A 72,089-nucleotide genomic window follows, 5' to 3' on the forward strand; every position below is an offset into this window, starting at 1 on the left:
ACCTAAAGCTCCACATAAACTATAGATAACATGCTAAATTTAACTTTTTTTCAAGGTTGTGTGTTGTACCCAGGGGTTAAGGGGGTGGGGGGTGCTCTATGGTTTCAAGGTTGCCATTGGTGCACATACTGTATGTGTATAAACTATATTCAAAATCCGACTGATATCATTTGACAAACTAGAAATAAAATATAACAAGGTGAGAAGAGTTATAGATAGATAGATAGATAGATAGATAGATAGATAGATAGATAGATAGATAGATAGATAGATAGATAGATAGATAGATAGATAGATAGATAGATAGATAGATAGATAGATAGATAGATAGATGATAACTTTATTTATCCCCGAGGGGAAATTCGGTCATCGTAGCAGCGGTACAGAGCAATCAGAAGTAGCTACCAAAAATTGGAGGCAACCTGCCACAAACTATTCATCTTGTGTTATAGTATCATTTGTAAGTAAAGTAAAAAGTAAAAAAAAGTAAAGTAAAACATTGTTTAAGCATTCTTTTTACATTTTATATTTTTTTTGTCATGTAGCCAAATGTGAAAAAAAGGAGATCTTTATTTTAAAAAAAAAGAAATGAATAGCAACAATGACACAAATGATAAATTAGATTTTTTCATTCTGAGTATCTGATTATTTATATTTCAGACTTGTTAAATCGTCCTGGGCACGTGTTACAAAGTTTATAATTCATTTTACAACCTGTACATGTTTCATAAAAGCACTTAAATATATTTTTTCAGTAGTTAACATGATGGCGTTTATAATCTACAGGTTTTTTTTTGTTTACTTTATTTCTTTGTACCCTAATAAACCTTTGCGTGCCATATTGCTGAATCTTAACGTGGTCATTTTAAAACATCCCCTTGGCTGTGTGTTTTTCAAATCTCTTGGTGCAAAGTCCACTTGATTGAAAAGGATGGATCGGTGAAACCTCTGCTCTGGTTGGGTCGGTTTATATACAACCTTTACATCTGGGCTATTTACCGACATTTCCCCTCCAGTGGATAGGGTGCAGGCCTTTCTAAAGTTTGTCCTAAAGTGCGACTCCGTGTTACGTCTTCACTTTGAAATCCGAACAGACACATTACGCCCATGAGAAACTCCAAATTGTGAGAAAGACTTAATAAGCCTATATATGAATTTCTCAAGCTGAAATCTCGTTGCTTTTCTACACCTGATTTTTCTTTTTTATTAGAAATCATTCCGTTTCGATCTGGCATTTTGTTTCGCAGATTTCTTGCATCCTCAACCAAAAAACATTTTCCATTCCGGGGCTGGGTATTTCAAAGAAACGAACTGCTTAATGTCATCAAAAAATGGGCGACACGCAGCTGCAGCCAAACATATTCCACCCTTTGTAAACTATGCTCTGTAGGTTCAATATTACTCATGAATAAGTCTGTACGGGAATTTCAAATGTTTCTTCTGCCCAAATTGTGCAGAATAAGAAACTAATTAGAAAACCATTTTAAATGTTCCCCATGTAAAAAGTAGCAGCTAGAGTGGGCCTAATGCAACTTGTTTTAACCTGGTCGTCGTGGGTTTTCTGTCAGTTCTATTGAATGGGATTTGGATTCCTCTAAACACTGCTGAGATTTCAACACTTGCGAGATTCAAGGCAGCATTTCTCAGCCCAGAGAACTTGAACGAGGGAAGGAGCAAGTTTATTACCAAGGACAATAGACGGCGGATAGCTTCCTTCAAAGGGCCTGGAAAACATCCAGACTGAAGCTCCTCAATTTGGCCCCTGACACTAAACATGAAGGACGAAGAGCAGTAAATGACACTAAAAGTGGACACTAAAACTTTTCCTAATTTTGTAATTGTGGGAGCCCATCTTCCTTTGTGACGCAGACCGTTGTTGGGTTGCCAGGCTCAATCTTTTGCTACATGAAGTTCCAATAGTTTCTCTTTAAAAAGTTAGAAATAGGAATTTACAAGATACAAACTCCATTTCGATATTTTTTAAGTGAAATTTTGACCTTTAGTCGGTGGAACTCTGCACAACGCGGCTTAAAATGAAAACGCACCAGTCAGGACGCATCTGTATCGTTAGGTTAAGATGACATGAGTGTGCTTAATTCCTCTCTTTCAGTTGGGATAAGTTCGTTCACAAGAGTCCTGATGCGAGAAAGACAAATAGTTTTTTAATTTCGTTCATGCCGCTCACTGTTTTTTTACTTTATGGGGGCTACATGCGATTTAGACATGTTTTTAAATCGCCTGTTGGTGTGTTTAGGTCTGAATATTGTGCGTATTACATTACACAAACTTCTGAATGGCTTAAATATGTTTTAAAAAAGTTCTGAACGAAACTTAACGTGGAGTAACAAAGATCAAAACATTTTCATTCGCCTTTCACTCTAGAGACAATGTCGTTAGCTGTGTAATATTGTTGTATTTTAGGGATTTCATAGTGACCTTTTTGTTATTCTGTAAGTTTCTACATTATGATTTAAGTATTTTTTCCCTTCTAAAATAAGTATCGCTATTACACATGTTGTGCCAGCTGTTTTGTGTTAGTTTTTCTTCATTTGAACATTCCAGTAACAGTCATTTCCAACAAATATACCAGGGGCAGGAATTTGCAACCAATCCACGCTTATGTCATTTTCGCACTTGTCTTACCGTGACTGCTGATGTTGTCATAGGCACAGTGCATACATTATGTTATGATCCCTCAGTTAAACACGTCAATCTACTGTATACAACTCCAGCGATGTCTGAAACTGCGGATGTTTAATTGCAGAATCAAGCAACTGACAATGGAAAGAGCAAGGGCAGCATGGCAGGATAAAGGCCATGTATGAACTTCTGCTGCCACCTATTGGATTACATCCGCAACTACTCATATGGTTGCTTAATAGTGATTTTGAGGATCTTGTCTGGTTTAACCCTTAAACATGTATATTTTGAATCTTGGTGTGATGCCTTTAGGATGATTGGTTCAATGCAAATCAATAAAATAAGCATGCTTTGGACAACATGTAGTCATAAAACAACCCCATCTGCAGATTTGGGATATATAGTAGTTACAGTATTTTGTCTCTGAAGGGATTAACTGGCGATTAAGACAATCCTCCATCAATTTTCCCCACTATTGGATCATTTGTGTTCAAAAACCAACTGCTGCAACTCTTCAGTGTCAGTGTATTTTTATACTCCCCGCCCCCACCACACATGCACACACACAGGGAAACATTGTACTGCAGAAAAGCGCACTCCAATGTTACCCAGAAACTGATTTGATAGCAGCCTACACTAAATACTGCTGGCAAAATGCACTTGGACTTGGATTAGTAAAGTCACGCAGTATTCAGTGTTCATAATTAAATGTGTACTTTCCCCTTGTGAAATAATTTCACAAGGGTGAAGTATGCTTTTATGGTTTATTTTCAGGTGTTAACATTTGACGAGATGTCGTGATTGTACAGTAGGGGTGCCGTGCTGAAGGGTTTATACAGAGATGACGGTTGTGGTGGTCCTTTTCTTTACTCCTTTTTTAAAAAACAATATCAACCTAAACTGCACAAGTAGTTTACGTTTATTGGAAATGTGGCCTTACAAATATAAGAACAACGAGGTCTATAGAAACCTGCAGGTAAAAGCACAATTTCGAAGAGTTTCGAACTAATTTGTGTTTCTGTAAAAGTTAATGTGAATTTTGGAAATACGGACACATTTACAGTTTCCCATACAGTTTTCCCAGTCTTCAGTCCGTTTGAGGCCGACACGAACCAAGGTTATATTGTTTACAAGTTAGTACATACACACATCCACGGCTACAATGTAGGCCTACAGCATATAATAATGTAACCTTAAACAATGGCTCTCTAATAAACGCGAGGTTACTGTTGTACATTGTACATTGTTGAGACTGCATGTGGGGAAAAGGGGGAATTTTGTGTGTGATTTGTTATGAACATTTAATCAGTAAAGAAATCATCGTTTTTACATCATCATACATTGTCATAATTACTCTTTCGTAGGATATTTTCATGCAAATATATAAGCACTAACAGACAAAAAAAAACAGCGAGAGAAATGGTAGGATGCAGAGCAAAGCATGTATGTAAATGAAACAAACAAACAAACAAAAAGCGAACGTTTTAAATGTTACATCCCAAACGTATTTTGTATAACTTCAATAATTTAGTAGGTGATATAATGAAGCCTGTGTATGCTCTCCTGTGGTGCATTCAAGGCCCTTCATTTACCCTTGTACCGGGTCACTCCTCTGAGTCACCTATCTTCTTCGTGTCACAGCACAAAGATTGCCAAAGGAGATTCCACACATGTGCTTTTGAAATAGTAGCTGACACTGAAATTGACATAAGCCAAATATTCTTCTGATATTCCAGACTAAACAGATGGTTGGAATTGAACTTCATCCCCCACCCACTCAATACCAAAATATTTCCTCATGGAGTATTTTTGCTTTGCAGTACTAGGAGCAAGGGTGGGGCGGAACAACATATTTTGCATATCACGTGACGACGTATTAACAAATCAACAATTACCTACCCTTTATTCTTCAGGAGTTGCTAAAAGGCTTGCAAGAAGCGTTTGAGGAAAGCTCCATGGAAATGTGTGAGCGGAATCCCTTAAATCCCGGCTATGTTGGTTCTCTGTTGAATTTTACTCCCCCTGAGTCGCTGTATTTCTCCAACTTGCGGGGTAATGGAGCCCATATACCCGGGCTGCACCAGATCCCTTACAATAGGAGAGAGGTGTGCACGCTCCCGTGGACTTCGTCAAGTTCGTGCACGTCTGGACCATCAGCACCTCCACAGAGCCGCGCCTTTGGAAGCTACTGTCCGCCGTTTCTGTCCAATTCGGTGTCTATAAATACGAACTCCTCCAGCGGCCACGTAAAGGCGCATCTGGAGGAGTCGGCTCGATGCTTTCAGGTCACGACCCACAAGACAGAGGAGTCTGCGAGGCGAGATGAGGTTTACGCCGGGGAGCACGGGGCTGCCAGTGACCGCGGCTACTCAGACCTGGACAGCCGGTCTCACGGTTCTGCGGCCCAGCTTGATCCGGATCCAGCAGGTCCACTCAAACAGGAGCAGAATCCCGTTCACCCATCATCGAGTCACCCGTGCTCCAGGACGACTTTCGCAGAAGGTTAAGTAACCTGTTTTATAGAACTATTTCGTAGCTTCAACTATTTACTATTTCATTATAACACTATGGAGAATATAATAAGAGCTGTGCTTGTTGTGTCTTTTCTCTTATGATCTCATGTCACATCGTTATAAAAAGCGAATCCGTTTCTATTGACGATTATATTGTTATAGGAGTTAGTTTGTAATGCCATTATGAGTTCATATGACTATGACTATTTTATGGTCAGTATATATCTCCTTTGGCATTATTATTATTTTAATAACCCCATAATATCCTTACAGACGCTACTGTGTCTTGGTTCCATTGTAATATCAGCCATATTTCCCTATATGTACAATATAAACGAACCCTCTAATATTTATTATAATGTTATTAAAGCGTGTTGTAAGATATGAGCAACACTATAAGCAGTGCCATTGGGAGCGATTGGTTCCCTTCAGTTCATATCCCTGTTCCTGAAGTTAGTGTTAATTTGAAGTATAAACCGTGTTTCTACCTCTGCCCCCTCCAGGTGCCCCATGGTGCTCATCACAAGTGAGAACCAGAAAGAAGAGAAAGCCTTACACGAAGCCACAGCTGTCTGAACTTGAGAATGAATTTATGATGAATGAATTCATCAACAGACAGAAACGAAAAGAGTTATCAGAAAGACTGGACCTGAGCGACCAGCAAGTGAAAATATGGTTTCAGAACCGCCGGATGAAGAAGAAGCGACTGATGATGCGCGAACACGCTTTCTCCGCGTATTGATGACCTTTTGGACTTGATCGTGACCAGAACCGCTCAGAATTTCGTTGTAATGTTGCAGCACATCACATGTGTACACACCTTTCGGTTCGTGGCATGGAGTTGTATTTATAGATGTGTATAAAATGCTTATGTTCCTGCCACATAACAGGCTTTCTAGTCTCAAGGTCAATGATATTAATAGTGATTCAAATTGATTGCAGATTAAGATATAGTCGATTCTACCCAATTGGTCATTTCTAATTTTGAGATTATACAAAGACGCACTAGGCCCTGGCTCCTGATTGGCATGTAGCCGTGGTTATTGTACACATTTAAACGTAATTGTTTCTCATCCAGCTCAAAAGTCTAAAACTACTACCTGTTTAAGCAGGAATATGGATCTATATGTGTTTGTGTGTTTTGTATGCTGGCCTGCGCATGCGGTGTGGGCCTGATGTGGAAGCAAACAGTCAAGTTCATGTTTACGGACGGACAAAACATTACCAGTCAGTATTGCCAAATATATTATAATCGCATGTCTATTTCCTAATTGTTGTAATTCAATTAAATGGCTGATTTCCTCCAAATGTATTGTAAATCTGATTAAAAGAGCAAAGTAACAGTTTCTGTGGCCGCGTCACACATTTGTGGAGGAAAATAATTGCGCCGCATTTAGTGTTATGGGCTGTTTACTTCAAATGCCTGGAAAAAAAGGTTTTTATGCATAGTAGACATTCTGATGATGTTGGTTTGAACTGCATTACAACTGTAAATGTAAATAAGAGTGGGGTTTTGTTTTCACATGTGGTTTCGTGTTGCTACCCAAATGCGAATATGCTGCACAATTCCAGATAGGGCGCATCGGAATCCCTCTTGCTCTGTAGGTCCAGTCTTTTTAAATACACAATTAATAAAATATTAATATTTCATTTATTTCATTTCGGGTTGAATTATTTTATAAATCCTCACAGAAAGCATGTTATTGGTAAGGTTACGCATTAGACCAGACATCTTTTTTCACGACTCAGGTTCTGTAAAATGGACGTCACCGGCAGATGAATACATCTGTAAGTAAAGATAATTATTCATTTCATGAAGACGAGTTAGTGTGCATTATGTGAATCATTTTATTTTTTAGGCAGACTGTTAAATGGCAAGTTTTACCGATACACTTCGAGTTTATATACTTCATCCACGCTCATTCAGCCCGTCGCTCACTACGCGATCATTATATGAATTTGTCATTAGAACATGCAAAAGGTGTCAATCTGCACAATTTCCACTAAAGTATACGGATTATTTCAAAATAGAATTTGAGGATTTACTTTGGAGACTTTAATGTTATTTATTTTTATTTTTTTGGCTGCCTGAAGTGATAGGAAGACCAGGGTATATGCGAGTGTTACCTTTCACTTAAGATACTGAATGCTCCTCACTATATAAATCGATCGTGTATGCATGGAAGGAAACGGTTTGTTGCCTTTATACACAGACACTTTAATAACATATTCCTGGGAAACAGTCCCTCACTTACTCTAAATGAAACGTCCTATTCTGCATTCAACTATCTCTGCAATAAATGTATTTTTTACTTCTATCAAGCAGCTTCAGATGTTATAATATAGAATAGAATATTTTCACAGCCAGCGGAACAAAATAACCTTGAGAAATATTGTGTCCGAATCATCCACATTTACTTTGAGTTGTAAATCCAGTAACAAATACTTCAAAATAGTACTTTGACTGCATTTCTTTTAACTTGCACCTCTCTATTTCCTTCAGTGTTAGTCACATGTTCTTCTGTGTCTATGTTTAGCTTTCCTACTCAGGACAGACGCGAAATTCAGCAGCACACACACACACACACACACACACACACACACACACACACACACACACACACACACACACACACAAACTCATTGTCAGTGGGAGGTTACTGTGGCTGTGACCAATTGGATCTGGTGTAATTAAGAAGCCATACTGTATTTGCCCCCTTTAATTATTAAAAATATATATTGTATGCACTTTAAACACTTAAACAGGCTTTTCTGTGCGTATTAGATGCGATTGTGTCGGTGTCTTGGTGGTATGGACATATCTAACCGGGTCATTGTTTATATTTACCATATCCTATATTTACAAAACACTCGATTGCTTTCACATTTTGGTTGATAATGGACAAAGTTGAGGCCTGCAGGTCACTAGTGGTCACTCTGGTTTTTAAAGGGCTCAAACTGCAAGAATACCAACCACCAGCACACACATGAAACATTACACGAGAGTGAATCTATTAATGGAGCCTGCCGTTACATCATTATCACATCATCATCACCGCATCACAGCAACAAGAACATACCACTGCAGTCATATTTGAGGTTCACGTCAGTCAGATTAACGTTTCAAACTCAGTCATCTGTAATGAAACGCGAAGAGATGCCTCGAACATTAGTGGGTGTTAGACATCTGTTGGTTTGCTTTCTACACCTTTGGCTGTTTATTTTGTAGAGCCGTTGTGTCTAAATAAGTCCTTGTTATTATTGCTTTTATTTCAATATATGATTTTGCACCTATTACACACACACACACACACACACACACACACACACAGACACACACACACACACACACACACACACACACACACACACACACACCGTGGGGCCTGTTGTGTCCTGTCTCGAGTTATGGCTGTTCTTTCGTACACACACATTTCACCTACTATTTGTTTTTTTGTTTTAATTCAGACTAATGGAAACGCTTACACTGGCTTTTCAATGCGTCCGAAAGGCAACGTTTTACTTCACTATTTGTTCCTTTATTGCTTTACTGCCGAACGCAGCCAGACACCGTCAGAATAGCTCCTTAAGATAGTGGGGGCGCCAAAACAAAGTTAAGGTCAAGTTAGTTAGTTAGTTAGTTAGGCTGTGCATCGCTCCCCACAATAATAACACTAAGCTACTTCTTTGTGAGGATGTAGGTATTAGTTTCCCCAAAAATATAAACATTTGAACGTGTCTTCTCGTGTATGTTTGGTAACATTTGACTATGGAAGTTAATATTACGCACAACAAAACGGGCTCAGTGGCACGACAGCTGAGGTTGAATTCAGTCTTGGTCGCTCAAAACTTTAAATTTGAACTTGTAAAACTATAATATGAAATGTTGACGTGAAATGTGAGTAACCTTTTTGATGAGCACATGCGATCGTCGCAGTTGACGCTCATAACAGTATACATCATAGTGCAAAACGGATCAAGGAATTATTATAATAATGGTAATAATTGAGATCCACGTTTGAAAATCTTTCACAGCAAGCATTAAATGCTTGCGTGGAATTTTGAGGTACCCTTCTTGATTATTTTTATGCTACTCTGTACTTCTACACTACAGTATGGGAGGGAAATATTGTACTTTTTAGTCCACTTTATTTGACAGCTCTAGGTGCTTTCTACTACTTACTTTTATTTATATTATTAATACAAAATAAAAACAAACTATGATGTTATAATATAAATAAAGCTACCCAGCAATATACAGTATAAAGTAATTACTATTAGCCCAGCTACACAATTAAAGTGAAGTACACGTTAATACATCGCTAATTATTAATTCAGTAATATACAGTATTCTGAAATGGATCACTCATACTTTAAGTATATTAACATGCCAATACTTTTGTACTTTTAACTTCGACTAACACTTTTACGCAGTACGTTTTTGAATGCAGGACGTTTACTTGTAACAGAGCATTTTTACGATATATTTTTGCTGCTTTTTTTTAAAGAAAAATATCTCAATGCATCTTCCACAACTGCTGACAATCAACAGGTCGCCTCAACTTTATCTATTTGTCTGTTTGGAAACTTAAATTCATTTAATCATGCCATTAGTCCATTCTGTAACACTTCACTGCATTGGTGTTGATTGTTGGTAATGGCTAAAGACGTGGTTTTGCACTCTGTACGCTGTCCGTTGGATGAATTAGGTTAAGAAATGTCCAATTTTCACCCTGATTTCTGCATGGTGTTAACTGCCGGAGGGGGTTTCGATGTGAAGTGTGGGAAAGGTTGAAAACGGAGAACCCAAACACAGAGCTGATTTTACCCCCAATAACAATAAACCCAGTCGCCTTTAAGCTGCCTTCACATTGCGTGTGACCTTCAGGCTTAAAGCAGTGAAGAATCTACTTGTCCTCTGACTACAATACTGGCCTTCAAATTAGAGCTGCCTTTCCACTGCATGGTGCACAATTTGCATGATCGGTTTTTTTTGTGTTCTACGTCCAGCATCCGGCCTGCAAAAAGTATGAAGTGCTAGATTTTCTTTAAATGTGTTAATTCCCTTTTTTTCTCCAAGTATAACACGTTAATAAAAATAAAAAGCATACTCACAGAGGCGAACAAAAAACATTTCCAAACATGTTGGAGGCTTGACGACATGTGTATCCGTTCGCCAGTGTTTTACCTCCGTTTCGTCCTCCGAGTAGAGGGGGCCTAAACTCTGCAGGCATGGCTTTCTACGTGCAATAAAATGATTTGGGTGCAGAGGCTTGTTGGTGAATGCTTGGTGGACATCACCTAAACCACAGACGGTCAAAGCCAGTTGTTATGGACTTGGCCATGCTGCATGTGCTTAGTGATTCATGTTGCAATTGACTTAGCTTATGTGTTTGTGGTGTCCAAAATCAACTTCCCTGCTTTTTTGCAATAACATACCGTGGGCTGTTTTATTTGGCTTTTTTTCACGCGCGTTCATCTGATTTTTTTTTTATTAAAGTGTTACAAATTAAAAAGCAAGCATGGGATATTATGTGTCAACCTCAACATTATTGTATAGAGTTTAAGGCTGCATCACACTCGGACTTGTTTGCATGCTCTGCAGTATGATTTATAGAATGATGTGTAATAACAAGCCCAGGTATTTTGTGGTCTTATTTCTAAACCTTTTGCACAATGCTGCAGGCCTGGAGAATTGTATCTGACGTTGACTTCAAATATTTTTCTGATGTGTATTTAAATTCCTATCAACCGTCATAGTGCGCAGTGATAATACGCAATGAACCCTAAAATGTATTTGCATAAAACCCATCATAAAGGCTCCTGGTTTGACTGTGCAGCGATAGTGCAGGCACGGTGGCCTTGGTGCCATTTTCCTCAAGCTTTCCTTTGTATGAGCGGAGGTCAACTTGAATGTGTCCGACCTAACTGTTGCTACACACACACACACACACACACACACACACACACACACACACACACACACACACACACACACACACACACACACGGTGCCTATACACTCCCAAAAGTGCACAAATCTATTCGCGATGGAGCGCGCGCGGTTGTCATTACATGCCATTATACAATGAAGATGGTGCTGTAAAGCTTTCAATTAAATATTCCAGCGGTGGTTCACAAATTTCTTATTCCGTGAGCCATAGGGCAGGGACGGCTGGAGAGGAGTTTCCTCTGGAGCCAGGGAGCCAATGAAGGCTCTTGCATGAGCTCACATGAGTTTCTCCGGACAGTTTTTAATGACTGATATTGATGTATGGTAATTTCTTGGCTGGATCACATGACACAATTACCTCCAAGAATCGATCAAGATGTATTGCAGGTCTGCCTACGTTTCCGATTTTTTCTCCCTGGCGGGGTCTTTCCACGCGCCTGTGGTGCTATAGATGGACAAAGTTTAACACAGCCAAGCTGCCAATTCCTCTCCTGTTGCAGAGAGGAAAAAGGGAAGAAGAGATATGACGGAATACGATGATCGCAACTGTGCGTCAAATATGTATTTACCGAGCTGCACTTATTACGTTTCGACGCCCGATTTTACATCAGTCTCCTCCTTTTTACCGCAGACTACTTCGTGTCAGATTAATTTCCCCTATTCTCCCAACATAGCCCAAGTCCAACCTGTTCGAGAAGTCGCTTTCAGGGATTATGGACTGGACCATCCCAGCAAATGGCACTACAGGGGCAATTACGCGTCCTACTACTCAGCGGACGAGATAATGCATCGGGACTTGATCCAGTCCTCCAGCAGCAGGGCGGATGTGATATTCAAAAACGAGTCCTTGTACGGGCACCACGGGGGGACGAGCTCGCCGTGCAATATCTTCACCAATGTGGGCAGAAATGGGGTTCTCCCCCAGGGCTTCGACCAGTTTTTGGACCATCCTAACTCGGACAAGAACAACGCGCAGCTCCCCAAACAAAAGACAGACTCTGCCGCTCCCGGAGATGCTGAGAATAACAATCAGGCTTTAACCAAACTAGAGCAGCACAAAGCTGACCCGAGCGGGAGCGCCGACGAGGACTCATCCTCCAACTGCGGCGACAAAAACAACCAACAGAGTAAGTAGTTCTCTTTGTCTCGGATATAAGATGTGCAAGTTAGACAATAGAGTGCCCGGACTGCACTGTGTCCACCACCGTGTCCTTCCAGGGTTATGTGGCTCTTTATAAGCATGCAAAAGCTTTTATATCCCTATAAGATTTAGTTTACGGTTGTAAAGGTATTTACAATGGGAAACAGTTAAGTTAAAGGTTGCCTTGTGTCTGATAACAAGACTGTTACTGGAAGTGGCTTGTATTGATAGGGCATTCAAGAAAAATCGTTTTTTATCAGAGTTTATTGAATCTGGTTGTAGTTTGTATTGGTGTGCAGGTATAAAAACACTTATGGAATGCAATAGTCTACCTCCATACGCTACCCTATGCATACAAAATCAGTGTAATGTAAGTTGATTTGAATGCAAAGTCCCTAGTTTTTCTCATTGTGTGTGTGAGAGTGTGTGTGTGAGACAGAAAGGGGGCCTTTGTGCAGAAATACAAATTAAAAACATGTATCTCGTAACTGCATTATAGTCGACATTTCATTACTTGATTTTCATTTTTTGTGCAGGTTCATCAACCAAGTCCAGGAAGAAGAGGTGTCCTTACACCAAATACCAGATCCGAGAACTTGAACGCGAGTTTTTCTTCAACGTGTACATTAACAAAGAGAAGCGGCTCCAGCTGTCCAGGATGTTAAACCTGTCCGATCGGCAGGTGAAGATTTGGTTTCAGAACAGAAGAATGAAAGAGAAAAAGCTGAACCGCGACCGCCTACAGTATTTCCCTGGGAACCCTTTATTCTGATAGCACACACACACACACACACACACACACACACACACACACACACACACACACACACACACACACACACACACACACACACACACACACACACACACACACACACACACACGGAGGAGTACAATTGGAGCTATACACATGTTTTAAAAGACTGCATATTTGAACCCTCGTCATCCTGTTTAAACAGTTTATTTTACATAAATCTGGCATTTGGAAAATCGAGGTGCCATATTTTTTACTAAAAAATTCTGCATTTATTTATTGTGTTCATGTTTTCGCGTTATAGGCGGCGGATATTCAAAGCGCGAGCTGTGCTTTTGAAATTATTTATACAAAACTATATGTAGGCTTCTTTCATTTGTGTAATGTTCATTTATAAGACGCATGTAGTGCACGTCGTGGTGTGAAATAAAGTAGACACGACAAATGTTGTATCATAGTCACGAAACTTGTCACATGAACTTAACCAAGTCCAACCAAAATAACACGAGAAAAGGAGGCGTTTTTCCCAAAAAGATTCACCAGTGAAGAAATCTGGCGCTTGTCGGTCATATAGTCCCGTTATTTCCTCTACTTTCAAACACGTTGTTTACTAAACCTTGAACCGTCTAGACAGTATAATAAACGTAGCTGTAAATGTCTAAATAGGGGGCTATTGGACTTTGGTGTCCCAACCCCCAGACCACAAGATCCCTGGTGCCCTTTCCTGTCTTAAAGTAGTTTCACTTCGGGCTACAAATGTTTGGAGAATTCTGCGCATCCCATCCAATTTTAGTTCCTTTGGACATATTGGGGCACTTGCAATGACTTGTTAGCTCGGATACAATGGAGGATATTCCAATAAGGACCGCCACATGAAATGATAAGTACATTTCCAAGTATATCGGCTTTTCTAGTATTCTCAATGGACGGGATGTGGCGTTGACGCCTCTAAATCTGCTGCAAATGAGAAAGATTTCTATTTGTTGGCGAAAAGAAATCCTGTTTTCATCTTGAATTAATACTACAGGTGAAACGTTTCCATCTTTGTGCAGCTCCACCGAGTACCATGCTTTACCTCAGTTGTGTATATCTATTATTTTTGTAACCAGTACTGGGACTGAGTAAATAAATGCATTAATCCCACACAAACAGTCGCCTTATTGATCATTCATGTGATTATTTTCAATTTAGCTGTATGCAGCAACACTTACAGCCCCCCTTTTTCAGCCTGTTTTATGGAAAAGAAAAGTTTGGAGATTAATGTTTATTTCATTTGTGATGCGTCACATCTACAGTTATTTCCCAAAAAGGCTATTGGAAAACTGAGGTTTCATTAAGCGTTTAATTGGGTTGTCATGATGTCCTACGGTGAAATTACATTACCAACTGTGTGGGGTAATACACTTTGCTTCTCGGTGTATCCACATGAGGGCAGACTTGCAGCTCTGGCTGCGAGTGGAAATGCAGTGTTCAGCCATATTGCCATATTTAACAACTAACCTGCATGAAAACCATTCAGTGGAGGAATATATCCGTTCAACAAAGGGTTTTGATTACAGTTAAATCTTAAATCTAAATGCATACTTTGGCCCAAATTAAGTTTTCGACTGATTATATATAAATAGGCCGAAATATAATTATGAATATATTTTATTTGGATTTTAAATTTTAAAAGTAATTACCCAAAAGCACTTTTTTGTATGAAACCAGTCAGCCGAACAGGTTAGAATTTATCTTAGGAAATAAGAACATAATTAATCGTAATACATTATTTATTTCACTCAATTTTTCCGGATGCAACTCTTGTGTCTTAGAGACGGTAATTACATTTCAACAAGTCACAAGCAAGTGTTTTAAAAGGACAAAAGAAATACATATCATTATATTCCGTGTCTTTGTCATTTGAACCTTTAAAATACAGACTTCGATTTTTTACCTGAAGGCCACACAAGCAAAGGCCACTGAAATCCGTCTACTGCGGATATTATATTGTTGGGGCTTATTGACGTAAATGTGCACTTCCTTTCATTTATTTTTGATTCTGCAGCTGTATAAATGTTATTAAATGATCGTGTGATATCCTTTTGAAAATATAGCTCAAGTGTTAATCCCAAAAAATTACAATTTGGCCTGAAACTACAACAATATCAATGTCCTTTTTCGAGCAACTTTTTTATTTGTATATGCTCTGTTTGAAACATCAGTGGATCTCCTGATATTTTCTTTATTATTATCTTTATATTGTTGTTGTTATCATTATTATTATTATTATTATTAAATCAACTGAGGTCCGATTTGTTTTTCCACGTTTACGGTACTTGTGTAGGCAACATTATGTGCGTGTATGAATTGTTTATTATACCTAAAGAATATTTTTTTCCCCCAATTAAGTGCGTCACATGATATGCAAAAAAAGCCAATGTTATCTTTGAGCAATACCCTTAAAACGTGATTATTTAAGCAAAAATGGTGTTCGCATTGTCAGATGTCCTGGTTAAATGTTATTTTTTCTTTATTTAAAAGAACCGAAAGTGGTATAACGATGGATGTATTTTCTACACATGTGCAGTAATTAAATGTGGGTTCAAGGCGCATTTATTTTGTTGTTTGTGAGTCCTGTGATGTTGAGATGATTTACTACAACCAACTGTAAATATCCAAGAGCCTTGAAGACAGAGCTACACACCCCAAACAAGTTACAGGACTATTTAAAGTTGAATGGATACCAAAGAGAGCTGCATTTACTATCTTTTATTTGTAAAGACCTGTAGGATAGTTGCAATTATTGTGGCCTATGCCTTCAGATTTTTGGTCGATGGATAACTTAAGGTATAAGTGTATTATTTCTCCCTCAGTTTCACAGACACACTGTTTATTTTGGACACATTTGCAGACAAACAATGGAGCCCCGAGCAAAAGTAATCCCTAGACTGTGTACACTGCCAGCCAGGTTTTTTTTTGAACATCGGGAATACCTGTGAGAAAATGCAAATAAAGATACTGTGCTTAATAATCTGTACAAATAATAAATAACCATTTTCTACCCGTCTTACATGCAGTTTATTTGAAAGGCAAAGCTTTACAAGGTTATAATGTTGACCTTCATGCATACAAAGCTTCTGCTTCAATTTGAACGTGTGAAAGGTGAACCCACGTTTTACCTTATACATCCATGCCTGGAATGCTGATATGTTGCAGGAAATCTTAAGAGCCGAGGTCCTTGCATCGAATGGTTTTGGTCCTGTGCTGTATTACAAAAATCAACCGGTAAAAGTAAAATTAAAAAAATAAATGAAACAAACCTCAAAGCCTGAAATAATGAAAAAACGACACATCAAGGAGTATATTAACTACATGTAATCTTTATTTCGTTTTTTTATTTGTATACAAACATATCCAAGACAGTAGAATATATGCAAATACAGTTCATGTTGACTTTTTTTTTTGTGGGGTGAATGATATGAATAACCACTTTTGCATTCTGTCATGGTCTGCAGTTATATCGCCTTTGCGCTATAGGCAGGATTTTACGCACACATGCACACTGCCTGTCCTCAGTCTCTCACACAAAGACACATGATTTTAAATCACTGAACTCATTGAAAACATGCCATATATCTTCAGCTGTTGCACACTTAAGTTCCAAATGAAAGTGGACTATTTTCTGATGTCACTCAAATCGTCTTTTCTATTTTTTAAATTGATTGTTTCAGTTTTGGTTGACCAGCCTCTGTTAAAGTCTGCAAACCAATTTCAAGTCCGTGTTGTAGGTGTCGCTGTTGACCACGTCTGCATCTGCAGTACGCGTGTGTGTCTGTCTGTGTGTCTGTGTGTGTGTGTGTGTGTGTGCGTAGGGAGAGGAGGCTGCGTCTCAAGGCCATTTTCAAATCTCATTGGTGGGCTTGTCATGTGGTCGGGAGGCATCCTGACTTACACGGAGATTGTTTTTCCTAGATATGTCAGCTTACAAAGGACATCTCTCTCCTCTAAAGAACTTAACCCCCCAAAATGTCCTTTCCCAGTAGCTCTCCTGCGGCAAACACATTTCTAGTGGACTCTTTAATTGGTGCTTGCAGGTCGGACAGCTTTTACTCCAGCAGCAACATGTACATGCCGTCTGGCTCAGAAATGGGAACTTACGGAATGCAAACCTGTGGACTCCTGCCGTCTTTCGGCAAAAGAGGGGAGGTCAACCATCAAAATATCGGCATGAATGTCCACTCGTACATACCTCAAATAGATAACTGGACTGATCCGAATAGACCCTGCAGAATAGAGCCGTCCAGTCAGATGTCAAACTGTACATTTTCACAGAGCATAAAGGAAGAGAGTAACTGCTGCATGTACTCCGATAAGAGAGTGCAAAAAGTCAGCTCGTCAGAGGTCCCCGCATATTCTAACGTTATTTCCGAGTCTTGTCCTGTCGATGGTCCAGAGATCCCGGTTCCAGGCTATTTCAGACTGAGCCAAACTTATGCGAATGGGAAACATCAGGAAAGCTACTGCCATGAGCCGCCGAGTCCAACCCCAACACTGATGCAGCTCAGCCGGGTCACCCCGAAACCGCAGTCCTCCGCGGCGCCTTCAAATTTTGAAGAGGCGGAAAAGAAAAGCGAGGACGTCCCGCAAAAGCCCGAGACCTCAAGGACACCGGTCCCCGTAGATAGCCCGGATCTCAGGTCCAGCTCCGGGGAGAAAAACTGCTCCATGGAAGCCTGTGTGTCCAGTCCTGAGCTGCTACAGAAGGAAGGGAAAGGTGGGTTGGCTACAATGAATGCTTTTATCTTGTGGCGCTGCAGTGCTGAGAAGGCTCCAGCATCATAAAACCAAGTATAAAACACAAACAACCCTAAAGTCGTAATGTTTAATGAGAGTCTTTCTCAGGTTGCAGTAATGGGCAACAGAATGGTTTTACCATGCAGCATGCACCATGTCCCTCTTACCTCACAAATTTAAATTCAAACAAACGTCCATTTAAAAATATATTTTTGGTTTCTGTTTTATATTTTGGCACATTGCATGGTTTTCAAAAACTAAACATTTTCGCTTTAAAAATCTATTTGTTGCATATGCACATTTTAATCACTCCATGAGCTTCTAAAATTGGTGCATTTGCAGCTGTGTAATTCTGAATAATTGAGTCTGTATATTAAAGTAAACATGACAAAATCTCTGTTTGAAATTCCATTTAAAGTTCAGAAGTTTACCAATTTAAACGAACACGTGAATGTATTTTAATATGGTTTGATATTAGATAAATGGAAATATATTTTCAGGCTGTGTAAAGACGTGTTCCTGTGCGTTTTGATCAGATGGGGGTGTTGAATTTGTTTTATTAGTGGTGCCATGTACGTGACTAATAACATCCCCTGCATTTTATTTATTCTTGCAACGCATTAAAGTGAGTTATTTCCCAGAGGTAAAATCCAAAGCAGCAGGTGAGTTTGTTCGAGATGAATCACTGAAATACTGAATGCCTCTGATTTTTGAATCTTTACAGATTGCAAGAACGACACGCCAACGAGCAACTGGTTAACCGCAAAAAGTGGGAGAAAGAAAAGATGTCCCTACACAAAGCACCAGACCTTGGAGTTAGAGAAGGAGTTTCTCTTCAATATGTATCTGACCCGAGAGCGCCGCCTAGAGATCAGCAGGGGCGTCAACCTGACCGACAGGCAGGTCAAGATCTGGTTTCAGAACCGCAGGATGAAGCTGAAGAAAATGAACAGAGAAAACCGCATCCGCGAACTGACCTCAAATCTCACCTTTTCGTGAGCGTGCATGTGTCTGTGGTTCGCTGTCTTCTTATTTCCTCTCATATTCAGTTTGATGCCTCAGTGGCATTGAACGTGTATCTTCAATTTCAACGAAACTGTGACTATGTAAGCCAATTTCAGTCCTTTTGTGTGGCGTCGTGTATTTGTTTTATTTTATCACAGGGTAACACTTTCTGGTCTTAAATTATTGGAGAAGTAGAAATGGGTATTCTGTCGGGTCGCGATGGCGGGCTGTGAAAAGACTTACTCTTATTTTCAGTCATGAAAGCACATGAATTGTCGTGTAGTGCAACATTTGTTTAAAGTGCAAGCCATTTGCTCAACAGTGAAATGTTTCTATGGCGGAAAACCAAGTGAATCTGTGAATTTATCGCATGTTTGTGGCATGTATATCTTGCAATAAATTGTCAAATAATCTTGTTTTGTGTTTCTTTATGGTATCAAAGTATCTGGACTATAATTATTTCAGTTATTAGTGACGGCCAATCTGCGGCAGGCGTTTGGCACTGACGCAGGCATTAGTTTGCTTAAAAAAGAAAAACAATATCTAGAGCCTTTTGTACTTTACTGCAAGACAAGTGTTCCCAATGTGTTTCTAATATCACTAAATTAAAGCATAATTGTTTCTTACTCCAGCTGAATGCAAACCTACAAGATTTCAAACAGGAAGATATTTAGTTTGTGGGCTACCAGCAGTTTTAACACACGCTGTTTTATATGCATGTTAGGGTATTTTACTTTATGTTACGCTATACTAAACATGCTATTTCACGCTTTAAGATATCCCATCCACGTAAAGGCAAACTGAAATCGTGGGACTGATATTAGTGAAATGAAGCACAAATAAACCGAAATAGTCTAAATAGGATAACATTTATGTGTAAATGAACGGCGTAGCAGAGAGACGCAAAGAGGCGAAAGTCATGTAATCAAACAAATATGTTTATTTTTTATTTTCGGGCCTGTTTGTGTCCAATGTAACAGTTTATGTGAACCATCAGGCGGTGTAAGTTATGTTCAAGCACAAATTCACAGGCTGGACTCTGCTCTTCCTTCCTTTTCGCGCGACACAGGCCTCAGTCGCCACGTTGGGTGATTTTTCTTTGTAGAATGACTTCATATTTTATGATGATCTGCGATGAAATGACATGCGACCGTCAGTCCGATCCAGTCTGCAGATTTGACCTAAATAAATTATAGTTACCCTTCAAATGTTTTTTTTAATTATTTCTAGACTGAAGGTCAACAAAGTCATTTTCGAAAAAGCAACAAAAAAAGTCAATTTCTATAGAAAAATGCGACATATAGGCTTTGTTACATTTATGTTGCAGCTTTCAGACAGCAACCCATGCATGCTTTGCTTCTCAAAGTCTTTTCTTTTTTTATTGACGGCATGTATAATCACACGCACCTCATAAAACATTTATTGATACATAAAGACATTATTGCCCTCCTTTGAATGAATACAACAATTTCACAACTGCTGTTTCCGACTTAGCTTTTAAAAATTAAACCAACCCAGAAAATATGTTTCCTAGTCGAATATTAACAATGGATACACCGCATTGAGAGCGGAAATGGCGTCTGTTATTTTACAGCATGTTATTACATCTATTTTACGAGGACTCCGTAAGTCTATAAAGCATTTTATTAGCATTGAGGTTATCAGGACGATATAAGGAGAGTTGTTCTCCAACATTAGGGTGGTGTTGGTGGACGCCGTGCATGCGTGTGGGGTTTAAATGTGTCCTGTTCCTTTTTTAGCTGCATATATTGTCGCAGCATCCTGCAGCCACCGTCACACAAACAGTCAAAAAATGTGTGTTCATTTGAGCGATAGTTTTCTCCCTCCAGACACACGTGTTGGGCCTTTTTTTATTATTTGTGAAATGAAAAGCTAAATTAAACCTGACGAAAAAGAGGGAGAGCAGGGCAGGATTGATTTACTCGCTGTATTGGTAAATATGACCACGTGATCCATGTAACCAATCCCTGAAGATGCAGGCCAGCAAAAATACTATGATTGTTCATAGAGGGAAGCTTCCCGTAACAGTGCAACCCTTATTATATGAGTAGGAAGAGATCAAAAATGTCTTCCAGTGGCACTCTCAGTAACTGCTATGTGGACGCTATAATGGGGCAGGAGCCGGAGGATGTGTACGGGGCTCGCTTTATTCAGGCTCCGCACACGGTGACCCCGAGGCCGTCAGGTGCTGGGGACAACGCAGACTTCTCCTCTTGCAATTTTGCACCAAAGTCCGCCGTTTTCTCGTCGTCTTGGTCCTCGGTTCATCCGCAGGGGATTTATCATCCGTACGTGCACCACCACCACCACCACCAGTCCCATCTCCCCGCGTCGGACGGCAGATATGTAGGCGTCCGCTCCTGGATGGACCCCATCTCCAACCACGTTTCGTTCGCCGGATTTCACTCCGGCAGTCGGCCGTACGGGACAAAGGCAGAGGTCTTGCCACCGAAAGCTACAGAGTGCGACACGTTGGAGGCAGAGGCTCGGCCGATCGCCGGTGAATTCGCGTGTGGAGTATCGGAGTGTCCAGAAAAGGCGACCAAAGAGCACAGTGGAAGTGAGCTTTCGAGCCACAGCGAGCCCAAAGAGGAGAAACAACAACAACTTGACCCAAGTAAGTAAACGAAATAGCCAATCCTGATTTACAACCCTAAGAACTGTATGCGCTGGGTGTGTAAAACTGGAGGTTTTACTAACCTATAAAAGTGTCTCGTACTATACCTCGGCTCGGGAAGGGAAAAAAACCGGCCCTGCTCGGGTTATTACAGGGGATCCTGAAGTTGTTCATGTCACAGGACGCCCAAAATAGATACACATTGCTCCTTTTTTTAATGATATTTTACCTGAGGTAGACTTTAGGGGTGCGTATACGGTATTTTCTGTGTTATTTTTGTTTACCACTATAGTGTTGTTTTATCATTAAAACAGGACAACATGTAATGGAAATAGTCATCTTTGTGTCACATTAAACTATTCCTCATTTCGCTTTTGATTTCCTGCAACCACACCATGGTGTCGTGACAGGTCCCCGAACCCCGGTCTGAGAACCATTTTACTGCAGTGAAAAATGAAAAAAAAAACAACAACCTTTATTACATCATGTCTTTTACTTCATCTGCATTTCAGACAACCCTGCAGCAAACTGGATTCACGCACGCTCCACGAGAAAGAAGCGATGCCCGTACACAAAATATCAGACTTTAGAGCTGGAGAAGGAGTTCCTCTACAACATGTATTTGACAAGAGACCGACGCTATGAAGTGGCCCGCATACTCAGTTTAACCGAGAGACAAGTGAAGATCTGGTTCCAGAACAGGAGGATGAAAATGAAGAAGATGAACAGAGAGAGGAGCGGCAAGGAGCTGCTATGAAATCACTGCCAAGTCACACATTTATACCAAGGAAGCCATCTGAACAATTAAATTCATTTTGGTAGGAGCCTCGGTAGCCATTTTCATTTTTAGACCCTAGGTAATAGCGTAATTTTGCGTGTCAGTGTCATAACAGTGTCGGCCAAATATGCTTCAAAATCACATGTGCAGGAATGTGTCTTAAAGATTCAGACAGGATCCGCCAAATGCTGTTTGGTTTGATATTGTATCTGTATTAAATTTAACACAACCACAAGCAGTTTGTCAGATAAGTTGAGCCCCCCCCCCCCCCCCCCCCCCCACCACCTCAGTAGGAAAACGTACCTATGTGTTTTGCTTTTATAGTTGTTGAGAATTTTGAGTTGTATATAAAACATTTTCACAGCTGAACTACTTTGACTGCTGTCTGTTGTCGAGACACACACACACACACGCACACACGCACACACACACACACACACACACGCACACACACACACACACACACACACACACTAAACCGTGGAATGTCCCATTTTCACGAAGACTTTTACCTTTAAATCGTTAATTCAAAATAAAGGCGTGCGTTTTGTTTTCTCACACACCAAAGCAAATAATCCATTCTATCTCAAACATTAATGCGTATACTAACCCTTTTTTCTTTATTTTATTTAGCTACTACCGCAGCACGTTTCTAGTTATTACATTTAAACCGAAGTAATTCTATTTGATATATATTTATATATATATATTTGGGAAAAATATCCCGTGAGGCTTTGTTTCCAGTAAGACTAGAGCAGCACAACTGCAGCCGCACACTTTTAACACATAGGCTACAAAATGTAACCCAATAGTCAGTTTGACAGTTTTTACCCTTTTCTTATTTACAGCCAACAAATGCATCTGCAGAGATTAAAGGGGTTAAAACCGCTCTTTACACCTGTTGCATAGCCTACTGTATGTTGAATTTCACTTTCAAGAGTGAATTTGGAAACGTAGAAGTAATAAAGTGTTTACGATTGGGAGAGGTGTTGCGGCGGATTTCCAATTTATTGTCCAACTTGTACGAATAATTACTTTAAAGCAGGAAGAAACGCGGTCCAATAAAGCTATAGAAATGGCTAGACGTCTGGCCTAAATGAGTTTATGGTCCTGGCCAGTAATTACACTCTCCTTTGAAACCCCCTTTTTCTGGGGCGTTCGCGTCTGTTGCTGACAAACAGAATGTAGACACTTTTCCTCAGGGTGTCTGGTCGATGAATTGTTTTAGAGGAAATCACCCCCCACCTTAATGGTCACGTTTATTCACCAACTGCACTTCCCACCGATGGGGGAAAAACTTAACTTTGACATGGTGTTCGGTGCAGTTTTACCTCCTGGTGCATGTATTTGATAAAGGAATGTAAAACCAGGCCATGCGTCCTGCTTTTACCTACGGGCTCACCAGAGAAGATACAACATACCGTAATAACTTTGTATTGTTCTTAAATTTGTGAAAATTAATGTCTGATAACATGTTTGACGACACTAGTCAAATCAACTGGGGGAAAAGCTGAATTGTGCAGAACTAGTAGATACAATCTGTTTACTTTGTGCTGCAGGCTGCATTGGAAAAGTAAGGAGAGCGCTAGAGGGCGATATTGGTCTTTTAGTCTCACTTACAGCAATTCATTCACAGCTGGAACATGCAGACAACACATGGAGCATACCATAACACATGCACGGAGTCAGTGACTTCATATGAAAGAAAACTTGTTCATTTTTAAGAAGGCAAAGTATAAATTCTTTCTAAATATCTGTGAACATCTTAGAGTCCAGAGTATGGGTGCAGATTTAAAGCAGTGGTAATAATTACCCTCCTCCTGAATCAAAAGATGTCGTTATTGGATTAAATAGCACGTTTCTTTAGGGTGCCAAGTTGGAAGTAGAAATTCATTTTTTTTTAAAATTCGCCTATGGAATTTGTTTGTGTGATAAATTTCAGACTCCACGTCTCACCAATATGTTTTAGCCTACATTTGAACAAAAGGACAGGCATTTTTAATCTAAAGCCCAGGTCCATGATCATTTATAGAAGAAAAACCCCAGGAACAATTAGTCGGCTTTCAGAAATGCATTCCTCTGTATGGCATGATCTCATCCTCTAAACTTCATGTCTCTTGTCCTTGTCCTTTTTTTAATGACATAATGGAAATATTAATGACAAATATTTGATCTAAGCTCAGTAGACTCTGGAATTACCAAGCATAACGAGACACCGTGCCTCGTGATGTCTGTCCACTCCACAAAGCTCAAATGCCCAAAGGTGATGGTATTTGGCCCTTTTGGAAAAGCGAATTCTCTCTCTCTCGCTCTGTCTCTCTCTCTCTCTCTCTCTGTCTCTCTCTCTCTCTCTCTCTCTCTCTCTCTTTCTCTCTCTCTCTAGCTTTCTCCTATAGGCTACTTACATAATTCAATAATGTCCTCCATTGCGTCAATATTTGTATTACTTTTTTCTAAAAGGTAAGGCCTGTTCCATGTAACACAATGGATATACACAATTACCCAAACACGGCACACAATTATTATGAGAATTATCAAATACGATTATTTCAAAAATGGATTAACTTAAGGTTTAGGTTTCGGTGACCCTAAAATTGCACAAACACACGTACAAAACCTATACTGATCTCTTCACGGCTGAGGAATTTGCTACATATGTATTATTATGTGACATTATTATTATCATACAAAAACAGTGATGCCTTTATTTCTCTTGCTGGTGTGTTGTAAGTCAGTCTACAGAGGAAAAGTAAAAAAGAGTTGGCTGGCTCAGTGTCCACTGAGAAGGCAACGTGATCAATACTTCAGTCATCGTCATTGGAAGTGATGGTTGTCATGAGGTTTCCAGTTCAAAGTATCCAAACACTGACAGTCAATAGCAGCGCTCAGGGCAACAAGATGGACACAATATACTGACGCAATTAGAGAACATGTTGAATTGATTTGTTTGCGTCTGCATTGGGCTGCGTGTGGGATAAGTAGCTTAGGCCACAGTGGACTGGTGACTGTCACGGCTGCAAAAAAATGTACCCCAGTCTGACGATGTTCAGCTTCTTTATTTCCAAATATCTGACCACATGCATTACACGCTGCTTACACGCGCACAATAACTGCATCAAGCGTTTTCTTTGATAATGACAAGATAGGGGATTTCTGTCAACACGGCCATTTCCACGCAGTCATCCTCACTGTACCGTTACAGATAGTCATCATGTGTCTCTTTCAGACAGGTCATGAGTGGGGGTCAACTATTTCACCCTCGGCATTAGCTACAGTCACACCCCGTAGATGCTTTTTCTCCATGTTCACACACTATCTGTGCAGTGTTATTTCTGTGGAGGCTGTATGGAAATTAGAGCGTGTGTCTGCGTGTGTGTGTGTGTGTGTGTGTGTGTGTGTGTGTGTGTGTGTGTGTGTGTGTGTGTGTGTGTGTGTGTGTGTGTGTGTGTGTGTGAGAACAAATTTTCGGGCTTTTCCAGAACAGTGTTGAATAGTACCATTTAAATCAGAGAAAACATAAATAGATAATATCTGAAAGCAAGCAAAAGAAACATTTGAGCCAGTTTGAGCATTACAGTGTGTGTGTGTGTGTGTGTGTGTGTGTGTGTGTGTGTGTGTGTGTGTGTGTGTGTGTGTGTGTGTGTGTGTGTGTCTGTGTGTGTGTGTGTGTGTGTGTGTGTGTGTGTGTGTGTGTGTGTGTGTGTGTGAGAGAGAGAGAGAATTAAGCCTATTCGATTATCATTCTTGCCAAGTCTTGAAATAGTGGAAGAAAGTATGCAGATTATTTAGTAAAAACGTCAATACCAGACTGTAAAAATTCTCAATTTCAAGCAAAAGTCTTGTATTGAAAGTACGAATTATGAGCAAAAATGCAGGCTACTAAAAGCATCAAAAATACTCATGATGCTGAAAAAATAAACTGTTAATAGGCCATTATAATCACCTCTGATACATCTATGTGTCATTAGCATTTTACTGTTGTAGTTGGTGAAGGTGCGGCTGATTTGCAGTTTAGTTTAATTTATTTTAGGCAACTTGGAAAACGAGAGAGTGGAAACAATGCATGACGACAGCTGGCCACACGCATCTCTATTACACTAATAAAGTAACATACCACCACTACTTACAGTCTCCTTTAAATCGACAGTATATAATATTGCGGCTAATCCACTGACCCAAACCACAATTACACTGAATTCAGTGAGTAAATTGTGACGAGAGGAGGAGGAATACAGAATGAAACGTCAATGCAACAGTGTAGCATTAGTACGGAATGCGTGTTGAATCACGGTCCTTAAAACTGATACAGTCATCTGCAACCGTCTTATGACGCATGTGTGAAGTTTTGGCGTGCATGTGTCAGTGGTGTTGTCTTTTTTTTTTTTTTACACTATTATTCCGAGTTGGGAATCCAGGTGTTTGGAAAAGGCGGAGTGTGAGTAATAACATAATGCGCTGAAATTGTCAGTGCAACCAACATGATCTGAAAAACAAACAAACAACAACCTTCTTTCATAGGCTTTATAGTATAACAGCCTCTGTGCATGTGGGTACATTGCTGCAGAATCAGGCCTCACAGAAATAACAGCTCGATCTCTGTGATGAAAGCAGCCTAAACCATTCAGAACATCTAAATTCCTGTTAGACACCATCCAAGCTTTAGGATATGGAAATGTAAACGCAACCAATACTGAATTTACTTTAACCTAGATCATTTAACACTCACTATTATGAAAGGAACCAAATTTGACTTTATATTCTTAAACTGGATAAATTAAAATACTGTGGGGAGAAAAAAAACAGGAAGAAAGAAAAGCTCAGCTGCTGACATTGAGACCTGCTACTCTGAGACGCGCTGTCCTGGTGGTTGTCAAATCTTTATTAGTCCTCCTGGTGTCTAACAACGTTGCAGCTGCGCAGTTGGCTTACAACCTCCACCCACCGACCTCAAGTCTTTCTATGTTTTTTATTCATTCTTTTTTTGATCAATAACAAATTAAACCAAAACAGTGGAAGTTAACATTATATACTACAATATATTAAGTGCACAGTTGAACTCTTGGATTTGTGCTCTAACGGACCAGAAACAGACACCTCTTGTTTTCTCCTAATCAAAGGAAACTGCCAATGAGAGGGCGCGAGATTTTTCTTTTGGCTGCCATAAGTCCTTTAGTGTGCGCTGGTCCAAAACCATTGCACGTAGTGACGCTAATACCATCCGTCCAGTGCAACGTAGCGACTACTGCCATCAGTGACCTCGAATAAAAGACAGTAACTCCTTTCTGTCTTTATTCTTTACAAATAGTCCAGTATCCCTGCACCGAGACTAAAGCGATGATAATCCAGATCTTTCTTTTTTTCCCTCGCCAATAGAAAGATCTTGTCCCAACTAGACTATAGACTTACTATACTGGCATAGTTGTGTAATGCAACCAACCCAACCCAACCTCTTGCGACACACACACACAAACACACACACACAAACACACACACACACACACACACACACACACACACACACACACACACACACACACACACACACACACACACACACACACACACACACACACACACACACACACACACACACACACACACACACACACACACACAGGAAACCAGAGACTTAGCCATAGCCCGACTATAAATCGCACTGTGCTGACTCTGGCATGGCACCAGATGAACAAGAATGGAATGAAATAAATTCCCTTTTTTGCTGCAGAATCGTGTACACATGGACGTGACATCAATATTTAGCCTTTAAATCTCGAGGGTTAAAAACGTGAAAATTGTTATATGCAATAATGAATTTCACCCCGGTAATTGTCTCCATATTTATGAATAACAGCAGGCCCGTAAGAGCACGCAGAGAGGGCGATGGTGTGTTCAGGCACACAAGACAAAAGCCCATTTTGTCGTCGAGAGCAATATTTGAACATCAGCAGAAGACCAGTGTCACAGTGTTAGACTATGTTTGATGATGGTACATTTCATTTTCGTTATTTACCGATATTAATTCGAATTTAACCTAATAAACCAGTTGGTTTTATCTTGTAACATGTTGGTTGGTGCATAGACGCTTACTGGGGAAAAACACATGATGTCATCCTTTTATTGGTGCAAAAAAAAGCTTCTGCTTGACACAAAAAACGTCCAGAAAATTTCTAACGCTAATGGGTTTTTTTAATGAAAGTTGCACCGAAATATATATTGCATTTCATTTTGAACAAAGAAAAACATTGCATTGTGATTTTATTATGTTAAGGAAACAAAGCGATAGCCTATTTCACCTACTAATGCTCCGTTTTCTTTATTACACTAACGAATTTGCATTATGATCGAGCTGAAACTAGTCTAACTGCTATTTTGAACTCAAAGATACAACATTTTATGGTTTGGACACAAAAGAACGGGGGGGTGGGGGGGTGGGGGTCTTGTTTTCCTCCAGAGGACGTGGAGGGGCTTCTGCTATTATGCGCAAAGATGGGGAGAACTGCTGCAGTCGAAATTCCTTTTTGTGAGAGGACAATTTACAACTTGGTAATAGACCTTTTTATGTGCCTCCATCGCTTGTCATTGGATGCCACTGGTCATGTGTGAGAGGCAAACGTCTTCATGCCTCTTTTCCTGATTTCCCAGGCGAATTTTTTTCCCATTGCATTCTGCGTCTATGGCGTTCAAACCGATACGCCGCGGTCTGCTTTCTTAAAAATTGCATTCGATTCATAATCGTCTGATCAGCACATATTTGCGGCACTGCGCTGCTCATTCCCCCGGATGACCAGAGGAGCGTTTCAACTTTCGACACAATCTGACATCTTCAAACAAACAGCAGCAGCAGCTCTGGCTCTTCACTTGCTGTATTTAAAAAAAAAAAATGCACTGCATAAGTAAACCTCCGAGAGTAAACATGGATTACATCCCGGCTATAGGTAAGCTGTTCTGTGCCATAATGCACTCCTAGTTACGCTCGTGTGTCTGCATGTGAAGTTTGACAGCTTCCTGTTTCATTAGTCATGTAAATTAGCGGCAAGGCTAATGACTCACAGGTAATTTGGTGGATTCACATGTTGCTGGGTGTGTTGAAATAAATTGTTTTTATACTTTAAACGCATGAAACGTGGGTAACGATGATGGAAATTGTGCATTTACTGATATTATGCTGCACGAATCATAGATGCTTATTTTAGACAATGAGCTGGATTATTCAGTGTTTTTTGAAAATGTATTTATTTAAGCTCATACTTTGTATTTTAAGAGTGTTCTGCAGATATATAGCTCGTGTTTGAAGTCAGGAATGAATGTGTCTTATGTGAGTTGATTGTTTTTGATGCAACTGAGTAGCAGTTGTTTCCCCCAAGAATTAGAAAAAAGCTTAATTTATTGAGCCAAACATTCTCTATTTCGTTTTGTTAATCAAAGGCAGTTTATTGCACGTCGACACGCCTTTTTATATCCCCCACTTTATGAAGCCAAAGTTCTATCGCATTGCATTTCTTTACCAGAGAAGCTACACTGTGATGGGCCATATTATACTTTCATACGCTGGTCACTTGCTAAAATGCAACACATATCAAAACTGCCTTGCCATATCTCACATATGCAAGCCTGGTAGAAGAAGTTGAGTTTTCATAGCCGTCTTCAGCTGCCTGGAGATGGGGCCAACTGAACAAAGACAGTATTTCACTGTTGCCTGACAGGCAGCTGCGAAAGTATTTACAGCCTTACTGCAATGCGGCAAAATGGACTCTTGGAAGACAGGCACAAGCAGAAGCCTGAGAATAGAGGCAGGGTTCACTCTGTGTATTTCTGATTTGACAGTGTACATATCTTACAGCATTTCCCTGTGTGTGTTATATGTAATTATGTAGAACAACGTGTGACCGCAGGCCCTGCACACATTAAACAGCAGTTTTCCATGAAAGTGGTTTCCTTTTTCACCCTTATTTAACCCCCCTAGAGAAGTAGACTAGACCACTATATTTTTAGTATTACTTAAACACAATTATTGGAGTATTGTGACACAGTGGCATTTTAAACCAAATGTTTCTTCATATCAAATTATGAAATAATTGGAATAGTACAATAGATGCTATTCATATTTTAATGTTTTCGTTTTCCACTTAGACAAAAAAAAACGTGTTGGCCTGTACTCATTGTTTATTATCCGTATCTTTAACAATCGACAAGTTTTTTTTTATGTGGTTTATTTCTGCTTAAGAAATAAGGGACATCTACACTGCAAAGCTATGCCCATGTTCACACTCGGTTTCAGATTCAGTCATATCTACATAAACATTCCACATATCAAGGAAGACATTTTGCAAAAGACTGGGGTGATTCTTCTTGTGTCAAATGCGGTTTCATTAGTTTCAAGAACTCAATTAAACCAAAGTCTTTGATCAAATTCCATCACCCCACTTGCTTCATTAAGACACCTCACTTTATTATGAATACAGGGATAAGCTCATTTGCATTTTTTAAAACAAAACAAAAAACCTACTCCTATTTCCACATCCCAATGAACAGATTCACCAATCATATGATTAAGTGAAGTTACTTGTTCGTATAGATGGACATTTTTTGCAGTGGAAAAGGGGGGGAAGCCGTTAAATTGCCAGCAGAAGGCGCTGTTGCCTAACAGTCAGCCTCTCTGCTCCCCATTCAGCAGGCTTTTACTATCGGCTGCACGAGCACAGTGATTGGCCGAGACACGTGGTCACGTGGTCTGGTTCATTTTGAAAGTGGTTTTGGAGAATTGTGCAATTTTTTTTCCTTTTTTTTTTATCCAGGAAAATATCTGAATGAGACCAGCTGCTCTGATGATGCATTTAGTGCTGTGTGGGATTTTTATGTGTTCAAGAGCTACAAACCCATAAAGTCTTTTACAGCAAGTTGTTTATTGGTATTAGTTTAGACAGCACAGTGGATGTTTTGTAACCAGAGACCACTTCAGTTAAATCTATTGAACAGAGTTGGAGTTTTGTTGACAGCAACTGTTTTCACACTTTCACGCAAATTATAGAGTAAGAAACTCATTAACGACATCCTCCTCGTGATGATGCTGGGAATGGGTTTTAAGAAGGTTGAAAATAAAGGACTTTATTCATATGTATAAAACAGCATGCAAACCATTAAACCACCGACAACACACCGACTTGCAGCGTGAAATAGCTAAATAGCTTGCAGCTAGAACACCCAAAAGGCCACACAGAGGTTTTACCCTTAAATTATCTCCAGGGAAATAACTTTTTATGAACACATCCATGTAAAAAGTGACAAGTCTCTGATATGACGCCACTTATCATACCTGCCCCACAGTGGCAGCCATCCAAACCTCAACATCACCAGCCCCTCTGCAGTTTAACACAGGAAAAGGGAGAGGAGGAGCAAAAGTGCTGCACTCTGGGATTGGCCCGGAAGAATGAATGACATCAGTCTTATTGTGACAGGTTCACTGGGGAGAAAAATGTATTTGAGCACAGATCAGTGGTGCATGTTTGGCGTTTTGTTAACACTTTAGAGGTCAAGTGGCGTGGAGTAAAATGATAGAATCCGGAATTAGGACCGAAAGAAATAGAAATGCTTGAATTAAAGAGCTGGAAAACACCGAACGCTCAATTTGGATTTATCAGACTGTGTTTAAGCATTGCATTAGTAACTCGTAGGAAGTCAAATATACAATGCCAATACTAAATCAAGTATTTTCTATTTCGTCCCAATGTACCTCTGTTCATTTCTATCATGGCCGTTACAACCTCCCAGTTCCCCCCTTGACTTGTCCTCAGTGCACATCAGTGTAATCGCCGTTATTGAGTAAGTGCAACTTTGAGGATTATTTATGGGCCTGCGCGGTGTTGTGAGTGGCTGTGAGGAAACACGTGACGCCATTAAAGTTTGTTTTATGGCCCGAGACTTGACAAGCCAAAATATAATTCTCATTGTGTATTAGTAAGACCGTCCAGATGGGTTGGAATAGAGCTTGAATTGGCAGGGAGCTTATACCAGGCTGACTTTCTCCTTCAGCATGGATGTGTTTGACCCACGGTGTGCCTTGCGTTGCGGTCTCTGTGGTAAGCTGTGTTTTATCATTATGCTCGTGGTAGGCTATGGGGCGTGTGATGTCACATACATAGTGCTCGGGCTGTTCTGTTTCCTGCCTCTAAAAAGCGGCAACAGTGCGCGCTCAGGACGCACAGAGATAGTTCGATGACGCTGGAAGGAAATCGTGTTTAATGTTATTATTGAACTCGGTTTGAGTTTTAAACCTCTTAAAACTCAATCGATGCTTTAGTTCCGGATGCTGTTATTGGAGTTGTTGGTCTGATTCACTGCTACATGATTTAGCATTGAGCTTCTTATTTGACTGGAGGCAGAGACATCAACCTGTTGTCACCAGACTTTTGGAAGATTTCCGAAGAATTTGGTGAACTATCTTGAAGGCCTATAATCAAAACTATAGGCTACAAGCTTTTGTGCCATCATCAGGCTATATTACAAGTCTTATTTTCATAACTCACAATTTGATTGTTCGGCAAAATGAACGTCAGCGTTTACCACGTTGAAATGAATAAACAAGTATAAAAACAACATTGAGGTTACAACAATAAAATCGGTTGTGTCTTTTTTTCCACAACGCTGCGGCTTTAGGCCTTAATGCATTTCTACTGTAGGCCTTTAAATTATTAATTTCCTCAGGCATGGTTAGAGAATCCAGTTTTACAAATGTTAAATAATGTCTGATACAAAGCTGACAGATTATTTAAGATGCATGTTCTCCTTTCAGTTATAAAAGGGTCCCTTACTTAACCCGAGAATTAGATTAATTAGGCCTTGTGTTTTCTGTTGCTCCGCTCAATTTGCAGCTTTTTGATAGAAAAAGCTTGTAATTGCAATGAAAAAAAAAGAGTCGAGCAGAACGAGTTAGCCTTTCGTTTAACACAAGCTGCCAGGAAACGCTGACTTTATCATTCTTTTGTTGTGATTTTCGGCTTTGACCCGTCTGGAGGGCTAGCAGGGGAAGGTGAAAGACAGGTCAGGCTGTCTAACGTATACTGAAATGTGAAGTGCAAGAACATTTTTTTTTTTTAAGATTCTACAATGTCTCTTTTTACAGTGGCTGAAACGAATATTGTATGCTTTTGTTGGCTTTTGAATGTGCATTTGCAGAGTGGATACAAAATCTGTATTTCTTATGAAAAGATGTTGAAAAAAAGCGTCAATTCGACTTCTCATCTGGCTGTTTTCTGTTTTATTCTCATATTGTAAAAGGCCTGTTCTGTGACTTTCAACTTGAAAGCATGATTCAGGCTGAAAAAGTTACTGTCACGGCCAAAACAGTAGCCTACATTAAACTAAACGACTTTATGCACCATCCAGTAAATAACCAGCAAGTATGTTAGTACTAAAAAAAGAAAACACGTCTGACCCTGTCTATATTCAAGATATTAAAGGGCTTTGACGTGGGTCACAATTGGTCAAATAGGCTTCAAAACAAGTATTTAACAATAATTACATTTAAATCTGACGCACTCAAAGCGTCATGTATGAACCCTAATAATTTAGAACTGCTTCTGTTGTAAACTCTCTGGTTGATATGCATATTTTGATGAAATGATATTGTTATGATGTGCATTTTGTGTGCTTAGGGAAAAAAAATGTGCTGGTCATTTTGGAGAATAAGAAGCAACTATTCTCAACTTCACTTCATTTGTAAGGGTTTCTCAGAGGGACTGGCCTCCATGGCGGTTTAGTTAATGGCTGACGGGGAATTGGTAAACTTTTGCACCCTTTGAGCTGTCACTAGGGCCGAAAATAATTGAACTTTTTGATAAGTTTGTAAATGATTTAGTTTGACCTTCGTGGCCTCGAGCCTCATCTTTTGGGGGGCACTTGCGATAAACTGGCCCTATATAAGCCAGAGAGTATCTACCGGTTATCTGCTGAGGTGGTTACAGCGTTATTCGACCTTATCTTTGATTATAAGGTGACACTTTGTAAAAGGGAAAAGTTATTTATAGGATTGGAAGACGGCAGTTTTTTTTCTTCTAGTTATGAACTTGGACTACGATGGACTGCACAGAAACCTGGGTTGACCTGAGATACTGCCTGATATTTTTCCTTAGTGCCTTAAATAGATCCCTGGGCAGAAGCAGCATATAGGCCTACTGTTTTCTTTATTAATTTTTATTTTTTTAGATGCTGCCAACGACATGACTTTTGACCTAAACTCAAGGAAATGCTTACCAAAGAAATGAATTAAGAGGAATTCATTAAAACGAAAGTAAAGTCTTCACTGAGAGATAGCATTAAACGTCTAGAATGAATAGAAAAAGACGCTCTGATATTATTAAAGCCTGTATAATAGGACTTCTTAAGAATGTGTTTACCCCATCCGGTTGTGATGCATGTCTCTTATTTCCTTATGTAACATTGTTTCTGTTGTACATTTAGTTGGGCTGAAATGCTCTCCAACAAAGTGTTGTGGTTATGTTGGATGAAAAAAATGGGCAGTGCCGCTTGCCGTCGTCTATATATACCCTGTAGAACCGAATTTGTGTGATCAAACCATAATCACAGATTCGATTTTAGGGGAGTATATGGTCGATGAAAAAACTTCGATTCACTGACTGATTTCCCTCATGTTTCCATGCGTTCGGAGCCTGACGTGCGTGTCAGATATACAGTGACAGTGTTGGTTTATGAATGAGACTAAATCCGACAACAGCACATACTTCACGAGAAGCGCCGCGGGGCGTGTTGCAACTCTTGAGTCTCAATGGAGATCTGACACAAAATATTTAATATAAAATACACAGAATTAGAAGTTATTCCAATTTAGCTCAGTGTGTTGGAATGAAATACCAAATGGATTTACTAAAATAAACCCACAGCAGCACACTCCAGCTGTAGCCTCTTCCTCCCGTGGGTCGCTTGTGTCTCTACATTATTGATTCCCAGAGGCTGCTGCTGCTGCCCAATAGGCTTCTGAGACAGTTTTTTTTTCAAAGGGATGGGGACAGATGAAGTGATGAGATTCGTGTAACTTTTGGATGACCCCTTCTTGACAAAGACAGTGTCCATCAATTGCCCTCAGTCATTATTCGCTGCCTTTATGCCAAGGGGCTTTTTGTATCTTTTGTTGGTTTCTCTGTTGAGCACCATGCCTTCGAGTTAGACCTTAGTTACTGAAATTTCTGTATATCAGCTAGTCTAAAACCACCATATGCACTTACTGCTTTTCTCATTTCTTTAAAAATATAGGATTTTAAAGTTAAATATTGAAGAAAGCTTGGAATAATGTGTGTGTTTTTTATTTGTACATGCCTTGTTATGATCCAGATGTGCAGATGTTTCAGTATATTTGTTTTTTTTTCTCCACCCGGTTTAATTTTGGTGTATCTTAAGTTAGATAAAATTGCTTTTAGTTGTATGTTTACCCGTTTATGGACCAGCATCACCTCTATTGGCCGATCTGGTCACATGGTTCGCTAACTTTATTCAGTTGACACCAAGTAGGAGGGCTTTATGGAGGGAGGAAAAAAAGACAACTCGAGAAAAAATTAGTATTTTCTACCTTCAGAAATTAATGGCCATGAGTTCGTATTTGGTGAACTCTAAGTATGTGGACCCCAAATTTCCTCCCTGCGAGGAATATTCACAAAATAACTATATACCTGATCAGGGCTCGGACTACTACAGTCCATCGCAGGACACAGACTTTCAGCATCCAGGGATCTACCCACGGTCAAACTACACGGAGCAGCCCTTCAGCTGCAACACTGTGCAGGACTCCACAGTGCAGCCGCGGGGTCATGTGCACGAGAGATCCAGCCGCTCGAGCCCTTTTAGCGCACAGACTGAGGAGGGGCCCCCGGTCCAAGTGACCGGACCCCGGACTTGTGGACAGCAGCAAAACACAAAGAGCCAAAATGGGATACAGTCCAAGCAGCCTGCAGTAGTTTACCCCTGGATGAAGAAAGTCCACGTAACTACTGGTAAGATTTCCTCCTCTTCTTCTTCTTCTTCTTCTTCTTCTTCTTCTCTTATGGACCAACTGAGACCTGTACTTTAGAAATCATTCAGTGTAATATTTATGGGAGTCTTTGAAAGGCCTCGCCAATTACACAAGTCATAAATTTTTATAGCTCAGGAAATAGGCCGCTAGGTGAGTGCCTGAAGGCTCCTGAAAACACATATTGACCGGTTGTAATGGTGCTTAAATCTACAGCAAATCTGCTTCAATTCAGCTTAAAATCACTCATTGTTTCCTGCTCTGCCTCCACGTAAATAAAGTTTGCGCGCCCCGGGTACACGAGACTCCTCTTGTTGTATTGTTTTTTTCCTGCGTGCTGTATTGGCCACATTTGGTGACTTTTTTTCTCCTGTTTGTTTTCGTTCTCCTATAGTGAACCCGGATTACACAGGACCAGAGCCCAAACGGTCCAGAACAGCTTACACCCGGCAGCAGGTTTTGGAGCTTGAAAAGGAGTTTCATTTTAACAGGTATCTGACCAGGCGGCGACGGATTGAGATTGCCCACACTCTTTGTCTCTCCGAAAGGCAGATCAAAATCTGGTTTCAAAACAGACGGATGAAATGGAAGAAAGATCACAAACTGCCCAACACCAAGGGCAGATCTGCACCAGCCTCTGGCCATCTGCAAAGCATCCAGAGGGATAACCAGACTGATATCACATCATTATAAGAGAGGAGCAAGGTGGCACACCTTTTTAGAAATAAACTGTACATAAAAAAGACAGAGGTTGCATCTGACTTTTGCATGGACTGATGTTTTTAGACTTTTTTTCTATTATTATTTAACAAAAAAGACCCCAGCAGTGTTGACTCGAGAGTCAGAAAATCAATCAGTCTTATCAGTGAGAGGTTTGAACGTTCTTACTTGTTTTAATTTCCTCAAAGAGACATAAAACGTCGAAACGAACTTTTCTTTCTGCTATTTTTTCTATTTTTATTTTTTATTTTTTTTGGACGGTACCCACCAGAGGACATTTAATGAGCAACCTCGGCTGATTTAATGGATTTAAACAGTGTTGCAGCTCTTCTCACGTGGATTCACGCTGGTTTAAAGATTGAAATATCTTTATTCAGAACAGGGGAGCCATTGGTTCGAATTACGCACACACAAACACACACAAACACAATGTTATTCCAGCTTTTCATCTTGTTCAAACCTCACATTGAACGCACAATATATATATATATATATAGATATATATAATTATATACTTGAAGGAACCATTATTTGCATATAGAGCACGCCAAACCCAACCTACTTTCGTAAGTTGCAAAAAAACCGTTAAATCTTTCAGTTCGGCGTTTCTTTGTGACTTTATTATGTTTTAACTTATTTTGTACAATAAAGCTTTGAAATGTTCTTACCCTAAATATTATTCTCAAAAGCAAGACATTCCTGTGTGCAAACTATTCTGAGTGCCCTTATAAATCTCTCCTGACATCTTTGTAAACAGTGTACATTTTCAGATGCTCTCTCGTGCCATTTGAAAGTCTTGTATGAAAGATCATTTGTTCCTGCATGGCATTAAATTGATATTTGGATGTTTCTCATCGGAAATAATCCAATTCAGAATATTTAGGAGTATAATTGTTTATTTTTCTTGATATGATTTTTTTACGTAATTATTTATTTGTTTCAAAAAGTGTACATTTTCGTATAGCACACATACAATTTTAATTAAAAAGTATTCGTTAATGAATCTAAAAATATGTTTGAACTCTTGTGGATTTTTAGCATGGCTTTTACGCAAAGTTTTAGTCTTTAGTTAATGTGGGAATCGTCTAGTTTTTCATTTACACCGAGCTTAACCGAGGGGGGCTTCCACGTCACGTTTCAAGACAGATATTTCTCGTTTAAACCGTCATTGTCTTCGAACAAAAAAAGCCCAGAAGCTCTCCCAGTACGAAGAGGTCTTCTCTCGATGAGAGGCTTGAAAAGGTATTTCAACCGAAGGTCGACAAAGGCAGCAGTGGCAGGTTCATCCAGGGGACACATTTCAGCCGCAAGGACTGACCCCAACACCCCTGACCCGCCGGACAAGCAGCATTTTCTCTCCCAGGCGCTTTGGTTTGGAGGGCTTTTTTCCACACTTAGGAATTACACAAAAAAAGCCAAAGCAGGAGTCAGAATTCCATCGTTTGTACACCTTTTAACAGTATTTATATATCAGCCCCCAAAAGGTTCTGATTTGTGCATTTGTCTCATCATGTCAATATGCAATCTTTTTGGTTTTATTTTTGTACATGCTTTTTACCTTGTATTGTGCATTGAGATGCGAGAAGTATATTGGAAAAATAAAGATTTCTACTGATTATGCATTTAAATTGTTGCAGAGGGCACTTTCTTTAAAAAAAAAACCAGACAAACAAAGAAAAAAAAACAGTCGAGAAATATTTAGAATTTGAGGAATTGCAGGTTCCCGGGCACATTGTGGTATTTTTTTATATCCTCCATCGCTCAAAACTTCATTTTATTTATTAGTTTTCTGTCATTTCGTTTTACAAAAGGTTCACTTTTGGTGGGAAAATCGTGTTTCTTCAGTGGTAACAAGGAGCCATATGGACACGTAGCCCCCTTTTACAAAACAGCCACAAATGCACCAAATGTGCGCTGCATGGGCAAATTCAGCCTCCTCTCCTGTCAAGCGCGGAATTTACGACCATAAAGTGGTCTACCATGAGTGTAGCGTATTTTTTAAAAGCAAGTTTTTACTCTGGCTTGTGTTAATTCACGCATTAGCGCTCGTGGAAAGGAGCGAGTGCGCAAAACACCATCAAGCTCTTAGTGGAGCTTTTCATGGTGATTTTCATTCAATGGAAACTGCGTTTGGGCTCATGAAAGACTTGAGTTGAGTCTTTATTGCAAAAATAGTTGTTAGTTACATGTTGTTAGTTTCCATATAGCAATGGTTAGTTGTTAGACACACAAATGACGTTAACTGCCCTCTTAGATTCAAACTGACAAAAACAACTTCTTCTGGGGCGCTGGTGCTTCAAACCCAGATTACACCACATTGATCATTACCAAACATAATCAGCTATATATTTGATATTAGGTCCCCTCGAGCTTCATGGGCTATGCTCTTATTGAATCTGACCCACTGCTACGCTGACCTCCGACCCTCCACACTACAGCGTCAGTCCTGATACAAACAAAAGTGGCCATAAACGGACATGTGGAAAGACAATCTTCAGTCACTCAGCAGTGTTTTCATCCCCAGTGACCACTGTCTGATCCCCACTGAGCTCACGCCGGCCTATAGGCGTGCACATGGAGCTCATATATACTGTATGTGTGTATGTGTGAAATACACGAGAGTGTCAGATATAGAGAGAAGCGGAGACAAAGTGATGCTACCAATCCACCATCCTGCCATAAATGATCCGCACAAAGATGCTGAAGAGAGGATGAGCGAGAGAGGGGGAGATGAGAGGAGGAGGAGGGGGGGGGGGGGGGGGTAGTATTGACACAATTTGACAACTACCGTACCTAGTATACATTAGGGTACTGTTTTTCAAGATAACTATATATTTTTTTATTTCTTATTTCAGATCCATTTTATATCAAACATGACTTTCCTGGGCTCCTGCTATTAAAACATGAATTGAAATGAAACCTATCACAGCAGTTTCCCCTCCAGCAATTATCAGGTCAGAGCAGCCTACTACACATACAGTGTGTAGCCACACTGACCTACATGTCTGAACAGCAATAAATGGGAGCCAAAGGCAGTGCCATTTTCAATGACACTGCACCCAGTGCAGGAATACAACGTCGTTGCTCTCCATCCGGCCATATTTGATTTCCAGCTGTTTTTTTTTTCTTTCGCAGAAGCCTCTCCGAGCCAGACAACCCCCCTAAGATATATTAAAGTGCGCTGTCTGCATTCAGAGATATAATCCAGAGACTATACCACTCCGCTCTCTATTCTCGACCACGTGATTGTCTAAATAATTAATGCAGCACGTCCCCCTAGAAACACGGCGTCGTCATTAATCGCAAGGACTCTATCAGACTTGAAAACTGAAGAGATCCCCCAAGAAAATAATATCCGATACCCGGCGCAACCGTAGCCCCGCACTTTAGCAACACATCCGAACCGATGGATGCTTGGGTAGGTAAATATTTCAGCATTTTTCATGTTGCCCGAGCTGGTAAATGACGATATCAAATGTCGTGATATTTGATAAATTGCTGCCTTTTTGATGTGTGCGCTGTGAGCAGGGTTGTATATGCTGTGGTTGTCGCTGTAGCTGCATGTCTTCTTTTATCAAATATGTTAGAAATGGCAGAGTGGTTGGGATTGCTGTTGTATGTGTCTGGAGAGGGATTGATAGGATAAATGGTAAAAAGTAAAGGGCAGTGACATTTATTTATGGGTGCTCGCTCTGGATAAATTCTCTTTCGGACACATACAGCTCAGTGTGGCACCTCCAGGGCCCATTCATTCTTTATTCACAATGTTATTCAGATTTTCACAAGTTTGGTGCAGTTTTTTTTTTTTAAAAAGGATTTTTTTTAATATAAAGAAACACCAATGTATTATAAATTGACATACCCTGATCTATAGTCTTAGTTTTCAAAAAAGATAAATACTAGGTTATTTAGGTGGTCTTTTGAGGGGATAGTGGTGCATTTATCCTGTTTTTATTGTTAGTGGGGGCTGATTTGATTTTCATTTCTAAGAAGTCGTGGAAGTTCGGGCAGGCTGTCACTTCTGCCTCCTTGTAAATCATTCTCAGTAATTCCTGAAAGGTTTCGAGGCTGTTGGGGGGCCGGACGAAAACTGTAAATCTTTCACTTTTATTACCCTCTGAACATATGCTTCGACGCTACCGGTCCTGCATCTCTTCTTCTTCTTCTTCCCAGCAAAGATAACCCACCGCTGAACCAGCCGACGCTCTGCAGCTCCAAATCTTCCTCTTCCAATCCTTTCTAGTCTTTTACAATAAATGCATTTATTGGTTATCAAACCATGCCATACTATTTAATCTCTTTCTGTGAATGATATAGAAAACAATGCAGGGGAAGACAGGGCTCTCTCACTCTTTGTGTTTGAGCAGTGTGTGAAGACAGACACAACAAACAAAAGATGATAATGTGGTTTATTTGAATACAATACTACCCCAGCTGGAAGAGAAAAAAACACGTGATTTATTTCATAAATTATTCCTATAATTCACATCCCACATTATGGCAGTTGCTGGACGATTAAACATGACATCGATAGGAAGTTTAATAGCATTGTGTTGGAATAGTATCCAGAATACTTAACTGTGGCGCGTTTTATTGTGAAATTGTTTCTTGAGAACAAGTGAGGAAAAATGCAACAACGGGCTGGGAATTTCACAGCTTCTGTGAGATAAAATGCACATATATTGAGTATGAACAACGTACGCAAACTCAATGCACAACATAATACTGCTCTGGTGGAGAAGGGGCATGTGCAATTCTTTATTAATACCTTAACAATAGCGTGATATAATGCTTGGGTTTAAATACTGAAGTGCAGGCGAGTTGTAATTCAGGAGGAGATGAAAAGAAATAAGCAGTGGAACATTTTCACCAGTTCAGATGTGGAAATAAACGCCACCCTTTATCAAAATGGATTGGTGAGGTAAGGCTCGGTTGTAGAGAACAATCACGTGAACAGATATGCTTGTATCTTAAGGCAGCGCCTTTATTTGTCATCACAAAGCTTCCGAAACAACCCTAAAAATCCCAATGTTAGCTCCAAATGTGCACGGGGCCTATGCGTTTCTGAATTCCTGTATTTCAATGGGTGATTGATTGCCAGGGATTTTTTTTTCTGGAATAAGGATACCTTGTTCGCTTTTTATTGGTAGTTGAATGCGAGTCCTTCAGTTCTTTCGGGAATACTGTCTCCATTGGTATATGGAAATGTCTGAAAAACAGCAAGATCAGGTTTAGGACAGCATTGTCTACAGACAAAGGGTGAAGGATTTATTCTAGAGACTGCGTGGAAAGAAACTGAGACTGAGAGGGAAGCTGCTTTATGATGAATTGATCCGCAGGTAAGCAATCGCACGGCAGAAAGCCACCTTTAACCACGGGTTAATATAATGCAAGGAAATATATATGATTTATTCCACTCAAGGAGGTGATGCTTGTTAATGTCGCTCTCTCGCCGGCGACCGCGCGGATATGGAATCCACCCCTACCTCCTCACATGCAGATGCACATCATATAGCCTGTACATTTCTTATTTATTTGTTTTTTGCGAACGCGCGTTCAAATATTATCGACAGGTTGAGCTCCAGCTGCCCTGCTGCTTTTCAGCTGATTTCACGTTTGGATGAAAACCGGCTCGGAGTGAAGAAGTAGGAGAGGAACTTTTTTCTTTTTTGACTCTTGGATCGTAAATCACATTAATTTGTTGTCTTATCGTCACAGTGGCGTTTGCTGTGATTTATGTGGTTTCGGCTATACGGCTTTGTTAACCTGCAACGGTATATTCTACATGAATTCATATTGGATGTTCTGAAGGATTACCGGACTGTTTAGTGAACAAGGATAAAGGCAAATACTTATTTTTCCTACTTTTTGGGTACGCGTTTGACTCACTTGTATTCAGTTCATTGTAACTCAGACTTTTTTATTTGGTGTTGGGAATAAAAAACAAATAGGCCTGAGTCGCAAATATATTACAAGCGTATTTATTTATATTTAAATTGACAATTCACTTGATTGATAACTCATATGATGCTAACATATTCTTAACAGTTTAACAATGGATTACGGTTTAATTTATGTTCACTGCATCTTTAAATACTCGTGATTATGGGTCTTTGCAGGAAAGCTGCTGATTTTCTACCAAAATCAACAAAAAGCAGCATTATAGCAAAACCTTGTCCTGCAACTGGTGACTTTGCATTTTGCGGGCAGGGAAATACAGACCTTGCATTGTGCCAAAAACCACAAAGGAGACACTTATTTTTAAACTGTTATCAAATGCAGTTATTTCTTTTATGTAACAAACATTTCCAACGATAACAAAACGCCTCTGGAGAGCTGTTTAACTTGAATATGAGGGAGAATCTGGAGGACTAACCTGGAGAAAGGACTAACTGGGATAATAACACTCCACATTGAGTCCGACCCATTGTGTGAACCAAACTTACCGTAACAACGCGTAGGCGAATAACACTGTTGTTTGAAAAGAGGACCATGTCTGCTACTAGTAGCCCAGTGTGCTCAAAAAGCACTTCAGGAGCAGATTATCGACCAGCTTTGAATAATATTCCACATCCAAAGAATCTTAAATCTCCATCTTAAAGCTCCATGATCATATTTCAAGCAGCCTAATTATCCTCGAATACAAGCAGGGAAACAAAGGTAGTTCCACCCTGCAGGACAAAAAATCTAATAAAACAATTCCCTGAAAATGTCCAGAGGTTTAATTTCTACTTTCTTGCCGTCGGTCGAGCATCTTCTTCTGTTTCAGTCACAGCTGAAAACTGCTTTGAATTTAGTTGAGAGTTGAGTCTACTTGAAGCCCAACTGCTCGTTGTTCATTAAACTTTGACTTAACGCTGAATGACCCAAAGGTCACCTAAAAAAGCTTATGACTGCTAAATATTTGGTCTGGCTCTTTGTGTAAAAAGTGCACATGTAAGACTTTTTTTCTCTCTCTCAAGAAAGAAAGAAAGTTGTAGAAGAAAAATGTCATGTGGTTATTTTATTGACAATTCAGCCTTCCAATCTAGCAAAATTAAACAGGCCAAAAATAAAATATAAATATATAAATAAAATATAAATAAAAAACACAAAGAATAGGCCAGAAATCATTAGAAATTATATATATATATATATATTTATATATATATATATATATATATATATATATATATATTTAATTGTATAATTTCATTATCATTTTAATTGTATTTGTGTGGTTAATATTGCACCCGATGATATTCATCTTTTGTATAAAAATGGGTGTCTGCGTCGAATCCCAAGTCCATATTCGACTGATTTAAAATAAATCTATTGTGAAGAAACCTCAATTTGATTTCTCTTGCAGGTCGAGGATGGAGCAGTGATGAATGCGTGAGGAATATAAAAGAGATCTGCGCAGATTTCGGTGAGTAACATTTCTTTAATGAAGGGAGTGGACAGCACAGACCAACTGCTAACAAGGTGAAAGGGTTATTTATTATGAGGCTACATATTAACGCTCACAGTGTTTTACAAGAGGCTTAAATCACGAACACAGACATGAGGGATGACTTTAACTTCGCCTGTACGGCTAATTATTTGCACAGGCCACAGTCCCATTCATTCTACGTTTGCAACGCCACATGGAGAAAGCCAACAACAACGAACTTAACACTATTTTTCCCACAAGAAAATAAATTAGAAAAACATTTTTTTACAGTCATCTCAAACATTGATTGAAAACGTGTATATTGTAAAACCAGGAAGAATTTCACCATTTCCTCCAACGCCTCCTACATTTTAACCGGTGCGTAATCGCCAACATCCCCTGCCTCTCTTTTTATCAGCAAAATGTCTCCAGTGTTCCCCCTCTGTGTTTGGCTGCAGACTCCTGTTCAGCCAGAGTGGAGGCATCGTTAATAAACCGAGCCTCAATGGGAGAAGTGGCCGAGTATGAAATTCTTTTCCTTGCCTTCCTCCTACGCTTAGTTTTACACTTCTGAGGGCTGCGAGTCTTGAGGACTGTTTTGCTTTTCATTCCTCTCGGAGGCCGTTTACAACCATAACATTTGCGGTCATAAATTTTGTGGCGGTCCACACTGACAGGTGCAATTGTTATGCACGGCGCCGGCTTGCACCTCCTCAAGCCACCAACATACAGTAACAGGGCCCTTTGATATTTAAGTTTCGACTCCTACTTCAAATGCTGGCGTGCGTTTCACTGTAATATTCTGGAAACAAATGTTGCTGCAAAAATGCCCAGGTTATTTTATTTGTATTTCCAAATTATTATTATTATCATTATTATTATTATTATTTTATAAATAAGGGTACATTCTTGCCCGAATGAGTCAGAGGCAAAAAATAACCAACCAGCCAAAATATAGGGGCTAAGAAATATGGGCTAATGAAATAACTCCCACCCCCACCCAAGATCTCTCTCTTTCTCTCTCTCTCTCTCTCTCTTTCTCTCTCTCTCTCTCTCTCTCTCTCTCTCTCTCTCTCTCTCTCTCTCTCTCTCTCTCTCTCTCTCTCTCTCTCTCTCTCTCTCTCTCTCTCTATATATATATATATATATATATATAAATACACCTACATGTTTGATATTAACATTAATAATAAGCAGTGGAGGTGATTAGTGTTTAGCTCGGCCTGTGCATAAACATGTGATCCAAACGCATGTGCGCGGCCTTGGTGGGCTATATTTCTGCTGCAGGGAACAATGCATGACGGGCTTTGTCAGGCCTTGTGATTAGTGAAAAGGGTATTGTGTGTATGTGTGTCAAATGCTGATTCAGCCTTTTTCTGAGGGACTTCTAAAGCCTCCCAGAGGGTCCTTCTAACGCAAGTTAAACTTTAACTGTTTTGTGCCAGAAATGAAAGTCAGAACGGCTCCAATCTGGGGCTGGGAGATGAACAGATCACTGTCGTAGACACTGAATGGACAAGGAGAGTGATTATTCTAGTTTATTGTGAATTTAAACCCTGAATCCAAAACATTGTTAATTTTAAGGAGGTTGTAGATATACTGAGTGTAGGCCCTGCTCATATGTGTTGTCCTGAGTCTGATACAGTTCTCTTTATAGGTCACAGACTGGAGCAACGGTGGGAAACACCAATCACGTGAATAAACAACATCCATGCCATTGGATAGAGTTGCACTGGCTTATTGGCTTTGAATCCCCAAAATGCAGAAAGCAACATATTATGATAACTCTGGACTTTTTGGAGGCTACACCTTCCCCAAACCAGACTCTTACAACTACGGCCCTGCTCATCAGTCTTACCCTGCTTCTAACATTGACAATGACTACCAGGGCCCAGTGTGTCCCATCCAGACCTCTGCTGTCCGGCCACCAACCCTCAAGGACAGTGACCTGAATGGAGACTGTATGCGGCAAAGCAGCGGTCAAAGCAACAGCAACAGCCAAGCCACGAGTATTGGGGAGCAGCAGGCACCTCCACTGTCTGCATCATCTCCCAGCTCCAACAGCTCTGCGCCCCAGAAGAAGAAATCCCCATCCAGCAGCGCTACCAGTACTGCTACACCAACCCTCACAAAGCAGATATTCCCCTGGATGAAGGAGACCCGGCAGAACTCAAAGCAGAAGGGCAACAACTGCACCAGTGCAGGTAGAGACAATGACGGTGCGTGTGTATTGGTGAAGGGGGGTTAGGGTTGGTCTGGGCCTTGTTGTGCTTATAGTTTATGATTGGTAATGAAATGGCTAAGATGATCCTGTGGTTGCTTTACAGGTGGCGAGGTGAGTGATGAGAAGAGCCCACCGGGACCAGCCTCCAAACGGGTCAGAACTGCTTACACCAGCGCGCAACTCGTGGAGCTGGAGAAGGAGTTTCACTTTAACCGCTATCTTTGTCGCCCTCGGAGAGTGGAAATGGCAAATCTGTTGAATCTCACCGAACGTCAAATAAAGATCTGGTTTCAAAACAGGAGGATGAAATACAAAAAGGACCAGAAGTCTAAAGGGCTCGCGCACTCTCCCCTGGGACACTCCCCGGATAGAAGCCCGCCGCTGAGTGGCCCAAATCACATTGGATACTCTGGTCAGCTCCAAAACGTGAACAGCCTCAGCTATGACGCCCCCTCACCCCCGTCCTTCGCCAAACCCCAGGCAAACATGTACGGTTTAGCCGCGTACACGGCACCCCTGGGTGGCTGCATCCCGCAACAGAAGAGATACCCGGGCTCCGAGTACGAGCACCACGCCATGCAGAGCGCCGGCAGCTTTGCAAACGACAATTTGCAAGGCAGCCCCGTTTATGTGGGTGGGAATTTTGTAGATTCCATGCCAGCCTCGGGCCCCATGTTCAACCTCGGCCATCTCCCCCACCCCTCATCCACTAGTGTGGACTACAGCTGCGCCGCTCAGATCCCAGGAAACCACCATCATGGACCCTGTGATCCCCATCCCACATACACAGACCTCACCTCTCACCAAGCGTCTCAGGGAAGGATTCAGGAAGCGCCTAAACTCACGCATTTGTAATATGTGGTTTGTGTGTGTGTGTGTGTGTGTGTGTGTGTGTGTGTGTGTGTGTGTGTGTGTGTGTGTGTGCCAAAATTATGTTGCGCTCTTTTTATTACCTCACTAGTCTAATAACTACACTCCGAGCGAGTTGTGTGTATTATTACAGTATTATTGATATTACTATTAATGCTATTGTGTAATTATTTTCTAAATAATACAGCTTTGTCCATTTCTCTTGAATATTTGGGGATGCGCAGAGGCAGGTTGTCAGTTGTTTTGTTTCTCAAGTGCAATGCGCAGTTTTTGGACTGAATATTTCATGGCGTTACTTGAAGGTAAGTCTTGTAGATCACGAAAGTAGAAGCTCATCTTTAGAGAGAAGGATTTTTAGGGAAATTTTCGTCTGTTTGTAGGATCTCATTCTCCTCACGGGCATCCTATTTATTTATTTTGTATTCTTTTGCATACTATTTCGTACTAGCATATAGCCTATTTATTATTTAATTACTTTTTGTATTGCACATTATTTATCATTTCTATGCGAGTATTTATAAGTGTGGAGTTTTTTTGTAAGATTGGACAGATCAGTGCACTTGGAAGTGTTGGCAAAACAGGGTTTGAAAAATGCTACGACGACTCGCAGTGTATTGTTGAAAAAGAGCATTTCTAATTGTAAATCTGGGATAAATGGGGCATTTGATAGTGTATAAACACCACTACATGTCCATGGTTAATCTTGTGTCAAACCTAAAACAAAACGTAGACTATCGAAGTATGAAATATTATACACACCAGCATGTCATTTTGTGTAGTCATTACTATTTTTTATTTGTCTTCCATTGTTATTCCATTCAGTTGGATATCCATAAATTTATGAAACCCTAATGATATTGAAATGTTATATTTTATTGTGTTTAACATTTTGTAAATAAAGTGCTAAAACTTGTATATTTTTTTCATTACTTTTTGTTGATTTTGTAAAACAACCTGCAGCACTGGTCGCCCACTCTTTCTGATTATTTGAATTCCTCCCAGTGACACTGTCAGGTAACAGTACAGAGGAGGCTTATTGACTCCACGGCTCTACTGTACAGTCCAAACAGGGACAATCAATAATTAGACACCAGGATATCTAAAACTCATCAGACGGCTCTATGATCCAATGCAAAGTGCATTTCAGAAGGATAAAAGGCTCTGGAGATTATTGATGTTTCATTGGTTTGAGGGAAGTGAGTCTATGGGCTTATTGCATCTTCCACATGTCACTTATCTTTTTATTTTAAGACTCGGCCACATAATTACCTTCCTATCTGCTGGGACAATAGAATACGCTCAATTTTCCTACAGAGCAAAGCCTAATCACTGGCTGTTTAATTGATCGGCACGCATCTTCAAAATAATGTTTCATAAATTGGCGGAGGAGACGTATAGAAATATTTCACTGATGGGTACGGCAGAGCAGATTGGTGACAATAAAAGCAGAAAAAGAAAACATGCTTTGACATTGGGAATGATGCAACGATGAATGTGCGTGTGCGTGTGTGCGTGTGTGTGTGTGTGTGAGAGAGAGAGAGAGAGAGAGAGAGAGAGAGAGAGAGAGAGAGAGAGAGAGAGAGAGAGAGAGAGAGAGAGAGAGAGAGAGGGAGAAAGAGAGCAGTTCATCCTTTATTGCTCCTGGAGAGCCATTTCAAAGCTCATTAATCAAAAACTCGTCGCTTTCAGACTCCTCGCTGATCCCTCCTCCTCCTGAACAAAGCATTTGCATTCCAAATCCAAGTAACACATTTCAAACCGAGCAGCCTTAATCTTTAATGGTGGGGGAGAGGTTTTTTTTCTTTTATTAAACCCTACTGTGTTTTTTTCTTTCTGAACATTTTCTAAGATGATACATCCTCGGATTCAAATTAAAATCACCATCAGTGACTTTAAATCTGTGCAGGTCCCACAATTACACTGGTCCCCCCCAAAAAAGTTTCGGTCGCTGGGCTGAACCTAGCTCAACATCTAAGTTATTCAAAAAACATAGCCTTTAAGTAGATTTAATATTATTTCAAAAATGAATATATCCCTGGATGATCTACTACAATAGGCTCCAAATCTCCTCAGTATTCAGTGGATGGCGGCCATTTTAACCCTGGGTGAGCTCTTTCTTCTTTCATCTCCCCCACTGCTGCAGCTCTCTGCACCGCACAAGTCATTCACTACCCTATCAGACCCTAACAGTGTCCATGAAATAACATTTGGTCCTACCCACAACAAGCTGGATATTAATACAATAATTTGTATTTTTTTTTGTTGTCTGCATTATTTTGCAAAAGAATGTGTGAAAAATTAGAGAAATATTTAATCTATAGTAAAACATATTTCTGTGTGAGAAGATCTAGATTCAAATTTTAAATATGAAAAAATATGGATCTTTATTCAGTTATAATAATCATAATGCCATTAATTTTATTTATATAGCACATTTTATTACAAGGTTACAAAGTGCTCCACAAAAAGCACTTAAAAAACAATACACACATTGGACAAAATGAGATTAGGAACTTTTAAACCTGATAACGAAAACAAAGCCTACCATGACCAATCAAACTGGGAAATAACAGTCAAAATTTCACTGTTGTAGCACCAAATGGAGCAGATGGAGTGCCTGATACTATCATTTCCCGTGACTGTGATTGGGTGAGATCAAATTCAACAATGTGGCATGCAAGTTTCAGCCCATTTGGAAATTGAGGCAGCATAGTTCCTCTGATTAGAGCTGCTCTGCCAAAAAGGCTAATTCAGAAAGTGTGGTCTGGTTAGACAACTACATAAAACACGCTGCTATTACCTACAGAGCCTTTTGTTGGCTGTTAAAACAGTCTATATCTCCTTGCAGATGAACACAATAAGATGCAGTGCAGATGCTGGCAACATGCATTTGTTTTATGTTACATTCTGATTTGCAATTCTGAAGCAAGTGAATCATACAGCCATGAATAAATAAGTCAAGCAGGAGAAGCTTTGTTGGAGCAGACGGTGCAGCTGATGTTGTGCTCCTGATTGGGTACAAGCAGAGCAGACCACGCCTGCCCAGTGGAGGGTAATATTTACATATGGGGGAAGTAGCAAGCCCTACTGTAGGCTAACTATTAATGAGAACAAGAGGTGCTAACATCCATTGGCTCATCTATAGCCTACACAGGGCAATCCTAACTGGAGAAATATTTATTTCATTAAAACGTTTTGATCTTGGTATTTCTTTGTAATTGGTGTTGTTTGAGATGCTGGACAGAGAGGCAGCCTTTCAGAATAAAAGAGGTGCAGTCCCAGCTGCTTCTTATCTTAATTTATAGGGTGCAGGAGTGAATATCCTGACACGAGACAATTCTTTACTGCGAAGAAAGTTGGAGTGCACAGAACGTATCGCGATGATTCCTCTGCGCAAGTGAGCAGCATTTATCTCCATCCCAAGAGGGCTTTTTTTTTTTTAAACACGCTGGTCGGAGAGAGAAGAGAGGGAGCAGCAGCTGAGAGAAAGGGTCGCAGAAGAAATTAAGATGAGTGAAGAAAACGCGTCGTTCTTTGACTTTTATCACACGCGTCCCGTCGAGCGAAGTTATTGTGGATTATCGTCGGATGGAGATGGGAACAGAGTGAGGATTTCCATCTCAACAGAAATCTGACAGCAACTAGAAGGACCGGTGCGTAGTTCGTTTCAGAGTGGCGTGGAGCAGAGGACGTAAAACAATGGGGGGCCTGAAGGTCTGCTTTGGTTTCATCACAGCATCCTTCAGTACTTGTATTTCCTGTAACGGAGCAAGAGTTTGTGTTTAGTCGGTGACTTCTGCTGCTCTCTCTGTCTGTCAAACTGAGATGTATTGAGGAAACGTACTGTAAAGTGCAGGATGTTATTGTTGTTGACTATGATGTAATGAAACCAGAACAGCCAATACATAACACATAGCATAAATGCCTCATAATTCAATTTCAGGGGAATTGTTACAAAATTATTTGTTTGATGCTGGGAAAAGTTACGAGATTAAATTGCTGTGGACCTTTTTATTTATTCACTTTATTGTTAATTTTATTTATTAGTTTGCATACTTTTTATCTCTTCTAATGTGAACAGCAACATAATTAAACTTAACTCATCTTAAGCTAGGTGTTAATTCAATTTCTACATGTTTCTGAGGACAACAGGAGGCTCTTATTAACATGAATAACAATGAGTGTCATTATGTGATGTAAAACTTGCTCAATAAAATTGCCAGTGACCTCATTGAAAATGTACTGTCTAATATAGAATGTATTGACAGCCAAGTTACATGCTTTTTCTTCAAATAAAGGACTTAATCTGCCTTGAAATTATGTAATATGTTTTTATCTGATGCTCATACACTCATCCAAAATATTCATGTAAGTTACAGAAGAGCAAAAATCTTATATATCTCTTTTTTTGGTTTAAATTTGTAAAGAAGGTACCGTCTTTTTTCTCACAGTAGTCACACACATACACAAGTGCACCGTTTATATAAAGGGTTTCAATAAATGCTTTTACACCTTAATTTTGTTTGCAGCTCATTAAACCGACAGACAGGATTGGCTGTTCAGTAATTCTTTGGTATCAGACATGAGGAGGAAGGACAGCTGATCTGTATCACCCACCCTGACCATCTGTAAATAGTGACAGAGGATGTGAATGTTAGAGGACATCGTTGTCAGAAGTCCTTTCTGTCCTCTGGCCTCTGCTGTCATTAAGGATTCACCGTACAGTTTGTGTAGGTGAATGAGCAGAGGAGGCACACACTCTGCTCTGCGTTGTTTGCCAACTCATAAACCCTACGCTGCATTTTTCCTTCTGAAAGGAAAAAGACTACACAACTACTGCAGGGCTACATCACATCCATGTGAATACTCATTGTGTGTGTGTTGCAGGGGGCTATATCTGTCCTTCTATTGGTATATTTATTAAAGAGAACATATTGCATGAGAAAAGTCTGTACACATACACTGAGCAAAGTAAAATCAAATAAATAATTTGGAATATATTGGACTCCACACTGTGAAAATCCTCCACTGCAATTAAAATACCTGCATTTAAAACCTTACCTATGTAAAATATGCAAGTATTATCAACAGAATATACAAAGTACTGAAAGTAAAAGGTCATTTCACTATTATTTATGACGTTTCTTGATGAATATCACTGCCGCATTAATGTGTTTGTTGCATTTTGCTGCTGTAGATGTTTATGGTTGATCTTTAACTGTTCAGTCTATGTCGCTGTCCCGTGAGAACCACATATTTCTAAATAGTCAACTATTCATAAGCTCGGAAAAACATCCTTGTTCTCAGCTTTGCTTTCCAGTTGATCAAAGAGTTTAATTAAATAGTTTATTTAACGTAATTAAGAAGTAGGATGATTTTCTCCAAACATAAAGGAACACTTAATATGTCAGTTTATCAGGAAATTACATGTTTTTCACTGAACAGGAAAACTGTTATGTGAAAAGTAAATTAAGGGGTCAGACAAATGTAGAGTTTGTGGAGTAGAAGTATAAAGTAGCATACATTGGAAATACTCAAAGTACAAGTATCTTAAATTTGTACTTAAAGTGAAATTCCACTGTAAAATCATCCCATGGTCTTTTTCAACACTTACATACATAAAATAAGCCATCGAGACAGTTTTTTTTTCATGTATGACCTATTAACGGAGAAATTCAGGAGAGTCGCTAACAAACGGATGTAAGTGTTAGCCACTGGTTAGCACGGGGCAGTACGGTGAAGGCATGAAAACAGCTTTTTTTTTAACCACTAATATTGCTCAAAATAACACCAAACCTACCGCAGTAGCATGATAAGAGTCCCTACACATAAAACCAAGCACCAATGGGCTCATTTTGCACTTTATTTGGTAGCCGACTTGAATGGACTTTATTACGAAAGGAGCTGGTACCGTGGCCAATAGGTGAGTCTTTCAAAACACACTTTTAATAAACTAAGGTTTGGTGTTATTTGGAGCAGTATTAGTGGTTAAAAAAGCCTTTTTAATGCCTTCGACGTACTATCACAAGCTAATCAGTGTTAGCCACGTCTAGCTGTTAGCGACTGTTAGCAACTCGCTGTTTATGGAAAACGAAAAAACTGTCTCGATGGCTTATTTGATGTGTGCAAGTGTCGAAAAAGACCATGGGATGATTCTACGCCGTAATTCGAATTTAATTACAGTACTTGTATAAATGTACTTAGTTACATTCCACCACTGCAACTGACTGGTGTTGGGTCGCTCCACCATTTCGCATACATATCAAGCATCTAAAAGCTTAAAAATGAATCTTTACCCTGCCAGCTCCCACTCTCCTGCAACTCTCCTCTGCAGCTGACTGAAATGGATTTCCAGTGAAGTGTAGGTGGTCCTTTGTTTTGTTTTTGCACACTCAGTCTGCCATGACCGCAGGGTTATGGTTTAGTGCATGCAAAACATACGGGGGAACCACAAAGAAAGGAATTGATTAAAGAATCTGAACGTTATACCTTAATACATTGAGTTTTTGAGTTGCTGAGTCATAAAACACTGCAAGCAAAGAATAACTGTAGCCGAGGAAGCTCCCTACATTGATCACGCACGTTGTCACAGAAACTGATGTGCGTGGATTTATCGCAGCTCTTATGTGTTAGTGATATTGATATAATTGTAACTATAATAAATGACTCACTCCTCTGGGTATGATTTAGAGGGCTTGGCCAAAAGGCTCTTCTCCTCCTCCTCGTGTGAAAGATAGCTCACTGATGTGAGGAAACCTGAAGTAACTCATACATTACCCAAGCTTTGACTACAATGCTCTGGTAGTCTATATCAAAAAGTATTAGTGCCTCTACCCTTTTCTGATGCTCATATGGATTTCTTTCACTGTATTTTCTGTATGGAATTATGAGTGAATAAATTGCATCTTCATTTATCTTCGAAAAACCCTTCTCTGCTGACTGCGATACTCAGCTCTCAGCGCTTTACATAATTATATTAGTCTTCTGCTACACCACGAAAATTGATTGCCCAGGAAAATGAACCTGGCTTTGCTATAAATTACACCTATGGATCATAAGAAATGTGTTATTTTGTTTAAAATAGTACCTAATATAATTAGAGTTCTAATTCATGGCACGCTACAAGTGTGCCTATTACAGTAACAGGGTTTGGAATTTAATCTGTCTGCTGGATAAAGAATGATCCTGTGTGGTTTTCATTTGTAATCCCCGACACATTATTTCAGTAAAATAGTCTGTGACTTTTAGATATGAGAGATGGATTGTTGAATGAATAAGTATATTCATAAGTTTGAGTATTAAAGTTAACAATTCATCCATGGAAGGAAGTTTCAACATCAATCCGACAGTCTGTCCTATATGTGACTTTTCCTTCACAGTGAACATAAACCGGATCGTGCTTTGGGCTTAGCTCTGCTGATGATGTAAAGTAGATCACTATCAGCCCGATGCACAGGATGGTTTACTGTGGACAGTATAAATAATATCCTACTAAATGAAAATTCACTGTAGTGGAAAATGATATCTGAAATAATAAGAATGGCTTGGAATCTTTGGCATGGAAATCAATACAAGTACACATCTAAAGAATTAGGCTGGGGATATTTTCTTTTTTTTTTCTGACCAGATACAAAAATATGTTAGTATGTCTCTCAAACATTTCCAACTTCCTGTCTGTGGCACCAAGCCTAAAGCCCCAAATATAAACCAGACTGCTGATGCTAGCATGTCACCCAGTGTAACAGTGTGGGTCTCTGATGTGTTTTTCATAGTTTTTGGACAGCACAAAGGGAAAAGTCATTAGTAGGTTCAATTAGTTATTTGGTTTTTCGTGGGGATGTGTTGACAGTAATAAAAATTCAGAATATCACTGGACCCTTTTACCTGTCAGACCAAAAAGGAGCAATTTGGATTTGTTTTGGGTGTGACAGTTTGTAAATCTTATAAAGTAACCAGTACCACAACTCATTTTTGGCTTGAACTTTTTTTTAGCAAGCTGACTGTGACATTTGGATCAAATTTTTAATATTTTGCATAGTTGTACAACTTGATACAAATGTATTGCAAATGTAAAGGCAATATTTTATCTCCTTCCTTTCCCAAACATTCAGTCTTCCTATTGCAGCTCTTCTGAGTTTCAAATTGCAAGTAGAGGAGTAGAGTATAGAGAAGGTTAAATTATGTTTTCAAACAATATAGTAATTGGTTTGTTTTTTTTTAAACAAGAAATGTAGAAGAAAAAGCATTACAGGAAAAACTGTAGCAACAAAAGACAAACGATTCAACTAAAAAAGAACAATCTGTAACAAAACAACAGAGAGTAACAACAACATAAAACAAAGAAAATTACTTTTTGCAGTGGTCTGATCCAATAGGATGAAACATATTTTAGGTGTAACACAGTGCCACAAGCCAATTGGATATATTCTGCCACCACCCCACATGTACAGAGCATAGTAAATTACCCAGAGTCCCCCTCATTAGCTAGTATTTGACTCAAATTACTTTGCTCAAAAAAATGACCACTGAACCTTTTCAAACAAGACATTGTAAGCCGTTGGCCAATACTAGACCTGTTCTTTTTCATGCTTTTCCAGGTGAGACGTATCAAGCGTTTAGCTTGCAATAAGCACATACCTGAGTATTTGCACAATATTCTTTATATGAGGATTGATTTGGTGCAACCCCAGGATAAACACTTTTGGATGGAGAGGTAAATTTGCTGACACCTTTTGATATATATAGCATACCTCCTTCCAAAAATCTTAATTCCTTCACAGTCCCACAGATGATGAAACAAAGTCCCTTTAAAATGATTATGCTTTTTTATTAAAAGCACATTATCAAGTCTCCAATTCACCTGTCGTCTAAACAGTCGGCACTTTTGGTAATCTTATTTCTGGCTTTGATGAGATGAAGTGTTCCATTATGCAAGAATACAGGAACAGTTTCCTCTTTATGCTATCCCCCTAACAATCCTCCTCATGAGTGTTTAATCTCAGTGCTACACCACAATGTGAATGTTACATTTGAGAATTACCCAAATGCAAAGACACATTCTCTCCCTCTATTGTTCTCCTCACCTACAGGCCTCTGCATCACAATCTAAAATCCAAGAGCACAGTGGCAGCGTGCAGGGTTAAGTAATTCTGCACCATTGAGAAAGACATTTGATTTCATTTGTAGTGTGTCTTGCAGCGGGTGGAGGTGAGCCCACCTTTGGCTGCGAGAGGAGTGAAGCGGCAATCATATCTACTGTTGGGAGACACAAAATTGACAATGCATTTATCTTTGAATAATGTAAATGTCCTGAGAATACGGTGGCAGTGGTCCTGGTGTGTCCGCCGAGGGCGCAGGGCTGTCAGACGCTGAGCTCTCTGGCCCTGCTGCAGCATAATGTGGCCTCCGGCTCCCCTGGAGCATCCCGCTTCTCAGCTCTGCTCTGCCTCCGGCCCACATTCCTGCTTCGGCACACTGCACTAGCTCCCCTCTTAATTTACACTCTGGTAGGAGAGGGAGTTAATGCAGAAAAGCCTGCCAAGAAGAATCGTATCTGCTCTCTCTCTCTAAAGGTGAGGTAGTTAAGCGCACATATATCGAATAGAGGTGTAGAAGGCCATGGTATATTTTCTGCACTTTCGGTCTGCTCATTTAAAGATGTAACATTTGTTAATCTAAATGCATTAAAGGGTGGGTCAGTTCATTTTTCTTCTGAGGTTTTTATATCATTCTGTAGCTGTCCAGCAGTGTTTATTATTTATTAAAATCCGCAAATTACCTTTTCCCCAGCCCTTCTAAAAACATTTACTCATTTGACCTGAAGTAGACTTGAGGTGCTGCATGTATTCTTATCCATAGCCATTAGTTGGTAATAACACCCCGTGTTTGGAGAAGCAGACAGTGTAGCAGCACAGAAGCTATATACTGCTGTGGACGGCTGTTAGTTCTGATCTAAAAGTTACACAATAACACAAACACACTAACTGACAGGCAGAGGTGGACTATCAACTCCCGCGTTGTATTACTGAAAAAGGAGTCTGGTGGCTCTGAAGAGAGCAACGTGCAGTGTTGTGGACAGGAGAGGCAACAGAACACATTTTAGCCACCTAAAAACAATATCAGTTTAAGTCTACGCTATAATCAGAATATTTCCACCGCTTTACCTTTCCGTCAGACAGCCCTTTTTGATGGGGGACTGAAACCGTTATATCACTCTCATCAAAGTTAGCAGACAAAAAAATCTCATTACCTAGCAGAACAAAGGAGTAGCTGGTGATTACCACCTAACATGGCATTAACTTCTACTACGTCTTTTAGCTTCTGCATCATTATTTCCAAATGTACTTAACTTAAACGTTACTTCCAAAGCTAACATTGACTCAGCTAGTTATAGCGTTCACATTATTGATAACCTTATTGATCAACTTACTGTGGTAACTTACATCACCGCTTTTTTGCTGAGTGGGCGTTTCCATTTGAAAAATCTGGAAAATAACTCAAATGGAGTCAGCCTTTAAACAGAACATGGAATCTGTGTGATGTGAGTGCACATTTTCAGTGTTTGAATAGCTTCTATTATTTTAAGTAGTTGGCTTAACTTCAATGGTTCTATGAATATTGTGAGTTATTGTGTCCAAGAAATGTGCAGCTTGGTGACTAAAACGTATTGTTTAAAATGGATGGTTTCTGGCAGGCTGACAGTGCTGTTCAGTGAGGCAAAGTGCCAGTAAATTGTTTGTCTTCTGCAGTGCTGCCCTATAATTCTTCTGGGAACCAATGGCATTGTGTTTGCCAAAGAGAATAATGATAGATGGGATAAAATCAAACTACAGGGTTTTGGGATGCGCTCTGACCACCAGGCATAATCTGAATACATTTGTGTCCCCAGGAACGTCGTGGCAATTGTTTGTCTCCCCGACCGCTTGCGTGGCTCTGGTAGAATAACCTATTTTATAGAGATAATTTTGAGATTGCAAGTAATGATTAATATCATCACATTTCTTATGCAGCCATTCCAATTTTGATTTGTTTAATGTCTGAATTGAAAACCTATACATTCATGCAATAGCAGTTATGTGTATCTGCTCCCTTTATGCTGGATGCAACGATGCATGTTACGCTGTATAAAGCACCAGCTCGTAATGTCTCCAGTTCTGAGGCGTAAATGTAAATGCGCAATCTGCCTGTTCAAGTGTCCTGTTGGCCCAACAACAGGAGCAGGGCCCCATCTGTTCTCTCTCTGGAGTGCCCAGACAATACATTTCCCCTGCCAGACCTTCCCATTTGCTGGAGCAGAGGTTTCCTAGTCATTTCTAAGCTTACAGGCAGGGTAAGCACTCCCGCCATGTGCTCACAGTTCTTTGATCGGAACTAGTTAGTCCTTATTTGCAGATAGAGTTGGGCTAAATGTTTGGTGCTGAGCAATATTTAAATGTGCTGCCCTTGGCATCCAGGTCCTTTTGTTGCTGTTGCTGCAGTTCCACAGGATGCAAGCAGCAAAAGACGAGCGTGGCTGTCAATGGAGGGTGATTTGTTGCAAGCCCAGCCTTGCCAACTGTGAGGCACTGAGGTGTGACCACAGAGATGCCTAACATCTCCAGTTGCCTCAGGGCCAGCTAGTCAATTACACAATACCGTCTACCCTGAGCAATGGCATGTGCTCAATAATGGACCAAAGACATAGAGAAAAACACATCTCAGAACAGTTTACAGCAATGGCCACATCATTACAAAGAATATTCTTGGTCAGATATTATCATTATATCATATAACGCTATGGTCACTTGTAAAAATGCATGAATGCTTGTTTCAGTTGCATATATTTTCAAAAGTCTATCTCAAAAGAGTAAAATTTTGGTTACTCAGGGACCTCAACTGTTTATGAGGACCATGTGTTGGAAACTCCAAGAGGGTCCCCGTTCAAAGAAACCCGCCTCTCCTTTGTGAGACACTTTATCGTGTGGATGCAGATGTGCTTTTTGTTGGAACCTTGCACCTCATCCATTACCCTCGGCCTGCCAGAGAGATAGTGGAGAGTGAATCCATTCAAAAGGACCAAGACAGAGCCTGCTGCTCAACTGAACTCTTCGTGAACTAGGCTCAACAGCGGGATCCATGCATCAAAAAAATAAGTAATTTCTCCTTGCTGCTCTGGCCTGTGTTTCATACAGATTGCTGCTATCAACACGTCCGGCATCCTCATGTATCAATCTGTCAATCTGATATTCGTTTGAGCACTGTATCTGTCTCCAAAGATTCAATAGAGACAAAGCCTGAGCTGGGAACTTTGTGACTATCTTGTCTTGTTAAATCAAGATTTCACTGTGCAGTCTGTTACTATACTGTCTATTTTACAGCTATGGAGGGACATAGTGGTTTCACTGATGCAGATTTGATTGTAAAAACAGCTGTGCATTCATTTCATTTTCAAAATCCGAAGCTAAAATTATGAATATATAATGAAAATACTGTAATCTAAACTCAATCAGTATACATTTTCAATGAATTGTAGTCAGTTCTTTTGAAGAAAGATTTGTTGTTGTATATGGTCAGACAGCATATTAAATAAAGATGATGGTGTGATCTTACAGTGTGTTTATTAAATAATTGATTATAGTGTATAACTATACTGTAAACCCTACCTCCTAAAAAATTTCCATAACAAACTGCATTCTCAGTTCCATTTTAATGGAAACATACAGTCTTTGTTCATTTGCAGCCATTTGCTAAAATCCTTTAAGTTGATTTTTTCCTATTTAATGTACACACAGCACCCGTTTTGACAGAAAAAACACAGGATCATAGAGAGTTTTGCAAATTTATTAAAGAACAAAAACTGAAATATCACATGGCTGTAAGTATTCAGACCCTTTGATGTACCACTGGTATATTTAACTCAGGTACTGTCCATTTCTTCTGATCATCCTTGAAATGGTTCCACACCTTTATTGGAGTGCAGCTGTGTTTAATTAAATTGATTGGACTTCGATAGGAAAGACACACACCTGTCTATATACGACCTTACAGCTCACAGTGCACATCAGAGCAAATGAGAATGGCTGCAAATTAATTCTGAATACTTTCTGTATCCACTGTATATTACACGTCCTCGTACCAGCAGCAGAGCATTTGGTTAGGTTTAGGAAATGGTTTGGGTTAAAATAAGTGTGTTTTTAAGAAACTAATGCTACATACACAAGTCTAAATAAGTCAGTGTTGACTTGTGGTTTCACATGAACAGCAGCGTCCTGTTAAAGTCCTATGTGTGATTAATCCATCATCCATCCACATCAACTTCCTCCATACATGGACTTTCATTAGAAAAGAACGTCTTTGTGATACTTCAGAAACAAATTAAATCAGGGACAGAATACATTTTCCTCAAAATGAGAATGCAATTTAGTTCATTGCGAATGTCATTTTTAGGAGACAGGGCTGATGTGTCTAGTGCAGCTACTATGGAGTTTGATGGCACATTATTCACTTGTTGTTACCTTAAGATGTGGCTGGGCTAGCTGTTTCTGTTCTTTATGCTAAGTTAAGCGGCTGCTGGCTGTTACTTTATATTTACAAAAAGTGGCTTTGGCTCAGAGGTAGAGCGGGTTGTCTTCCATTCGAGAGTTCGGCGGTTAGATCCCCGGCTCCTCCGGTCCAAATGTCGGAGTGTCCTTGGGCAAGACACTGAACCCTGAATTGCTCCCTGTGCTGCACATAGATGTGTGAATGTGGTGTGAATGATGAGAATAGTTGGTATGTAGATGTCCACTGCCATCTGTGTGAATGTCTGTGTGAACGGGTGAATGTGACAAGTAGTGTGAAAGCGCCTTGAGTAGTCAGAGGACTAGAAATGTGCTTTATAAGTACAAGTCCATTTACCATATAATATATCTTTTTATCTAACTCTTAGCAAGAAAAGTAATTTACATTTTTTTTGGCGTATTTACCAAAATACTAAAACTATTTATTTAAATGCATGGCATTTAGGTCGAACCAAAGAACAAAGATTTCCCTCTAGACTCATCAATGCATTAACTTTTACTACTTCTTCCAAGCATGTTTTATGTGTGTAGCAAGTTAGCAAGATTAGATATCTGGACCTAGCGACCACTATGTGAACATTACACTGTAGTGGGATTCTGATACATATACAAAAACATTTAAATACAGCACTACCTTTGGAAGTTGACTTAGATAATGTCCGGGTGTACTGGTGGTGTACTGTATATCCATAGCAATTACAATGTGCACATTATGTCAACGTTACAAAACACCATAGGATTGATCCGGCTAATTGTGTTTCACCGAAAAAGCAGGCAAGTAAAAAATAAAACTATCAAATTGCAGTAGCTGTACTCAGAGTAATTTTTAGCAATGCTATTATGATCATTTACTTTTGACTTCCGTCTATTATATTTCAATAGCATCTTGTCATCATAATGGAAATACCAGACTTGTTATATCGTTTATCACAATATTGTTGACTAAATTAACATGCAGGTTACTTGATGAGAGTTCTTATGCGGACCCCTTTGAAAACAAACATATACAACACATTAACAGGCAGTAAACAAAAACAAAAAAATAAAAAAATCCAGCACACAACAGTGTCAGGATTGACACTCTTTTGAATGCACCAGCTAACACCCAGGAGAGAAGCACAGAAATACACAGGCGTAGTAACTACTCAATGTCTGAAGTAATGCTTCACAGTAAAACTGTGATATTTCTGCGTTATTAGAAATTGGTTGTGAGAGAGAGATGAAAGAAACGGAAAGGTTGACATTTGGAGTACAAACAAAAGGGCTTTTTTTGCCTGTTCAGTAATGGTACAGAGACTCCGGCACTATTGACATAGACCTTGGGTTGTTATATGAAAAGTCCGTGGACACAATTTAATTTCTGTCAGCAGTCAGGCTCCAAAGCCACAATGTATTTCTTTTATGCTCTAGCCTCTGACTCTCACCAAGCATCTGTGTGAGCTGGAAACACAGTTTCTGCACAGCCCCTTCTTCCACTCGCTGCCTCTGCCCTTAAGGTGCATTTCATCCACATAGAAAATGAAGTTATATCTGAACTTCGACCAATAGTCTCTCTAGCCCAGGGGTAAATCACTGTAAGGAGCTCGTCTTAGTATGACCAGGCAGCACAGACTGCACACGACTCCATCAATCTTCTTCTGATCTACAGTGCCTCTAATGACTATACACATAACATAACTATCTTCTTCAAGTTTTGCTTTGTCTTGAAAGAGCCCTCTTAGAATTACGTTAAATGACATTCCTTCTAGAGTGATTTTGTATAAAGTTGCTTTACTGATTAATGCTTCTAGCTCTTTCTTCTTCCAGCTGCGAAGTCTTGTACAAATCATAAGGATCCCACATGGCCTTACATCCTCAGACCTCTTCTCCTGAAGCAGCATGTTGAGGGCTGGATTATATCCAAACAACTTCGCTCATGGAAAATGTGTTTCTGACAACCTGGGTGCAGCAACTCTTGAAAATGACGGTTTCCAATCCTAATGGTATGTAGCAGAGTAGTAAGTTCATGGCTCTTTTGCTTATGGTGACTGACAGCACTCCAGTCAGGCCTGACTGGCAGGAAAATAAATGACATGATTTTCTTCTTGGGAAGTGCTGACATTAGACGTCTTTAGTCAAGTGTGGGAGGAATCTGATTTTCTGCTAATGTGACTGACGTTCGTGTTTCACAGTGAATCTGTGCAGAGACGAACGCCACATAATATTTTGTCTCATTGAGCATAACTACATCACGCCACATGTATTTCGAATCTGACCTGTCTGAAACTCACAGAGAGGCCAACAAGTTTAGGATTCTGAAGAGCCGTTATAAAGCTCAGTGTGGGGGACCTAATTCCCAGCTCATCCAAAAATGGGCAAAGATGTGGATATGCATAACCTTAAGCCTTAATATAATTTGAACAGGTGAGAGAGGCTATATAAAAATCCACCCCTGTACAGTTGTAATGAATGGGAAATTAGCTATAGAGGCCAAAGCCGTTTTTTTTACCAGGATGTAAATATATTTATTTCTGCTGTAAAATGTGACATTTTAACATGGGGATCTATGGGGATTGACTCGCTTTTGGAGACGCCTGCGAGTGGCTATTCAAGGAACTACAGTTTTTGGCACTTCCATGTTGGCTATACCCGGAAATACTTCAGTGATGAAGGTTATCATTTATTGTATTCTAAATATCTACTCTCCTCGTGGCGTTCACCCTCTGACAGGCTCATATTAGATAAGTCCCGCCTTGTTGAAGGCTGGCACCCAATAAAAACTGACAACTTGTGACCCTGAAGATATCAACTTAACAAGGTGATAATATGTAAGTGCTGTGTTTCAGCTCAAAAACATTATTGCACATTTAAATCTAGATAATGAATCATGAGCAGACATTGCACCTGTATGTATTGCACCACAAGCCTGTCACAGTTACATTCACGTCATTCACGTCACTGATTATCAATATAAAGACTATATAAACCGCAACGTAGGATACCTCTTAACTGTGGCCCTGTGAAATCTTATAAATTATATGTTGCTAACCTTTTCACAAATCACTCCATCTGCCAGAGGGATGTTGCCTCACACAAAACTATTACAACCACGGTGTTTTTGTTGTTGTAGTTTCAGGTGTGTTTGTGTGTGTGTGTGTGTGTGTGTGTGTGTGTGTGTGTGTGTCCGTGTGTAACTTACATAATTTATTGTCATCCATTAGCAGGTCTCCATCATTTCCTTCTTTCCTCAGTGTCTCCCCTCTCCGGCCTCTGCGGTTGTGTCCATCTGGTTGTCACGTGGTGTGGGTGAGCCACCCTAAGAGATAATGTGCCCTCTCAGATCGTTTGTCTTAATTAAAATTTAATGAAATGAGGCTCTCTTTACTATTGTGTCTTGCAACTCATAAATGAAACATTCTACTCCGTAGCATTACTCACACAGCGCTCCATACATTGTTTATGTAAGGCTGTTGCAACAAATAGTAAAGCCAATACAGTAGTATCTCAATCAGTACCTTTGTAAATACTGCTGGACACATTTAAGTCTTCAAAGTCAAGGGATAACTATTTATTTTTAGGAGTGCTGCGTTGTAATAAATTATGTATTTTAAATAATACTGCAACATCTTGTTGAAAGTGGGGGAAAATGGATGACTTTTTGACAGAATTATGACCGAAGGTAACGCTTGTGTTGTGTAGCCAGTGCCGCGGAGTGGGAGTTATAACCGATGGAACATGCGCAGCTGCGTAACCTGATAATGCTGTTTACATGCACGTATATTCTGAATGCTGAGGGAGTTATCTAGGTCTGTTGACCAGGGTATGAGAACTCCAATCGGGGTACGGTGTTTACATGGCGTTTGAGAAACCAGAGTATTGCCTTAACCTGGATATAATCGTGTTTTCAAACTGCATGTAAACGCACTGACTCAATGCAGCGACAGTGTTAACCACTGCACCACATGCCGCCCCCACTAAATGTAACTGTTGTGCACATGACAATAAAGAACTTGAAACTTGCCTCTGCCTAACTCCTTTGGGTATCATTAGCAGTTACTTTGTTACCACACCTTTACCACTGCATGGAGATCCAAAGTAAGATGTGGAACATGTTCAATATCTCAAAAAGGAAATTGCTTTGTTAGCTCAGAGTGCATGTGGAGATAATACAATACGTTGGTGGATGGTTTTGCACAGAAATGGGCAACAAGAAACTCCTGTTTTAACACTGTTCTGACACTGTTACTGTATTTTCTAAAAGTTTATCAGCCTCTGCGATCGATGCTTTGGTGAGCTGCTTGACATGAGTTCTATAGTTTGAGAATCACAAACAGGTGTGCAGCGTCATGATCCTGTAGGGCTTATTTTCTGCAATAATCCAAAATCCAATGGAAAAATAACATTGGCATTTGGTTGAGCGAACCAGATTGATGCTAACTTCTGGGTGCCTACACAATTCGTCATCCCTGTAGCACTCTATACTCTACTGATTTAGAGCAGTGGTTAAACAAGTGAGTTCACTTACTCTCCCTTGTTCTTACTGTGTTTAAATTCATCAGTGTACCCCAAGATGATGAATTCTGAGATAAAATAACCTTTCTAAGGTGCAAATTACAGGTGAGGGTCATTACAGATGATTAAGGGAGAGCTAATGAATCTAATTCCCACCTTTGTCCAATATTGGGCTATTACTTTAATCACAACTAGTTTCTTACTGTTCATGCCTTACAGCCACAAATTACCTAAACTTACCCCCTCCTTAGTGTCTCTGTGTTCTTGTTTTAATTTGCATGTGATGGACCTTCAATGAGTAACCCTCGTGTTGTACTAGCTGGTTCACAGCCCCTTTTGCACATCCTATTATGACCTTCGTATAGTTCAGTTTAATTGCTGTAAAGCAGAGCCGATGTTGACTCGCGCCTTGCATCTTGACCCATCAGTTCTTCGGCGTTCCATGCTATCTCTCACAGACCAATCTAATGCTCTGTCGCTCTGCAGTGACAGCGGTAGGCAACTGAAAGGGACGCTGCGCCTCAGCAAATAATTTTATTGTAGAGCGTAGTGATATTATCGGCCGATATCTGCGCTTTTTAGGTGTATCGTATCGGCCGATGCGGGCTGCTGTGGTCACCAATAGTTTTCCCCCATCATTATTTACAGACAAGCATCCACAGGCACCTCTGTGTTGCTGGAGACGCCTTTTTTAAGTTCAATAAACGTTCCTTTTTTAAATTGAGACTTGTAACAATTTGTTATTATCATTGTGTAATTTTTATGATGTAAATTGAGGGAGCAAAAGTAGTATCAGCTCCAAATATCGGCTTTTGAAAATCGACAGTCCGTATCAGTCATCGGCTAAGGCTGATGAAAAGAAAATTGGTATCGGCATCGGCCCTAAAAAATCCATATCGGTTGATACCTAGAAGAGAGTGTCATACATTTTGTTTGTTTAGCACGTGCTGAGAAGGAAACAAGGTCTGACAATATTCTGTGAATGGTATTGAGTGACATCAATATGTAGACTATGTAGTTGTTTTGTTTAGTTACTTGCTACATGGAATGTGAAAACAGAGCTGTAGGCATACTGTGGACGTGTTCATTGCAGTAGCTACAGTAGTTATTTCATAAACTAACTAACCATAAAAAAAACATGTGTGTAAAACATTGCTCAATTCAAACAGGATCGGAAAATGACTTGTCATTTGTGTTTGACAACAGTGCATTTTTTTTTTCCAAAATAAGGTCCCATGGGCGACAGTGGAAGCGGAAAGACTTTACCTCTGTGAAAATGCCTTTCCCCCTTATCACCTTGTCCTATTTCTTAGTCTTTTGGTATCTGCTTAACCCCTGTGTTCAGTACAAGGTTTCAGTTTAGTTTATAAATGATCAATTGATTTGTATCAATTATACAGGCCTGTATTTATTTATTTATTTATTTATGGGTTTATATTTTTGTGTTTTGGTTCTACCTGTGATTGTGGGATTAGATCAGTGGAAACTAGTGCTCCAAGTGATATTTGTGCTGGATTTTTTGGGCGATGACACAAAGGTGGAGCCAAAAGACACTTTCACATCCGTCCTGTTAAGAGTCTCTAGGCACATGATGAACTAGGAGGAGATTCTCCTCTTTGAAGTGCATCAGTTGTGTCTCAGGTCTTTGTTATGCACAGTGGCTGCAGGGGGGACCTTAGGACCCAGACCCCTGGTTCCTTCATTTAATTTGTTTGAGGAAGGGTGAAGGGTAAAGCCACTGGAATGATGAAACATGGTTACCAAACTCTCATTGTTTTTAAGGGGCGCCTGTATGTGTTCACGTTTCTCTTTAACTCTGAGCGCGGGGGGAAATTATAATTAATCTGTTAATGACAGTCGGGGCTGTCATAAGCTCAGGGAGTGTATAATAAATTGCTGTAATAAAAATTAAGATTGCATGCATCATTGAGGCCTTCAGAGGGTTTGTTTAATGTAGTTACAAAAATGGTAGCAGCTGATGTGGCGTCCACTGCTCTACCAGGAGAACGCTAATTTCTGAGTGACACTTAACCTGCTGTAGCTCAACCACAGCTGAGGGAGGTGAAGGGAAACCTAATGAGTTTTTCTTGAGTCCCATTTTGAGAACCACTGAACTGGATGGCCTGGTTTGTATCTGAAAGGCAAAAACTTGCATTGTTCTTGGGAAATTAATTATACCCTCTATCTACCCAATCTACCCAATTCAAGTAAAATTTTGGTCAGTGAACGATGGGTCTGAGGACTCAAACTTTAGACAAATCACCACATGCTCTGAAAAGTCATGTGGGGGTTAAAGGTTGGGTTGTTCACTTGTCCCTCTTCCCCTTAACTGGAACATGAAAGATGCTGCATCGTTTGTAACACGCTCTCTGAGGGGTCAGTGTAGTTACAGCAGCAGAGGACTTCCTCTTCTTTGATGAGAGACAATGCTTCCTCTGTGGTGCAGGGTCCCATTAGAGGAGAGCCCTCGACTTTTGCCCTGGAGGAAAAGAAAGAACAAATCTTAAACATCGAACATTTAGAGGATTATCATTTTAGATGATGAACTCCTACTGTTAACGCTGCCTGATAAGGATACCACTTCAAGTGTTCATGTTCATGCACGATGTCCAGTTCAACTGTGGTCTGTTGACATACCAAACAGGGGTTGGCTGAACGGTTTCCTGTCTAGTCAGCATGGCTGTGTCACCTCTTTTGGCCCTTTCAACCAGAGATATTTGTCGAGGAGGAGGCTTGGAGCCTTATCTTTGGTTACGTTGTTTGGGACACAAGGGGCCTCGTTTAGGATTTAGCCTGCGGGCAAGCTGGTATATTGCACTTGTAGCCTGACACCAGTTGACACAGCATAGTTGCCCAGGTCACCCTACAAAAACATTGCCCCCTTTCTGGATGAAACCACCGAACAATGGCGATAATTTTGTTGACAGACAGCATGCTCTAATTGAGACTAAGCTCACTTGTCTCACAGATTTTGTAGTGAACTTTAAAGCAATAACATCCTTCCTGTTCTGCTTTTAACCTTAGCAAGATACTTGTTTGTTAAGGAAAGTCTCAGGTCACATTGATGAATAAATTATGAAAAACAAACTACAATATGGTAAATTGCTAATCTTGCACAGGTATTTGTTTTAAAATATCACATTCAGTTTAAGCCTAGGCTTTCAAAACTGTAACTAGAAGTCTGTGGCTGAAACATAAAGCCTCTGAGCCGACTCTAATGGGGCCTCAGTGGAAAGGAGACTGCAGCAGCAGATCCTCCACTGCGATTCATCTCTATTGTTTTGCTGGTTTGTTACCTTTCTCTCAAAGAGCCTATTGCTCCCGTGGCTCCCACAACAATTATCACCCGCTTGTCTCTCAGCTTATCTGCGCACACCGTGCTGTTGATTCGGCTTCTCTTCTCATTGTCCTCTCCTTTCTATTTACCTTTTCCATTATGTCGTATTAGTTATATTCTGTATAAACCTGTTATGCATCACCCACTGGCCATGAAAGATAATTATAGTTCAAAAGAAGCAAAGGGCTTAATTTTCGAAATTAAGTGAAATTTAATAATTCTTCCCTCAGTCCTGGCAGTTATTAATGGCTGTGGGCAGACAAGGCAAAAATATAATGTACATGCAGCTCAACTGCTTTTATGGTAGATAAACAATGCTTTGTTGTTTTTTCAAACAATGTTGGTTATGAAAAACTACGAGAGGAGGATATAACATAGATTTGCATTATTGTATTTTCTGTAACTCCAGTGTCACTTAAAGGTTTCTATCAAATAACATATTAAACAAATAGGCAGTGTACACACACACATATATATATGACCAAAGCAGCTAGCACCACCCCCAAAGGACCAACAACTTTTTCATACATTTACGGAAAATATAATCATTCTTTTTAATTACTGCACCTAGGCACTCTATTAAAATTCTAATTCACCTCATCCACCTCGATTGATCTGTTCACAGTGGGTGGCTGTGGTGAAATGCACTGTATAATATTCATGCTGGTACGCCTTGGTTGTGCTGTGTGTCAGAAGCCATCTTGCAGCGAATCCCTCACCCACCTTGGAGCGCAGCCTGTGGAACTGATGAGGTGAAGAGCATTGCTCTGCAGCTCCATGCTAGTAATCACGGGACTGAAGAAACACATACATCATCTGCCACACAGGTTGGCATGGCGAGTGAAAAGCTTTCACATCACGTAAAATGTTGGACAAATGATGGCCATACGTATGTTTGTCTCCTCACAGATGGCTGTGCATCTTCAGTCAGGAAAAAAGCTGAGCCTGGCACTTATTCCCCTCCCCCAATCCACTCCTCTTGCTCCCTCTTCCTCTCTCCCTCCATCAGTCTTTTGTAGCACGTCCCTTTTTTTTGCCTCTCCTCTGCAGGAGGTTTGATATTGGCAACACAGTTAGTGCCCTCCACGGAAATAACAGTGGAAAAGATGACATAAATTATTTGCCAATTGTTTGACACATGCAGGGCATTGTCCTTGCTATAATCATCAGCACTCTGTCACCTGAAGGTATGAACGGTGCCACTGCTGCTTTGTGTCTCTGCTAAACCTCTTGGGCTGTTCAGGGATCCTGCTCTCTTCAGTAAAAAGTATACGATGCACTTTCTTCCAAGCAGCAAGGAGGAATGGATCACAATCATGCTGTTAAATTGTAGGTCTTCTGCATTGGCATTTACACATGTGAAAAAAAGAACAACCCAAAACCAGTCAAGTGAATTAACAATAATGGAACCTAAACTGCACTGACACCTTATTGGCTGACTGGCACCCAGTTTGCTCATCCGCAGCCAAGTTACACTTAGAAAATGCCATCGTCTCAGTGTTGTTGAAGCACTGGTAAATATTTAATACCATGAACTCATGAGAAGCAGCAGGGACAGATAGCCACCAGTGCTTTTAAAATGATCCCGTTTTAATGGCACTGTAGAGGACAAGGTGACTTCTTATACTCCACGGTGCTTTATGTTATAAAAAAAGGCAGCAGCAGTCTTTCTTTAGCAAAACGGTCATTTCCCCACATGGAATCCTTTTTTCAGAGCAAACTCTGCTATATTGCCAAAATCCCACCAAGCAGCAGCGAAAAGTTGGAGATAGTTTAACTTAAAGGCCAGATAATACCTGCAGCCAATCAGTAAACAGATTCCTGTAACTCCTAAGACATGTCCCGTGTTACAAAGAATTTCTTCCAGCCAGAATCACATCAACACGCCTAATGGCTGCAGAAAAATGTTATTATCCTAGCATGCCTCACTTTGATGCAAAGTCTTACTCATTGTTATTATTATTGTTATATTAACAAAACATTGAGCTGTCATGAACCCCAAATACATGAAGCAATTACACACATGCCTTTAAAATAGTACAAATCGTTGGTGATAATTATTCAAAATATTATTATAGAACAGTTCTAGTTTGTAAAGAAGATTGCTTCACTGTGAAAAATGTGAGAAATAAAACGAGAACAGTGTTTTTACATGTAAAGTGATTTCATCCCAACTCATTCATTGTGCCTTTTTGATTGAAAGTAAATGTATTCATGTAAATCACTGAAAATGTTAAGCATAAGACATAAATGAGATAAAGGGCATTTGCACTTCAGCTGGCTTTCGCTGTAGCTTGTCTCTACATGATATTAAAAAAAAGTTATTTTACTGATAAAACATGCTCATTGTATTCACAGATCAATAGAGGGACTCCAGAGGGTTTTAAATACTAACATACTTTATATTATGATCAACTAACTGTGAGAAAGAACATCGCAGCTGGTTGGCACTCCATCAGATTTTGTATATTTGAAATATGCCAGCATGTTTTGTACACAATCAGGCTAAAGCAAAAAATTTCAACTGTAACTGCTAAATTTGTCCAGGCCTGCTCAGCAGTTTGCAATCAGTAATGAAAGGCATCAAGTACATATATATATATACAGAGTTTTCTAGCCTTATTTCCCCAGGCAAGGAAACTACATCCAGCAGTCTTTGTCTTTCCATTTACAGTGGTAGCTGCATGCATGTGAGAGTAAGAGACTGTGAGAGAAAACAATGTTAGTCTATGTGCATGAGTGTTTGGTTTATTTTCAAAGAGCTTTCCAATGTCAGTACGAGACACATTTTAGTTAGCCAATGTAAAGACTATTGTTATTAAACTGTGGAGGGTGATGCATTTCAGTTTGTATATAACATCGACAGTAAAGAAAATATCCAAGTGGCGTGATTTCAAATAGGCTCCAGCTGATTGCATGCACAGTACACAACATATTACAGTGCATGGATATGAGCTATAATGCTGGATCAATACGTGATTTAGCCAGATGAAGAATGATGTGCAGCTCAGTGCGGGAAAATGCAGCAAGAGACAAAAACGGTCCCTCCTCATGAAAGATGCTCATTATCAATGGGGGAGGTGTTTTGTCTAGATGTAATGAGATACTGTCATGCTGTGGTACAGTGCAGAACAAGCAGAGCCACCCCTATGCAGCCTGTACCATTCTATAATGTCCTTGCCCTTGATCAGTTCCCGCTGCCTTCAATTGCACTGAAACCCATTATAAATTAATCACCTCGTCTTGCAATTTGCATAAAACACACACAGCACCATTTCCATTC

The 72,089-nt window shown here is 39.9% G+C and overlaps 6 protein-coding genes across 7 annotated transcripts; all 6 read left to right on the forward strand.

Annotated features, from left to right (window-relative positions):
• The first annotated feature begins 4,585 nt into the window (after positions 1 to 4,585).
• hoxd12a (homeobox D12a) lies at positions 4,586 to 6,769 on the forward strand. The gene is made up of 2 exons (XM_083921772.1): positions 4,586 to 5,142; positions 5,657 to 6,769. Exons 1-2 carry the CDS (start codon positions 4,596 to 4,598, stop codon positions 5,893 to 5,895), a joined length of 786 nt encoding a protein of 261 aa, XP_083777898.1. The 5' UTR covers positions 4,586 to 4,595; the 3' UTR covers positions 5,896 to 6,769.
• Positions 6,770 to 11,459: 4,690 nt separating this feature from the next.
• hoxd11a (homeobox D11a) lies at positions 11,460 to 15,595 on the forward strand. Its single transcript, XM_083922215.1, has 2 exons — positions 11,460 to 12,233; positions 12,784 to 15,595. The coding sequence occupies exons 1-2, from the start codon at positions 11,630 to 11,632 to the stop codon at positions 13,017 to 13,019; spliced, it is 840 nt and encodes a 279-aa protein (XP_083778341.1). The 5' UTR covers positions 11,460 to 11,629; the 3' UTR covers positions 13,020 to 15,595.
• An 823-nt stretch (positions 15,596 to 16,418) lies between these two features.
• hoxd10a (homeobox D10a) lies at positions 16,419 to 19,168 on the forward strand. The gene is made up of 2 exons (XM_083922085.1): positions 16,419 to 17,757; positions 18,502 to 19,168. Exons 1-2 carry the CDS (start codon positions 17,010 to 17,012, stop codon positions 18,774 to 18,776), a joined length of 1,023 nt encoding a protein of 340 aa, XP_083778211.1. The 5' UTR covers positions 16,419 to 17,009; the 3' UTR covers positions 18,777 to 19,168.
• A 1,173-nt stretch (positions 19,169 to 20,341) lies between these two features.
• hoxd9a (homeobox D9a) lies at positions 20,342 to 22,455 on the forward strand. Its single transcript, XM_083921171.1, is given in 3 exon segments — positions 20,342 to 20,851; positions 20,853 to 21,420; positions 21,933 to 22,455. Coding segments are annotated over 3 exon segments (888 nt in total). The 5' UTR covers positions 20,342 to 20,776; the 3' UTR covers positions 22,178 to 22,455.
• A 6,426-nt stretch (positions 22,456 to 28,881) lies between these two features.
• On the forward strand, positions 28,882 to 48,316 carry hoxd3a (homeobox D3a). Of its 2 annotated transcripts, none has more exons than XM_083921348.1 (4): positions 28,882 to 29,133; positions 44,284 to 44,343; positions 46,004 to 46,565; positions 46,674 to 48,316. In XM_083921348.1, the coding sequence occupies exons 3-4, from the start codon at positions 46,106 to 46,108 to the stop codon at positions 47,423 to 47,425; spliced, it is 1,212 nt and encodes a 403-aa protein (XP_083777474.1). In that variant the 5' UTR covers positions 28,882 to 29,133; positions 44,284 to 44,343; positions 46,004 to 46,105; the 3' UTR covers positions 47,426 to 48,316. The 2 variants fall into 2 exon arrangements, with proteins under 2 accessions (XP_083777474.1, XP_083777475.1); XM_083921349.1 differs by having other exon boundaries at positions 46,004 to 46,550.
• hoxd4a (homeobox D4a) lies at positions 34,819 to 37,404 on the forward strand. The gene is made up of 2 exons (XM_083921347.1): positions 34,819 to 36,198; positions 36,610 to 37,404. The coding sequence occupies exons 1-2, from the start codon at positions 35,790 to 35,792 to the stop codon at positions 36,906 to 36,908; spliced, it is 708 nt and encodes a 235-aa protein (XP_083777473.1). The 5' UTR covers positions 34,819 to 35,789; the 3' UTR covers positions 36,909 to 37,404.
• Positions 48,317 to 72,089: the final 23,773 nt, after the last annotated feature.

This window comes from Echiichthys vipera (assembly GCF_963691815.1).
Source record: "Echiichthys vipera genome assembly, chromosome: 10".
Taxonomy (NCBI): Eukaryota; Metazoa; Chordata; class Actinopteri; order Perciformes; family Trachinidae; genus Echiichthys; species Echiichthys vipera.

Bases quoted from the DNA above. Each gene is read 5' to 3' on its own strand.
- hoxd12a (XM_083921772.1), top strand. From the start codon at position 4,596: ATGGAAATGTGTGAGCGGAATCCCTTAAATCCCGGCTATGTTGGTTCT. The intron at 5,143-5,656 runs GTTAAGTAACCT...TGCCCCCTCCAG, and splicing joins CAGGACGACTTTCGCAGAAG to GTGCCCCATGGTGCTCATCA.
- hoxd11a (XM_083922215.1), top strand. From the start codon at position 11,630: ATGACGGAATACGATGATCGCAACTGTGCGTCAAATATGTATTTACCG. The intron at 12,234-12,783 runs GTAAGTAGTTCT...TTTTTTGTGCAG, and splicing joins CGACAAAAACAACCAACAGA to GTTCATCAACCAAGTCCAGG.
- hoxd10a (XM_083922085.1), top strand. From the start codon at position 17,010: ATGTCCTTTCCCAGTAGCTCTCCTGCGGCAAACACATTTCTAGTGGAC. The intron at 17,758-18,501 runs GTGGGTTGGCTA...GAATCTTTACAG, and splicing joins GCTACAGAAGGAAGGGAAAG to ATTGCAAGAACGACACGCCA.
- hoxd4a (XM_083921347.1), top strand. From the start codon at position 35,790: ATGGCCATGAGTTCGTATTTGGTGAACTCTAAGTATGTGGACCCCAAA. The intron at 36,199-36,609 runs GTAAGATTTCCT...GTTCTCCTATAG, and splicing joins GAAAGTCCACGTAACTACTG to TGAACCCGGATTACACAGGA.
- hoxd3a (XM_083921348.1), top strand. From the start codon at position 46,106: ATGCAGAAAGCAACATATTATGATAACTCTGGACTTTTTGGAGGCTAC. The intron at 46,566-46,673 runs GTGCGTGTGTAT...GTTGCTTTACAG, and splicing joins TGCAGGTAGAGACAATGACG to GTGGCGAGGTGAGTGATGAG.